Genomic DNA, 72,089 nt, shown 5'->3' on the forward strand with positions numbered 1-72,089 from the left:
TTAATAAAAAAAAGTACAAGCTAATAAGCGCTATATTTCACGAAGGTGGAGAAATGAATCGTGGTCACTACACGTGTATGTTGAGAGCTGACACAAAATCGGAATGGTATTACTCTAATGATATGGAAGTGTTCAAGAAAAAATGGCCCAAAGAAGCACAAGGGGCATACATATTGTTCTTAGAACAGATTAAATAACGGCGCTGTATATAGGCCGTAAACGCTACATTAAAACATCAACTGTTCTAGCGCTGTATAAAAGTTGCCGTAAGCGCCAAAATAAAATATCGGCTGCTCTGGCGTTTTATAAAAGCTGCTGTAAGCGCTGCATTAAAACGAGTGCAATAAGTTTCTAATTTGACCTAGGCTTCATAACATTTCAAAAAGTATCATCAAGAAAAAAATTATCAGACAGAAATATGTATGTCGTGTTAAAATCGGAGAGACGAAGAAAAATATATGGTTGCGTTCTCACGAGAATGGGCGATGGAGGGGCCTATTCTTTATTTTCAATATTCATACAAGAATATAAATTCATTCTGTTGCAATTGAAATAAATGTGCAATGTATCGTTAAAAGTTATTACAATTATACAAACATTTACATATATGATTAAATAAAATATATATGTATACTATAATATAATTATATATTTTATATATGTACATATATACCATATATTTCAATTATTTTGAACTGTATTGCATAAATTGTTACTTATACAAAGTTATGTGATAAGAATCGAAAATACATATATTTGTAATACTTGAATTACTAAAAAGCTGCTCTATATATCTGTACTTTAAAAAATAAGTGATATCCTAAAAAAAATCATAAAAATGAAAAGGTCAGGCCATGTTCAAAAGATGGTACTCAAAAATTTAAACGATCTAATAATAAATTATCACGAAAAGTAACTGATATGTTATTCAAGGTGCCAGTTCAAAGTGAACATACGTAAAGTGTATATTATCTAAATTTAGTAATAATATATTACCATGAAAAGTAACTGTGATATTTTATTCAAGGTGCAAGTTCACATTGAATATACATACATATAAGTAAAACTGATTACAATTTGATTCTAGAAAATAAGTGCGATATGTTATTCTTAGTGCACAAAATATAATAGTCGTTTATAGAGATTTGATTTGAAATTCATACTAGCCCGTACAATGAAAAATAATTGCTCGTAATTCCAGAGTACCAATTTGTTAATGACTCAGAAAAATAACATGGCGGCCTGCTCTCAAAAAACTTTCGATGGATAGAATAAATAATTGAAATAAGAGTTGTGAAAATTGTATAAATTAAAAATCTCCAATCTTTTTTTAGTAAAATTTCCCGTTAATGACCATCATTAACCTAGGCAAGGTGGCATATGTGATTGGGATTTAACATTATCAGTAATTTATTGAATAGACAGAGAAAAGTTTTGTTGTATGCATCGGTTCAGTGTTTGAAATAACCATGTACTATCCATATATTGTAAAGCACAAATTCTTCATTTCTATCATAAATAATATCTATTTATTAAAATTTTAGCAGACGTCTTTTAAATAGAAAATAATGTCTTGCGATCATGAAGAATAAGTTTTGAATAGCAAGATTTCATTTGACTTACAATTTTCTTCAGAAACACAGAAGAAAAAGGTATTTGTATATAGTTTTGTATATTCACTTCGTTGTGTGTAGAGCTTTTAAAAATACGTTGAATCCTTATTCTAATCTAATCTTCTTCTAATGTAATACTTTTCGTATCTCAAATGTTGTAGTAATTATTCTGTAAGAGCTTTGACATTATTTCTAATTGGACATCGAGAAACCTCATAGTTTTTTGAGAGCAGGCCGCCATGTTATTTTTCTGAGTCATTAACAAATGGGTACTCTGGAATTACGAGCAATTATTTTTCATTGTACGGGCTAGTATAAATTTCAAATCAAATCTCTATAAACGACTATTATATTTTGTGCACTAAGAATAACATATCGCACTTATTTTCTAGAATCAAATTGTAATCAGTTTTACTTATATGTATGTATATTTAATGTGAACTTGCACCTTGAATAAAATATCACAGTTACTTTTCATGGTAATATATTATTACTAAATTTAGATAATATACACTTTACGTATGTTCACTTTGAACTGGCACCTTGAATAACATATCAGTTACTTTTCGTGATAATTTATTATTAGATCGTTTAAATTTTTGAGTACCATCTTTTGAACATGGCTTGACCTTTTCATTTTTATGATTTTTTTAGGATAATTATTTGGTGAATAACATTATTGATAATAATAAGAGAAATAATAGAAAATGGTATTGTGATTGTGATTGAAACAAACATTCTTTCTAAACAGAGTTCGATTATAGTATAAGTTTCTTGATTTAAAATGTGCTATATTTAAATCATTTAATTATTTTTTTCGTTCAAGTACATTTAATAGCAAAAACTGCATATACGTAGGTATGTATTGTATTTAACTCTACTGCCATTACTTGAAACAAATACATTATTCGATATTAACAAATTGGAACTCTGGAATTACGAGTAATTATTTTTTATTGTACAGACTAGGTTTAAATTTTTGAGGACCTCCTTTTGAACATGGCTTGACCTTTTCATTTTTATGATTTTTTGGAGATAGGGTGAGAGAGGACGAATGAGGGTAAGAGAAGACGAGATAGCGAAAGAGGGTGAAAAGAGGACGAAAGAGGGTGAAAGAAGACGAATTATTGTAAAGGGTGGTGGATAATTTGTTTGTCTTTTTCCCCCCTTTTTGGGTGGGCCCCGGTTTTCCCTTTTTTTTTAAAAAAATTTTTCCCTTTCCCCCCGGTCGCTCGTGCCCCCGTTTGCCCCCTTGCCGGGTTTGGTTTCTATTCTCTGGGCCTCTTCCCTTTTATCCCTCTGGTGGAAGGTAAAGGGTGAAAAACAAAACCCGTGTGGTTTGTGGTTTCTGGGTTGGTTGTCCCTTTTTCCCTCTTTCCTTCTAAACAGCTGTTTCCCTCCCCGGGGGTGGGCCCCCGCCTGGGTGCCGGGGCCCCCGCGGGTGCGGGGGGCCCGGTGCCCCCCCCGGGGGTGGGGCCTCCTTCCTGGGTCCGCTTGCCGGGGCGGGGGTTTTTCCCCCCCGCCCCTTTTGCCCCGGCGCGGGGTAAAAGGGGTGCCCCGCCCGATTTTCCCTCCTCCGGGTGAAGGGCGGTTTGAAGGGGTTTTGGGTCCTTTGGGAACGAAAAAACTGAAAAAATAGGACGAAAGAGGGTGAGTTAGGGCAAAAGAGGGGTGGAGGTGGGGGCGGGGGGACGGGATGTGGGAGGGAAAGGGGTGGGTGGAAGTTGAGGGAGGTGTGAGTGAAAGGTAAGAAGAGATTTATATATATATTATATATATATATATATATATAATCCTGATGACGTCAGCGGACGCGGACAGAGAAGAAGAAGAAGACGACGTTACTTCATTTTTCATTAAAAACGTCACTTTTTGACCGCTTGTATCTCCAGAACGGCTTGACCGATTTTATTCCTTCCTGGCTCAAATTACTCGTGGCAATGCCGCCTTTCAGGTTATATTACGTGCAATTCAAAATTTTTTATATTTTAGTAGTTCTACACCCCCAAAAAATGGACTTTGATGGTGCAGGATAAGGAGACTTGTAGTGTCTTTTAAGGTCTTTTAGAGTTTGAACATGGCCGGAGACACTACCGCGTCTTCTAATATTATTCAATTTATTATTGACTGACATTAAAATCGGTCTAAATGATCTTGAAAAGTTGGTGTTACCAAAATATTTACCAAAATATACGACTGAAACATCAAGCAATCTCGATTTATTGCGAGATATTGATTTATGTGATTTTCTCTAAACATATGATGATATTTAAATGTTCCTTGCATTTTTAGGAAAAACCACTATGGTTTTTACATTATTCTAGATGTATGAGACCTAAAACAACTCGATTTTTACTTTCCGCTCGAGGTAAAAAAATCGCACTTTTTGGGCATTCTCCTTTATAAAATATGTATAATAATTATTATAATATTTTATAAATAGTTATCATATATTTTATATATGTTTTTGGAGTTTTAGATTCAATAGATTATAAATATTTATTATAAATATAAAAAAATATTTATTATAAATATTATGATAAATATTATAAATTGTAACGGTGCACCTTTCCCGACGCCGTGGATCGGCTCGTCAGTTTCAGGATTCTGGAGAAGGGGGAGACTCAGACTCGCTTGTTCTTTTGCAAAAATGCTTTATTCAATGAAAATAAGAGGTAGATTGTTTACCATGGACGTACAAGTCACCCCGAAGGTGATACGGCTTGAGACTATACAATGCAGTGATAACGTATATATTTTGTCTCGGAGGGGACACACTACTATACTATATAACGGAATCGGATACAATACGACGAAGGCGGATGGCCTATGATGACATACAAAAAGACTTACAATCTACCCGGTATATACAATGTACGGAGGTCGAACTCGATACACGGTGGCGTATAGCCTGGACGGAGAGACTTACAGGTTACTCGATATACGAAGACTGGATATATACAATGTGTAGAAGCGTATAGCCTATAATGATGTCCGGAAGGGACCTACAAGTTACCCGACATGCGCGTTGCAATGGGGACGAGGTATTCTGGAAACCGAAAAGCCCGTCGCCCAGCTCGTATCAGGAAGAAACCGGAAACCGGGAAACCCGGCCTAACAACGAGAAACCCGTTGCTCGATGCAAAAGAAAGGAGCCAGAAACCGAGAAGCCCGCTGCCTGGTATAAAAGTCTGGAACGGGACTGGTGCCGGCTTATATACCCGGTCGACGACCTCCCACCATGCGTCGGGCGCATGGCGGGGATAGCGCCGATAGCGCGATGGTGCAGTAGTGGGGCAGCCCGTATATGGCGTTTAGAGGGCGCCTTAGGCGCCAGAGCTTCATGTGGCGGGCGTATGATCGGCCCGCGAGGCAGTAGTAACGGCGATGCTGTTACAAAATATATTTATTGAATCATTGTGATACAAATTTTTAAAATTTATATTTTCTTTAATAAAAATACTCAGTAAGAAATCACGAGTTAAAAAGATATAATCAACGATTTTTTAATTAAAACGATCGGTTGATATAGTCTAAAATTTGAGATCGATTGATCTAATATAAAATTTGGTCCATTAGATGTTTTTGTGTTTTTCAAACTCTATTATCCAAACAGCACACAATATTTATGATAAAGATTCATAAATATTTATGAATATATTTTTTACAAATATTATATAAATATTTTAAAAATGTTTTATAAAACTTTTATTTAACATATTATTAAAACATACATTAAATATTTTATATAATATTTATGGTATGTAAAGATAAATATTTATAGTAATTATTTTGTAAATATGTTTTAACTAAATTGTTAGTTTTTTTTATTTACTTAAGCAACAGAGTAGTTTAACAAATAATTTACGTTGTTATAGCCCGAAACACTATAATTATAAGTTTAACGGATATAAAATCCGCGTGGAGACCGCTGATACAACAGCGGGCTGGAAACCGCGAAGACGCAAGCTAAGAGTTTTATTTTTTGAACAGCTCTTAGCTCAAAATCTAGCCGCGTATGCAAAAGCTATGCACCAATCGGCTGCCTGTCGCCAGGCACCCCTTCCAAACAAAATAACGAAAAACCGAGTTCACGTAAGAACTCGGGAGTAAACAGAGAGCAAGTTCAATTAGACCAACCTACCGAGACACATCGAGGATAACTCCCGACTCGCAATCAGACGAGTCGTTAACTAGCTAAAGTCAGGATAAATCTAGAGTCGCGTCAAACGAGCGAAAAAGAGAAACGAAGTTACCAGAGGTTTACAAATAATCATACGCCGAGTCTTGTTAAGTTTTGTATACCAATATATATATTGAATAAAGAAAGGAAATTCTACTTTTAATAAGACTAAAATCTACGGAGAAACCCCGACGATTCGGAAGTCCACTTCCTAATCCGGTAACATCTCTTTTGTGTCTCACCCGAGGCACAACATTTTGGTGGCAGCGGTAAGATAGCCGGAGATCGTCGAGGTTCCATCACAAGGCGGAAGACCTGTAAAAACACAAAATTTTATAAATGTGTTAGACGGGCACGTCTGTAACACTGACGGGAACAAACAGAAACCACGATAAGAACGAGAGAAAGAGAGAGCGGACAACATAAGCAGTGCAATGAGTGATAAGCAGCAAAGAATCGGTGTCATGGATGTGTCCGAAGGTGCCATCGACCGCGAGATTGACCGTCTTCACGACATCATAGCTCGCGACAATAATCGACTCGTGGAAGTCGATGTACATACACCACCCCCTAATAGCGATATAAAAACAGATAACCCTCGCGATATTAGGTGATACACAGATAGACGCGTTGAAAAAAACGAGGTGCGCGAAACACCTAATTATAGGGAGGCAGGCATAGAAAACTCTATGCTACACGAAATAATGAGAGGCATGCGAGAGCTACGTAGGGAAATGCTCACAGAAATAAATATATTGCGCGAACAGATTCGTGAATCTAACGCATACGCCGACGAACGGTGTCAGATCCGCCGGGACACACACGCACGTACACTCGAGGGAGAAACGCGATACCCAGAGTACAACAAAAGATATGACTCTATGTACGGACGGACGGAGAATGACGTTAGACACCGACAAGGCCCTCATGAGTATTTAATCTCATTAAAAGAAGCACGACAAATGATCCTGGAATTTAACGGGACGACACAACACAAACTACAAGAATTTTTAAGCGCATGCACTTATGCTATGAAAAATATACACTCTGCTAACGAGAGAGGGTTGGTGGAAGCTATTTTGTGTACAAAATTAAAAGGCAAAGCAATGTTAGATTTCCAAACGCGAGACATACAGACGTATGATAAACTCAAGCGACAATTAGAACTTTCTTATCAAAGCAAGCGGAGCACTACGCATCTGCAGATAAAGTTTAATTCTTTAAAACAAAAGACAATGAAACGCAAGCTTTCGGAACGCGCGTCGATACCTTAGCTATGAATTATACGAATTCATGACGGAGGGAGAAGATCACTCCGCCATCGAAAAGCGGATTATACTAAGTACCATACAAAAACAAGCCTTGCAAAATTTCCAAATAGGACTACGCGACGAGATACAACTGCTTATTCGTTCTCGAAATTACCAAACGCTACCAGAGGCAATAACTGCCGCAACCGCCGAGGAAAAGGTAAAGGGCACAAACACATCGCGATCAAGTAACTATACAAGTCGAAATCGATATGATCAAGCGCCGTCGCGACCATCAAAAAACGCCGTGGCAATGCCATAAATGCGGAAAATCAAGACACTACGAACGAGAATGTCGCAGCAGCAATACTTGCTCCCGAAACCGGAAAGACCCTTTCGTGCGAATAATGTCGAAAAATCTTGCAACTATTGCAAGAAGCGTGGGCATAACCGCGACGAGTGCTGGACTTTAAATGGACGACCAAAAACGACAAGTCACGATAGAAAAAACGGTGATAAACAATCGCGTGTACGTTAACGTACCGAGAGTCGTAAAAAGCCGAAACCGAGAAAAAGTGATACGGATTCCGAGCGAAGCAGCGACGAGGATGAGAGACACGAGGAAAAGAATAAGATGACAACAGCACGCGGGAATATCAGGTGACACACGTGCGCCGAACGCCGAGAGAGAGCGAGTTTAAAATATAATTACTCTGCCCATGCGAGAGGCAAAACACGGAAAAGTAAATATGCTTTACGATTACGGGAGCTACGATTTCATTGATAAAAGTGAAATACTTAAAGGGCGAGACCGAAATTTACAATGATAAAATAACCCTTGTTGGAATAACCCGGGTCACAAGGCAAAGACAATCGGGAAAATGTACGCGACAATTGAGTTAAACGGAAACAAGATAAAACAACGCGATTTACGTCGTGAAAGATGATTTCCCAATGGAATACGACGGGATCATAGGAATCGATTTCCTCCAGAACCAGCAAGTCACGGTGCGATTACAAAAAACGCGAATTACCAAATCGGAAACGCCGTCCTAAAATTGCAACCGTATAACAAAATTACTTTAAAGCCGCGTAGTGAAACAATTATACACGCGATAACAAATCATTATAAGACAGGGATCATTTGAGCCAAAAGAAGCCGCCCCAGGAATCTATATCGGCACGATGTTTGGTAGAACCGAAAGAATTACCAATGTCCCATCAGCGTAATTTAATACAACTGATAAGCCGGTCGAGATCTCACACTTCTCATAACCGTAGAAGACGTTTGCGAAGATAACGCGCACGAGTTATACATGATACATACAGACGAGATTCCGAATCTATTAACGCTGGACGAACGAATCTGACAATTATTATGCACAGAACATTTAAATGAGAAAGAAAAGAGAAAGCGATACAAAAAATATGCGAAGAATATAGCGACGTGTGTTTATTTAAGCGGAGAACCACTGTCATGCACAGCAACACTAAAACACGAGATAAGCACGCGCGCCGATACCTCACCGTCAATATGAGACGTATCGCCTTCCCGAGAAACACCAAATTAGAAGTGAACAAGCAAGTACAGGAAATGCTAAAAAATGGAATTATTAGTACAAGCATTAGCCAGTGGAATGCAACCGTTATTAGTAGTGCCAAAAAGGCTGACGCAACAGGCAACCGCGATTAGGAAAGTAATCATTTCGGAATTTAAAGACTTAACAATGGGCTTTCTTTTCCCCGGCAAAATATTACCGATATTTTGGATCACGGGGAAAAACGCAAGTTTTTTACGACGCCGACCCGCATTTTGATATCACCATACCGATGGCTGACGCGACAAAATAACAGCCTTCTCGACTCCCTACGGACACTACAGTTTAATAAAATGCCGTTTGATTTAAGAACGGGGCCTGGACTTTCCAACGACTCAGGGAACTCGTGCAATCGGATCAGGGCTCCGATTCTCGTTTATCTCAAAGGGACTCGTTTATACGATCCAGTTAAAAGGATCACAACAAAACTCGGGGAAGTATTACAACGCCTACGGGTAAACACATCTCAAACTACAACAGCCTGACAAATGAATTTTTACGAAAAGAGGGTATATACTTGACATATTATTTCCGAAAGGGTTATCTGCCAGATCCGTCGAAATTAGAGGGGGGTTAAAAAATTTTTTCCGAAAAACCGGGGGGGGCGGAAAGTAAAAGACGAAACAACGTTTACCCGACTAGGGGGTTTACCGAAATTTATAAAAATTTTTCGAAAATCGGAAACCGTTAAAATAACGAAAAAACGGAACCTTTTGAATGGAAAATGAACAAAATCGCTTTTTGAAAAATTAAAGGAAAAATTAATGACAGCGCCAGTGCGAAAGTATCCGGACTTCAATGAAAAATTAAAACTTTACTACCGATGCTTCGACTATGCATCGAGCCGACTATCAAAAGGACGGTAGGCAAGATAGCCCAAACCCCGCATACGCCACCGAGTATTTCTCCCGGAAAAAAAATTATAACACTACAAAAGAAATATTGGTTTTTTATGGCGAGAATATATAAGTGCTGACCAAACCGACTGAGGATTACTGGGTGGGGCCATACGCACGTTCACAGTATAATACTACGTTATACGCTCCGGGATACAGCTACCCTCCTTGAAATTAATATACGGACGACAAGTCGAACTTAGCGACAGCACTAAACGAACCGCCCAAACGAGTATAGCTACAATTACTATCCCTGCAGGAACTAAGAGAAAAATAACGTGTCAATCGAACCAACTTGCTAAGAATATTAAAGAGAAAAATAAAATCGACGAAGACTTGGATAAATCCGCGAAAAAATCAAAATTTAAAAAATAGCGACAGGTACTCGTATCCGAATGAAACTCCGACGCGGACGATCAAGAAATTAGACCATTAGGGCAGACCGGACACACTAATAGAGAAAAATTCAAGCGGGATTATACAGTAAAGAAAGGGAAGGAGAGCACTACGCATGCACACAACAGAATTAAAAATGAAAATTATATTGAAAATGAGGACTTACCGAATCCGTTTCTTCGTTTCCTGCGACAAATAACCCGCCCATAGACGAGGCCGCCCCTCTTGCAAAGCTCTCAGGGTTTTGTATATGGGAAGCAGAATCTGCCCTCAGGAGGTACCAAAGCAACTATCGCGCAACAACGCGCACACCAGCCCGCACATTTACCTTACGTGTAAAGAAAATGAAAGAAGCTGAAGCCCGCATATCGTGCGGCAGTCCAAGAGACGCTCAAACCGTTTGGTTCAGACAATTCCGGCTCCACAAACCGCCCCCGACGGCAAGAAACTGACGTGCAAGCAACGAGGAAAAAAAAAAAACACATCGGTTCCCACAGGGCCCGAAATCTATATTGCACCGCGAGCAATCTACCCACAAATCTTCAAACTTTGTTTTACTAGACCCGTACGGCAACTGGATTATCAAAAAAAGGGTCCACAATAAAAAAAACTAAAAGAGTGACTAGCAGAATGTACGTAGAAAAACGGTGGGGGGGTACACTCCACGACGAACGCCCCCCTCTTTCGTTGATAAATAAATTGCAAACTGAAAGTAGTATACTCACGACACCAAAGAATCATTAGTACATGGACTTATATTGATTCATTAAAAGGCACTGTTCTCACTCTTATCCGCCAACGCTGCGTACCTCAAGAAGGAAAGTGAGAAGGTCAATTGTATGACATACAAATCCAACCCAGTTCCCAGGAATATATTTCGAGCAATTGACAATCATAAAACATACAGAAACTAATAGACAACGACGTACAAACAACGAACAAAATTTTTTTTTGCACAGAATCACTTTGTTTCATACCCAATGACATTTGACCGAATAAGCACCGACAGGACCCGCATAGCCTTTAGCATAGATCATAGTAAAAAGAAAAAATAAGACAAAAAGCAGCCAAGAGTAATAGTAAACAATGACTTCAAAATACCGGCGATCATACTAAACGAAAGTCAAAGTCGAGATGTTAAGAACGATTATAAAAAACCTACGATGTGATCGGGGAAACGATAATGTTATATAGAGATAAGATATAAACATAAGCAAATATTGTTAAACCCAGGAGAAACTAAAACTCGTACCTTTTCTCCGTTTTTTTCTTTTTACGGGGGAAGGGATTGTTATAGCCCGACAGGCTATAAATGTATAATTTAACGGATATAAATCCGCTGTGGAACCGCCTGATAACAGCACGGGCCTAAACCGCGAAACGCAAGCTAATAGCTTCATTTTTCGAACAGCTCTTAGCTCCATCTAGCCGCGTCGCAAAAGCTATGCACCATCGGCTGCCTTTCCGCCAGGCCCCCTTCAAAACGAAATAACGAAAACCGAGTTCACGTAGAACTCTGGAGTGAACAGGAGCGGTTCAATTAGACTCAACCTACCGTAACACATCAAGGATTAACTTCCACTCGCAATCAGACATCGGTTAACTTAGCTAAAATCAGGATAATCTAGAGTCCCGTCAAACATCGAAAAGAGAAACGAAGTTACAGGAGGGTTACAAATATCATACGCCGAGTCTTGTTTAATTTTGTATACAATATATATATATATCTATATATATATATTAATAAAGAAAGGGAATTCTACTTTAAACAGACTAAAAATCTACGAAGAACTACGCCGATTCGGAAGTCCACTTCCAATCCGGCAACATCCTGTTTGTGGTCTCACACCCGCGAGGCGCAACAACTTACACATCGGATATTACGTAAATTTATTTGTTTAAAAGACATTCTGTTGCGAATGTCGCTCAAAAGTAGAATAATTTTGACATTTTTAAATTTTATTAATTTTCGTTTTTTGCCAGTCTTGATAATTTTTTCACGACAAAAATCAAATACGAGAAAGATCACGTCCAATAGGCGTAAAACCGAACGGAAAGAAATAACCTTAGTTAAAGATATTTACAAAATAATTACTAAAATTATTTATCGTTTACATACCATAAATATTATAAGAAATATTTAATCTATGTTTAATATATTAAATAAAGATTTTATAAACATTTTAAAAATATTTCTATAGATATTTGAAAACAATATATTCAATAAATATTTAGAATCTTTATCATAAATATTGTTTGCTGCCTGGTGATTATATAAAATTAAGGAGGTAGCAGCAATACATGTATAAAAAATAAAATTTTCACAAGAATTTCTAGGCAAATGACTTATATTTCATAGCGAAAATGAATGATTGTTTTTTTTCAATTGAAAATTACAAACTTACAAAATTACAATTTATTATATATATTAATTGCTAATCGTCATCGCTGAGATACTGTCTAGTAAAAAAAACAATAGGGGATATTGCACCTGTTTCCTTTTTGGTTGAATTGTTTCAGTTTTATCTCAGGATTATCGGCCGTAAACAGTCATACATAACTTTTTGAATTTATAAATGTTTAATTGTATATAATATTAGAATTGTTAATAATTTTAACTATTATTACAGAAAGAAATATATTATATATAAGAATAAATATATAGAAATTTATAATAATAAATACGGAGAGTGTTTTGAAAAAGTTCGTGTAAAAATGAAATTAACTTCATTCATTTTTTTGAGATAAACCTTTTCCTTTTTTAACATGTCCCTATAAGATTATGTCCATGATCCGAAAACTCGGACCGATTCTCGAATTATTTTTTATCACCAATATGTTGTTTTCAGATTACTGCAGAGGGTGTTTACAGTTAGTACATTTGTAAATTTAGCCAAGTACCAACAAAGCATGTAAAATTATATATATTATAAAATATATATATATATAAAATAACCTCAAACAGCATATTTTTAATTTTTTTTTTTTGAAAGGTTATAAAAAATATTAAATTTAAATGTATATAAGTTTAAAAGTTTTATTTTTTAATTTTTTGTTTTTTTTTGTAGAACTAATAATTATTGACGGTATGAATTTTTTTAGCCTTAATGTCTAACCATTTAGTTAAGACATTTTTAAAAAATTTTTAAATTTTTTAATATTAAATGTTTATATTGTTTTTAGTTACCGCCCTCATTAAGTAATTTATTACAAAACTACAATAATTTGACATTGTTGATTTAAAAAATTGCTTTTTAAAGGGGGGGTGCCGAATTTATACTAACATAAACTAGTAATTTTTACAAAAAATAGGAGCAAGACATATTTTTTCTTCGAACTTTCTAAAAAAAGCTCAAGGTCCGTGGATGAACAGGGGAGGAAAAAAAGGGTCCTCGCATAAACCGCCTTTTTTTGGGCACGAAGTTATGTTGTTGTTGTCGGTGATATCGTCCGAAGTGCTGGTAAAAAAACCTTTATTGAACAGCTGTCCGATGAATGGATTGGCGCGCCATTTTGGACCCATATAAATGCGTTTACCTTCCTTCCCCTCCCGTCGTTCATTACGGCCCTTTATTACGCAAAATGCGAAATCGCACGGGCGTTTAAAAGCGCTATTTGAGTGGCACAATTGGGTACACTTTTTGGGGCCCTTTTATAATATAATTAAAATTTTTTTTAAAATTTTATTATTACCCTTTGGGGATTCGGGCAAAATCTGATGGATTCGATCAAAAATTATTTCAAAAGTACCCGATTTGTAAGAGTCGTCATTATTCAATTTTTAAAAATATTGACCTGAATGGATTATCGAAGGTCTGTCATTCGTGAAACTAGTTAAATGAACCACCTTATCGAATTAAAAAAGGGTTTAGATATAGTAATAAATAATTAATAGATATATCAATATGGTTCCCTTATAAATGAAAAATCACTGTAACCCCAATTTATCACTTATTTCGAGTATTTAAATTGTAAATCAATATTTTAATATTCGAAAAAATGATTAATTGGCGTTACAGGAAAAATTTCTACAGGTTTTGAATGAAATTATTTTTTTTAATTTGCAAAAAAAGGAATACAATGCAAATGCAATAATCTTAAATAAAAGATTTTAAATTTTTTCTTTTCTTCATATAGGAAAAAGATCGGCCCTTTAAAAATTTTTTTTTTTTGTAATTTTGAAAAACGGAAAGGGAAATCAACACTTTACCGAAATTTTTGCATTTTTAAAAATACGAAAAATACTACTCAAAAACTGATTTAAACCCTTTTAAAATGGAATAAACCTTTTAACCACAAATTAAATACATATTCTAAGAAAAAAAGCAAGAAAAATTTTTTCCCTACAATCACAATATCTACTTTGGCGAACGATTTGAAGTAGATGAGTCAACATATCTGGGAATCATTTAAAATAAAATCTAATTAGGTAAAATGCTACAAATTGAAAATATGCATATTTGATCGGAAAATGGTATACTTGTGAAGCTTTTTCTCAATTGTTGAAATTTTTCACAATATCAAAATTTTTTGACAATTTATCAAAATATAAAGTAAAATGTATATATAGTCATTTTAAATTAAGTTAAACAAAAATAAATTTAAAAATATTAAACAAATTTTATACATAACCCTCTTAATTTAAAATGAAATTTGACAAAGTAAAGAGACTAACGAAATGGAAAAATTTGTACAAAGTCAATATCTATATCTTGTCAGCTATTTGGTTTTCGAAGAAAAATAAAAATCATCACGGGTAGTAGCGATCCCCGGGGCCCGGGTTAAAAAAAATGGGCCCAACCCGGCTTTTGCCGGGGGGGCCCCGCAAAATTAGGGTGGCCTCAAGTTTGTTGAAATATTTTCCAAAAAAAAAAAAAAAAACCTTTTAAACAGCAATTATAAAAAAAACTTTTTTTTTTTTTGTGAAAATCCGTAGCGCCCCGGGCTTTTGACGCTCAGTGATGCGCCGACGATGCGACACGCGAGCCGTCTAACCGCGAGCGCCGCCATCCCGGCCCGACCGCCGACACGCAGCTACGATTTTCATTTCTTGTATGGCGCCCCCACCACGCGTCCGGCACAGGCACTACAAAAGCGTCCCCAAATCGAATCACTGATACTGATGCGGCGGCAGCGGCGCGCGGGCGCTTCGATTCATTCGACAGTCGTGGGCTGTGCTTTCGTCCCTACTACTTTCTTCGCCGCTAGAGAAATTTACCCCTAGATCAAGCACAGCTTCGTATATTTTTTAAGATAAATTTTGTTTTTTTTAAACGCTCAGGGGGTTATGAACCTTTTTTAAATTTTGTTTAGAATAAATTTTATTTCAAACGCTTGTTTAAAAAGAAATACAAAAAAAGAAGCCAGAAATTTAAATTTTTTGTCTTTTTGTTGCTTTGTTCTTTCTATTTCCTGTCTTTTCTATTTTTTACGGCACATTATAGCAAAATGAAACGAAAATTTTTTAAAGTGGAGCTCAAAAAAAAAAAAAAAATAAAAAAAATATTATTCATTAAAAATAGAAAATATTTAAAATTTGTATTTTCAACAACAATACTAGCACTGAAATAGTCAGATGGTCCTACTCTGTCGGTAATTTTTGATCCCGTGTTTAATTCTTCTTCCATTTTACCTTCGATCAAATATAATACTGAACTTTTCATTCTTATTCTGACAATGACACCCGGGTCTAAAGAATAGAGTACAGATCCACCATTGGAAACAAACGTTTGGAATCGGCCCTCTACACTAATACTCCAACTATATTGAATCAATTTTACTGATGATCGGATAAATTTATTAAAGGACAAAGTCTATTCCTCATTTTCTGATAGTCATAATGACAAGTCCCGATCCAGCTTTATGGGAGCTTCCCCGAGGAAGTCAAAACGTTTTAAAACAGAATACTGATTAAAAATGGATTACAAATGCAAAATTTCCTTTTTTAAACCCGGGAAACCCTTTCCAAAATGGAAAAAGGTTAAACGCGAGTAGGTTTTTAATATTCCCGTCTCAAGGAAAAATTTTTGTTTTCCTTTCCTGTAATTGTTAAATGAGCCGGAAAAACTTCTTTACAACTGGCTTTAATGATTGGAAACATGGATTAAATCCATTCAGATCAGGAAATAGCCCCTGACTAGAAAAATTTATATACTATACCCCCCAGGGGCAAAAAAAGTATCGAAAGAATAGATACTGAACACACTTAAATTTAAACGAAAAGAATTACGGATCGAAGTATTTCGAAAAATATTGTTTTAATAAATTTCCCTAGCATCAAGGGGTTTTGCCTTTTAGGGTAGCAATGAAATTTTGGGTTTTCAACAAAAAGGGAAATTACTAGGAATTAGACATAACGAATTTGATCCATTTTTGCGCGAACATGTAAAAAAGTTTGGAAATAGGGGGACGAGGAAAAACTGTTTCTTTCCTCCCCACCAAAAAAAAATGTGAAGATAATAAAGATTATGGGAAAAAATATTATGGGAATTATAGCCGAGATACGACAGCGAAATATTAATTCTATTTCAATAATTCAACGCCTAGGGTAAGTCTTTTCGATATTCTTTATTCATTACCGATATTGTAAAAAGGGGAAACTCATTTGAACGTTTCCCTTAGGTTTAAAAACCGGGTTTTATGGGCACGACGTAGAGAATCTGTGTAATTGTCAAAATTTCAAAATAAAATATATATCCATTTCATTGCCGAGGCCTCGTATGATATGCCGAAATATGGCTGACGATATAATGGATTGCAGGCCGAATTAATGACATAATTCTTTAGCATTTTTTTATTCCCTGTGTGCACATTCTCTAATTTTTTTGGCTTTTCAGGCGCAGATCCAGAAAATTTTTGTATATATTTTGATTTCGTTCAACCTATATACTTTTTTTTTCTGCTCAAAGCAAACCAATGGGCTGTTTTTTAAAAAGAGCATTAGCTACTTTAGGTCCAAGACAAAAAATAGTTAAAAATTTTTTCTGAAAGCGCTGGTCAGCTCGTGCTGATGCTGTTTCGCATTAAAAAATTGTATAAACCTATCAAAACCGCTTTAAACCCTCATAAAATCTGAAAATTATCCGAAGAAACTAAACCCCAGCACTGGTTGAAGAAAAATATGGAAAGATTCAAATGGTTTTTTTTTTAACTATTTTTTTTTTGGAAAAGATGTATTAATACTTAAAAAACAAATAAAAGTTACAGAAAACAACGTTTTACCTGTCCCGTTGCGGGCAAAATGTGAAAACTTTGCGTTTATAAATTTAAAGAAAAAAACTTCCGTTTTCCGGTTGCGTGTTTTAAAAGGGTTTAAGGATTGTCGTGTGGATTCTATTAAGTAAATTTGGGGGGGGGTGTGAGGGAGAAAGGGGGGGGAGAGAGTGAAAAGAGTGAAGGCTGGAGACAGGGAAAGCAAGGGGAGTGCAAGCAAGTGGGGTGAGAAGGGAACAGAGTCGTGAGAAGGAAAAAAGAAATGAGGCAGGAAGTGATCATTTTAGGAAGATGGTAAGGGTAAAGAAGATGGAAGAAAAAGAAGGGGAGGCAAAGGGGGAAAAGAGTGGGAGAAAGGGACCCAAATTTATGTCCGGAAAAATTACTAGCAAAGGAACGAATCGTTGGTAGGGGGAAATTAAACAGGCATTGAGGGATAGAATATGAAGAGAAAGGAAAGAAAAGAAATGGGGAGATGAAAATAAAGAAGGCGGGGAAAAAGGAGAGAGAGGGGCAAAAGGGACGGCCCGAAGAGTGGGTTTAAAAGAAAGAGAGGAATTAGAGGAAATGGATAAGAAAGGAGAGAAAGAGATAGGGATTTAGATTGGGCGTTTAGGAGAAGCAAAAGGTGATAAGATCGCCAAGGTTTAAAAGGAGAGAGGAGGCAGGATGTATAGTGGAGACGCGTAAAAGAATTGGGAGGATGGAAGGAAGAGATAATACAGGAAATGAGGAGATAAGAAGAGAGATTAGAGAAGAGATCAGGAGGGAATAAGATTACAGAAGACATAAGAGAAGAGGTAAGAGGGTTAAAGAGGAAATGGAGAGAGGGAGAAACGTGTGGGGTAGGTAAAGATATAAGTTTATTTAACGATTAATGATATGGGTTAAAAAATGCAAGACTTATAGATGAAATAAGAAGGTGGATAGGAAAAGACGAGAAGGGAGAGGAGATTAAGGGATGGGAACTCGGATTCTAATATGGCATTGAAATTGTGAAAGACAAGAATGGGTAATAAAAGCTAAGGAATGTTATAATTAACGTTATTTAAAATGGTAAATCTGGTATAAGCCAACTGGCTAACAAGAAGATAAATGGTGGAGGGGGGAGTTTGAAGAGATAAAACTTATATACCGAAGTTTTATACAGGGGAAGAGGGGGAAGAAAGAGAGGAAGAGAAAAAGAGAGGTGGTTTGACTGGGGACTGTAGACAGAGCAAGGGGGAGGTGGCAAGAATGAAAAGGTGGAAAGAGGATAGGGGAAAGTGAGAATACAGAAAAAAAAGAGTACCTAGATTATGTGAAGATAAAGAGGATGATAATTGGATGGACTGAAGAAGCCTGAAGCGAGGACGGATTGGACAGGTATGGAGGTGGTTGGTGGGAAAGGTCGGGAAAGGCAAATGAGAATGTGGAGGGTGATTGAGATAGAAGAGTGGACAGATATTTTAGGAGTTATTAGGGGGGGGGGTGAACTAGAGTAGTAATGAGAGGGGACCTATTATGGATAAAGGGAGGAGAATACCATCTAGAAAAGGGAGAAATTAGGAGGGCGAATAGGCATGTTAAAGGAAGAAAGGCGGTGGGGGTGGCTGGGATACCGGGAGAAGTGGTGTGGAAATATGGAGGGGAGGGAATTGAGAAGTGGGTAGTGAGATATGCAATATGATATGGAAGGGGGAGGGTGGATTGGGGAATAGAGTTAGAGGGGCTGGTAGTTCCAATTTTTAAGAGGGGAGAGGGAAGGAGGTTTTCAAGAGTATATGGGGGGGTAACGTTTCACCGTCATTAATACAAAGTGTAATGCGTCTGTGTTAGCGGAGAGATTGATGGGGGAGGTTGAGGACGAGGTGATGTTACCACCGAATCAAACGGTGTTTCATGAAGGGATGGGAACGTTAGATAATATCTATGTTCTGAATTATTTGCTAAACAGGCAAATAATCAGGAAATGGAAGACCCATAGTGTTATTCTGTGGGACCTGAGACACGTTTTGATTCGGTGGACAGGATGACGTTGATGACATGTTAAGAGTTGATGGGATGAAGGAATAACGGTTATGCTCAGGTGAGGAAGCGTTAGACGAAATCGTATTCAGGGGTAGAATAGGGAAGAAGGTGGGGAGAAGTTTTGGACGGGGAGGTGGGTGAGACAAAGATGCCCCTCTATCCTCTTCTCTTCTCGTGAATATGTTGATGGCGGACATGGAGGAGAAGATGAGAAAAGGGAGATGGGGAGGAGTGAGGCTCGGAGAGGGCAGGTCTACACGTTAGCGTACGCGGACCGACGTGGTATTGATGGCAAGTGAGGGGGTGATGAGGTGCAGATGGAAAGGTTAGGAGATATCGGGGAAAAGGGACTGGAATGGATGAGAGAAGTCGAAGGTGATGATGTTGCTAGGAAAGGTGGAGGGAGGTTAAAAAGGCTAGCTTCTGGTCTGCAAGGTAAAAAATTTAGAGGATGTTAAGGAATATAGTATAATCTTTGGATAAATCTACAAAGGAATGGATGCAGAGGACAGGTACAGGACAGGATAAAGAAGAGGGGCAGTAGCTATGGGACAAGTATGGGGATAGGTAAAAGGAGATTTGGTAGTAATTGGGGGAGGAGATTGCTATTTGATGCATTATGTATGGACGGTTTAGGATATTATGGAATGGAGATATGGGATTGGAAAGAGAAGAGAGGGGAATGGAGAGGTAGTACAAGAAAGGTATTTGAGAGGTATGTTTGGGATTAGATTTGGGGAACCCTTGTTATATGGTAAGAGAGGAGATGCAGAGGGAAAAGATAAGGACAAGGATGGAAGAAGGGGCGTTATGATATGAGAGAGACAGAGGAGGTAAGGAGGTGTCTGGCAAAGTCAGTTTTGGGGAGATCACGAAAGGCAAAAAAAGGAGGGTTTGTCAGATTGGGAAAGGGAAGGAGGATTTCTTTGAGGGTACGGGATGGAAATAAGGGAGAGAAGGAAAGAAGAGAAAAAGGGGAGTTCAGATGGTAAGAATTTAGGACTGGGAAAGAGGAGCCGAGGGAAGAGAGGATAGAAAAAATATAAAAGGTCGGATACAATAGATGGTACACAAACAGGTCAAGGGGAGGGAATACCACCGGGCTATCTAAAGAAAGGTTGGACGGAAGACTGTGAGGAGAATAGCAAGGTATAGATTGGGGAATTGATGAGGGAAATAGATACTAGAAAAAAGAGGAGAGAGGAGTGCAGAATGTGGTGGGAAGAGGGTTGGACACCGTGGGAGCATGTGTGGGAGGATTGCTGGGAATGGGGAATGAAAGAGTTGGCCGGAAATAGTGAAGGATGTGTTAGATAGGAGGGAGAAGGGGAAACTTGGCTAAAAAAAAAATGTTAGAGAAAGCACGAGGGGAGGGGGAAGAGGGAGGATGGAAAGGATGGAAAGAGGAGGTGGGATGAGAAGAGGGTAGCGAGTAGGAGAGAGAGAGGGGAGAGAGTGTGTTGAGGAGAGGAAGGGAGAGAGAGGGAGAGAGAGAGAGAGAGGGGGAGAGAGAGAGAGGAGAGAGAAGAGGGAGAGAGAGAGAGAGAGAGAAGAGAGCGAGCGAGAGAGAGATAGAGGGTGGGGGAGTGAAAGATGAAGGGTAACAGTAACCGGAAGCGGAGGTCCCACTTAAGGTTAGAGTATATAAGATGGGCGAAATAGTATATAGAAAACGGAGAATAATAAGCGACTAGATAACAGGGTCACGGGTGTGTGGTAAGAGTAAAGGTCAGGAAGTATGTAAGGGTGGAAAGGCGAGGAAGCCACGTAGACGGCGAAGCGATCGGCGGTGCGATTTTTTCTTTTTTTTTTTGTTATGACGATAGATATGAATTATAATATGATTGTATAGATTAAGTAATTAGATTTAAGTTATAGGATTAAGGATATCGGTTAAGTGGAATGTAAATGTAGTCTACAAGGTTTGGGACGCGCTCCTTTAAACAAGAAAACAGCGCCTTGTAATCTCTAGTGGAGAAAAACACAACTATCTTATCTATTAACGAAAAAGAAATAAATTGATTGGTACGAAAAAGCGTGCAAATGAGAATTGCCGCCAAATTCTGTTTACAAAGTATTAACAAAGCAATCAAAAAACGTAGTACTCGTTTTGACTTTAGTTCGATATTACAGATACCCAGATATCCAGATGTTGATTCTAGAAGGAAGTGAAAAATGTAAAATTGAAACTTTCTTGCCTGTTTATTGACACAACTTTTAAAATATTTGACTAAAACGCTCTAAAGCGTATGAAAACCATTTTTGAATATTTGGATTTTTGGAAATTTTTACTGATTTAAATGAACAAACGTTGACAAATTTCAGTACACATTTTGCTTCTATTTACATAATCGACGTAAATGAAACAGAATTGGATAACAGAATGTTTTCATTGGAAGACATATTTAAAAATGAATTAAAAATTAATTTCACACTTATTGCAAAAAGAAAATTTTTCTACAGAGACGGAGGAATTTTAAAATGGAACAAAAGATATAGGTCAAGAAAAAATAAAAAGCAGGAGGAATAAATGAGTGATCGGAAAGACTACCGATAGAAAAGTGACATGATCAAGAAGCAGATCTTAATGACGAAAAAATCTGAAATGGCCTCAAGACAAAATTAAATTAAAAAGTTGGTATTACTATTTATATGAAAATCACCCACCTCTTTGAAGCTTTTCCCAAATGTAGAAATACATTGCGCATTCATCTCTGTATGCTGATCATAAATGCTACATGGGAGAGATCAATTTTTCAATTGAATTCATTAAAATGTTTTAAGAATACAATGAAAAGGAAGATTTAACCATTTGAGTATTATTAGCATTGGAACGAGTTTTTTTAAAACATTAAATTTCATGATTTTATTCAAGATTTCTTCGCGAATAAAAAGTTAGAAGAACTTTTGGTACTTAATGTGATGTATTTGAAAATTATATATATATAATATATATATATAGATAATATATATATATAATATACTAATATTAACACTAAGATCTAATTAAGAAAGACAAATAAAAATTTTTTATTGTTCATTAAAGTAAAAAAAAAAAAAACAAAAATCCTCAAAAAATAATAAAAAAAATCATAAAACTCATAAACACTATCAATAAAAAAACATAAAAACTATAAAACACAAAAAAAAACAATAAGAAAAACGTCCATGACGGGTCTCCACCCGACGTGTAATGAGCTGAGGATAAACGAGTTCTGACCAAGAGCAACCCATATTTAATAAAGCTAAATAGCCATATTATTGGACATGTACTAAGGGTCCCTCATTACAACGAGATGGCCGGGGCCCCAAACAATGTTTTAATCCGGCCCTGAGCGTACCCATCAAATACAAATAGGCAAACACATTTTGAGACTTAGCAAAACATTTAAAAAAAAATGAAAACAAGGAGCAGTTCGCACAACGATTCAATGAAATACGGGATTACAAGGGAACCAATCTGCATGGAAATGTTGTTGAGCTCAATCCAATAAGAACCCCAGAAAGTGGAGATTGGTTAATCATCGTCAACCATTTTTGGCATGTAGTCCAGCCTATAGACATAAGTAAATATAGACTGCGCGTTCCCTACTTTCCTTTGTTTCGCCGTCGTGAAACTTTAAGAAAGAGAGAGCCTGCTTTCCTGGTAGCTCCTCCTCTCTGTCTAATGAACGCGTAGTGGGGGAACGAATTCTTCGTGATTCGTAGAATATAAAAGTAGTGGGAATGAAAAGGATGAAGGAGATTCAAGAAACGCTACGAGGTATGCAACGCAAAACATATGTTCTTATGCCCTCACTCTAGCATTGATAGAACAGAGAGGAGGCCTACCAGGAAGCAGGCTCTCCCTTCTAAAATTTTGAACTGTTCAACTTTAAACCAAACGCGCAGTCTATACTTACTATGTCCTATGGTTTAGATGGGATCTTATAAATGATCAATCTTACTTGAAAAAAATGTCATATCTGTAAAGATATTTACATAGTTTGATCCAAACAAAAGCAATGCAATGTTTCATATTTATACTTTTGATTCAAGTAATGAGAATTAAACTTAAATAGCAAGATATAGATTACACGCAAATTCTAAATATCCATTTACATATATTCTGAAGTATGGGAAAAAATGTTATTTTCTTCATTTATCTTCAAGGTCAGATCCTTATAACTATATAAAGGGGATTAAGATTTTATGCAGCAATTAATTCTAAATATAAGAAAGTTTTTATTCTTGCTTATTTTCTTTTCTTCCACATATTTAGTACTAAGCGTTATAATTGATAGTCCAGAAAATTGTGATGATGACCAATGGCAATAGAACAAAAAGAAATAAAGAATAATTATGTTACGTTTTAATGGATATATTTTAGCAGTTATTATCTATTAATATATCGTAATTTATAAATCTTATTTTTTAATTGAGAGTGTTTTAACAGCTCTGTAATTAAATATAAATTTAAAGATATAAGACAGGCAATAGAGCCCAACTCGCGGATGACCGTGCGTTATATCTACGGAAAACTAAATTTTTTCCGTTAGATAAGGTCTGTTGCCTCAAGGCACCATATTTTACTTGGTCAGGCCAAGATTTAAAATATGAATAATTCATATTTGCGATTTAATTTCAATACAGCACCCTGCATCATTTCACCCCCCTACGGAAATAAGTAAATGCCCAGAGAAAAATATAGATCCGAAAGTCGGCTGAATCGGGAATCGACCCGAGACCGTTCTCGCTTGTCGGGCGGGCGACTGCTCTTACCCAACTTGGAGCTATTCAGATCCTTTCGATTCTATCCTTTTTCTCTGCTATATGTAATGTTGATAAACAAAAAAACCCCGCGTTTTTAAGCCAGCGTGGTATAAATTGAGAGTTTTAACAAGGCTCTGTAATATAAATATAATTTAAAGATATAACAGGCAGTAAGAACCAACTCGCGGATGACGTGAGCACATTCTCTAACTAAATACTAAATTTTTCGTTAGGATTAAGTGTCTGGCACAAGCAACAATATTTTACTTGTCACGCCAAGATTTAAAATCTGAATAAAATCTCAATTTGAGATTAATTTCAATAACCCTTGCACCCCCCCCGGGAAGTCCAGCGACTTCGGACTCTATTGTTCTCTGCATTTTACTTATTTCCGTAGGGAGGGTAAAGGGTTATTGAAATTAAATCTCAAATATGAGATTATTTCTATTTTAAATCTTGGCCGTGACCAAGTAAAATATTTGGTGCCTTGTGCACAGATACTTAATCCTAACGAAAAATTTAGTTGCGTTAGGATAAACGCACTGTCATCCGCGAGTTGGCTCTTACTGCCTGTCTTATATCTTAAATTTATAAGTATATTTTTAACATATTTATTTATTTATATTTTAAAAAATTAATACAAAATCACCTAATCTGTAAACACTGTTTAAAGCCGTATATAACAAACACATGAATAACTTATTAACTATTACAGCCGTGTGCCACTCGAGCCAATAAAAAATTATTATAATCTTGGAAAACCTTTAATGAAAAAAAAAAAACCATTACAAACGTTCGACTGTACTCAGTCTTCTTCAGTGCGCCAATAATCAATTATAATAAATAAATAAATAAAATAAAAATTCTAATCAACAGTCGCACATACAATGTCAAAATAGAATTAAATAATTATGTCAAAATTAAAATGCAAATACGCTAACTAAATTTAAATTATTAAAATATTTCAACCCGAACAGTCCTAAGTAGATGCAAAAATCGCATTAAAATAATTTAATCCGGCTAATCAATATATTCTTAAAAATTATTATTGAGAACTCGGAGTGGCACTTAGACATTACTACTCCAAACCAACCGCTCATCGTAGTCCGGGCGAAAGCTATCGTCCGGCAATGATCGTTGTCCTCCACTCCAAGTTTTTTTAAAATATTATAAACTGAATTTAAAAATAGAAATTGAACTTTATGTATTTAAAAAATTAAGATTAACATTAAAATTAATTAGTGGTTGTTACAATTGTCTCCGAATAAATTAAGATGCCATGCCTCTAAATTGTTGTTGAACTTAAGTACAATACTTGACTGATGTCGAGTCAATTTGAAAAAGTGAATAATATAGGTGTCATTCGCAAAACATAAATTTTATAAGTCTAAAAATTTCCTATTTCTTCTATATTCAAAATAAGCGTTTTGAGCAAATTCAGTGGTCTGTATTATTATTTATAACCCATGCTTTGTTCTTTAATGTTTATCATCTTCCGAGATAAGTCCTTTTATAATTAGTTAGATTCCTATCAGTAGTTTGACTTTAGCCCAATCAAAAGTCATGGTTTTTATCTACAATATTTTCCTTAGGACCACAGATGCTGTAGAAGAATCAATTTATGTGATTTATCTGCTCCCTTTAGTCTAGTACGTAATTTTCCTTTGGTTTGCCCAACGTAATGAAGCTTTCACAACAGTCTTTATCCATTTAATTGTTGTAACGAACATATTATTGCTATTATGCCATTTTTGTCCTTTTGACTCCTGATGAATTTTTGTTACGATTATTTAAGACAACGGTACCCTCCTCTAAATCTGATTTTTTAATTGTCTATGCCATTGTTTTCCGAGATGTATTAATAAAGGGAGGACAAAAAATTTGTTATTATTTCCTTTCTATAATTCTTTGTTCTATTGTTGTTAACTGCAATTGTTTACTACTTTATTCGTCTATTTATTTCTTTAAAAATTAAATGAATAAGTAACCGTTTTGTCCAACATGTTTCAATACACAGGCTCTTAGATTTTCTTTTCTTGTGAGATATGGGATGAGATAATACAAGGCTCTACGATCAAATTATAAATCACTCCTATTTTGTGGCACATGGGGTGATTCGAATAAGAAAGATAGTAACGACTGTCTGAACAAAATCTTTTTTTGAAACCAGTCCAAGTGTATGACGTTGAGTTGTATTGAATTGTACTTGACGACAGTAAATAATTTAACCATAGAAATAATTCATTTTTTTTGGGGGAAAAACAATTTTTAAAATGGGTTTATGTGTGTTTAATCAATTCCATCTATTGCTCACATTTTCAATTGGCAAGATCTGCGGAATGTTAGTGAAAAGTGAAACCACGTCCTAACTGATATTAGAATATCTTTCCAGACTGATTTTTTGACACCCGCTGCTTGCTATACGTATTTCAACACTGTTATTACATTGCTTTTAACCGTGGGATACCATTGATTATAAGTTTATGGTAAAAAAAATGTGGCATCGAGTATAGCTGGTATTAATTGATGACATACAATAATTCTAAAGGAGTATTCTCTTGTGTATTTTTGGGAAACCATACTTTTTTTGGGAAGAGGGATTCGCTGAACGTATGAAAAAATCTTCTTTATTTATTGAATGTACCTTTTTTCTTTTTTTTCTGCCATTTTTTAGAGATTTATATTAATAACATCCTCGGAACAATGACAATTAAAAAAATCAGATTTTAGAGTAGGGGTACCCGTTGTCTAATAATCTTAACAAATTCATCATAGTCCATAAGGACAAAAATCGATAATAGGCAATAATTTTCGTCGACAAAATTAATTGTAATACTGTGAAGCTTCATACGTGGGTAAAACTCAGAAAATTACGTACTAACTAAAGGAGTCATATACTAACATGAAATTTTGATTCTTCTAATCATTCTGTGGTCTCAGAACATATTGTAGATAAAAAAACATGCTTTTGATTGGGATCACGTAAATAACTTGATATTGAAATCTAACTATTTTAAAAGAACTATCTCGGAGATGATCCATAAAGGAACAAAAGCATGGGTATAAAATAATAATACAGACCACTGAATTGCTCAACAACGCTTATTTTGACATTCTAGAAGAAATAGAATTTTTAGACTTATTAAATGTTATGTTTTTGCGCGATTGACCACCTATATTTCAACGTTTCAATGACTCGACATCAGTCAAGTATTGTACTAAGTTCAACAACAATTAGAGGCATGGTCACTATTTATTCGGAGACACTTGTAAACAACAATTAATTAATTTTTAATTGTTAATTCTGAATTTTTTTACACATACATAAGTCAATTCTATTTTTCTAATTCAGTGTTTTTATAATATTTAAAAAAAACTTGGATAGATGATGACACGATCATTGCCGGACTGATAGCCTTTCGCCGACTAACGATGAGGCGGTTGGTTGGAGTAATGTCTAAGTGCCACTCCGAGTTCTCATAATAATTTTTAAAATAATATTGATTAGCCGGATAAATTATTTTAATTCATTTTTGCATCTAATTAGGACTGGTCGGGTTGAACGATTTTTTTAATAATTTACATTTATTGTTAGCGTATTTGGCCTTTTAAATTTTTGACATAATTATTTAATTTATTTGGACATTGTAATTGCGACTTTTTATTAAATTTTTATTTATATTTATTTATTTATTATAATGCTTATGCGCACTGAAGAAACTGAGTACAGTCTAAACGTTTTTTAATTGGTTTTTTTTTTTTTTAATTAAATTTTTCCAAGATTTATAATAATTTTTTATTTGCTCGTTACACATGGCCTCGAAATATTAAATTTAAGTTACATTGTGTTTATTTATATTTTTTTTTTAATTTGAAATGCAATTTATTTCATTGGTCTTAATTAATGGTGGTTGATCATTAATCAAAATACAACTTATATGGGATGATATAATCGATAAAAATTAAATGTTTGGGCCCCCTTTTTTTGCACCATCCCGGGAAATTTTGAAAATTTTCTTCCCCCTTGAAGCTCATCCCCACCGGCAAGAAATTCGGGGAGCCAAACCCAGCGCCCGATACGGATACGAAAAACTCGTAAGAAAACCAAAGAGAAGAGGGTTTTTTTTTTTTTAATTGTGTTCCGAGTAATTATTGCTCTTGTTCAGACCTAAGTCTTAGTAGTTTTTTGAATTATAAAATTTTTTTCAAATTGGAAGAAATTTTCTTTATTAGGGGAAATTGAAATAAAGGGCGGTCGTATTGGGTTTGGCATGCCCCTGAGCCCTTTGGCTGAGAATTTTTGTAACGTTTTACTTTATTTCTTTTATTCAGAATATATATACATGTGTTTTAAATTTTAAATTAAAAAAATTTTTTTTCCCTTTTTTTAAAAGGGCCCTTTAAAAAATTATTTTAAAAAATTTAACCAAAAAGAGATACTGCCTGCATTTTTTTTTTGTAAAACTACGGAGTATATTCGGTTATTTGTATTTCTCTCTTTCGCTCTTAACGTTTTTCGCTCTCGCATCCCAAAAATTGTATATAAAGCATTTTTTATATAACGGTTCCCCCGGGGGAGGGTGTCTTTTCTTAAAATTTTTGAAACTTTTTTTCCCCAAAATGCGAGGGGGAAAGACTGTTAAAAAAATTTTTTGGGTTTTTACAAAAACCAGAAAATCGGGAAATTTAAAAAGGGGGAAAGAGAACGCGGGGGAAACTGTCGTTGGGGAAAAAAGCGACCCAAAAAGTCGGTTTTTTTAATACAATCTTTGTCCGCCCCCCCCGCGAATTTTGCCCCTGCTGGTCCAAATTTCAGGGGGTTTGGGAGTTTTTGGGGCTCCCCCCAAAGGGATCACGTTTCCCCCCCAACGAGTGGACGCGCCCCACGTATCGACATTGGTCGCCCAGGCCCCTTGATCGAATGGGGGGGAAAAAATGAAACCCTTTATGGGAAAAAAACGGGGAAAAACTAGAAAAAAATTTTTCCGGGGCTTTTTCGAAAGAAAATTTCGTCTCCCCCCCCAAACTTTTTTCCCAAACGGGAAAAGGGGGGGGAAAAAACCCCCAAAGTTCCCCCCAGGGGCACTCGCGCCGGGCCCCCAAAAAGGTTTTTTTATTTCTTGGGCCCCCAATTTTTCCGGGGTTGGTGGGGGGGAGAAAAGAATATTTTGGGTTTAAATAAAAGGGGATTAAAAGGGGGGGGCCCAAGTAAAAAGGGGTTTTTCCGAGACTTGTCTTGTTTTTGCTCTTCAAAATAAAAAGACGAAGTAGCTAAAAAATTTTACAGATGCAACAAAAGGTCCGTATTCAATCTTTATTGGTTAAAAAGGGGGTTATAAAAAGTTCGACAGCATGTCGTTCACGGTCGTATGCAACGCATGAAGAAAAGGGGGGGAAACCCGGCAGAGAATCGTTTGAAACGCTACGCGATCGATAAGCTTTCAACCCATCCCTTAACTGGGGCCTGCCCCCATCGACTCCATTAATCTCATTATTAATGGCTTCCCCAGTATTCGCTAAGAGCCACTGCACAAATCCTTGAATACAAAGGGAGATTGACAAATTTTTGGGACGCCATGCGACGGATCACTTTTAAACTTTGGAAACGGGAAAAGGGAAAAAAATCCCATGCCAATCAAAGGGGGGGCCCAAAAGAAAGGGACACAGCGCAGAAGACCCGCGACGACAAGGCCCCAAGGCGTGACAAGGCCGACACAGTATGCAATTCCCTGAAAGAAGAAGGGTCATTGGAAGGGCGGACTCCCTTTTCATTAAAAAAGCAAGGAGCGGGGCGGCGGTTTCGACCCCATCCCCGACGGCGATGTCCAAGGAAATCCTCCCCCTCTCAGTCGATGGCAGCGGGGGGGAGCAAAAAAACGATAATTTTTCTATTTAGCGGCTCCTTTAAATTAAAAATTTAAACAAATTTGAATAATCCGTTTGAAATTTGTCCTTATGGACCTGGTACCCCGGGTTACATTTATATCGGTAAAGAATTACAAAAAATTTTTTGAATTCCCGGTAGAATCGTTGGAGAGGGCGGATTTCGGGTTTGTGGACTAAAAGGGGGGGAAATTCGCAAAAACCCTTTTTACAAAAACCCCCTATTAATGTTTAGGAAAAATTAATTCAAAAATTTAGTTTCAGAGTTTTTTCCTGATGGGTGTTTTTGATATTTTTTTACAGGGAGTTAGTCCAGTTTTTTCTGACTTTGGATTTAATTGTCGGCCCGGGGTTTTTTTACAAAAAAATGATCAAACCCGTTGTTTTTTCCCCCTAGTAACGCGTCCCTTCAATTATTTGCAAAATTGCTTTCAGAAATAGTGTGTGTTATACAGTGCAGATTCCGATTCGATTTTAAAAAATTTGGGTTTAAACCGGTTTTCGGCCCGGGGAAAAAAAAACAAAAAAAAAATGACCGTGTTGAATTTTTAAAAGCGGAAGTTAAAGTAGTCGAGGATAATTTTTGCGCCCGCTTTAATTTTAAAAAAGATATTTTTACGCGTACGCGCTAAAAAAAATTCGCGTGGAAAAACACGAACAAATCCGCGAAATAACGGACGTTTTTTGAAGCGCGGGGGAAAATTTTTAAAAAAAATCCCCACTTTGAAATTGGCGAGAATATTCAGTGCGAAAAAAAAGGAACTTTGCACTGTGCGGGGATTTGGGGTCCCTTGAACGTTTTGAGTATTTAAAAAAAAATCCCCCTTTTCCCCCCGCATCGAGGTGTCCAACAGTTAAGCGAAAAAACGGTTTTTACATTTTCTAGCTTGAGAGCCCGGGTTTTCCCCCCAGAAAAAGGGGGAACCGTCGCATAAAAAATTTTTTTCCCCTTTCGTAACCCCCGACGGACAATTCGAATATTAAAAAATCCTTTCGGCTATTCGGAGGCAAAACCCGGCCCAAAAAATTTAGAAAAGAATAGGGGGATTTTGGGGAAAAACCTTTTTTAAGGGGGGGTTTTTAATTTTTTGGGTTTTTATTGATACATACTAAAAAAAGCATTCCCTTTGGTAAATGAAAATTTAGATTATTGAAAAATGTATATTAAAGCTTAAAAAAAATGGTTTTGGGGGTTCAATCTGGCAAAAAGTAATTTTTTTGCGCAAACAAATCGAATATCTGGGGTATATTTTTTTTATATAACAATTACGGAAAATTTTTTTAAATCGTTAACCGAGGGGAGTGGGAAAAAATTTTCCCCGTCCCCAAAAAAATTTTCCATTGCCAGCGTTTTTTTAGGCCTACCTTTTTGCAAATTTATCCACAATTATGCTCACAAAGCGCGACCGTTTCAGACTTGCTGTAAAAAAAGTCGATTTTTTTTGTTCAGATTTGCATTTTTTGGGGGTTCGAAACAGTCAAGAAAGAATTGGGCCCCGTACCCGGTACTTTACTTGTATAATCCCTCCACGCCTACCAAATTTTCATACGGACGCGAGTGTCAAGGCCCCCGATGCATACTTTTGCAAAAACAGGCCCGAGGGGAAAAAGGGGCCCCCATTTTCCCTATTCCCGTCCGAACAAAAAAATGCGGGAATCTCGATATCATAGGTTTTGAACTAGAAATGCTCCGAATTTGTAAGACCGTCGAACGATTTCAACATCTATTTGTATGGGGGTAATTTTCACAGTCATTACGGATTTCAAAGCATGGGATATGTTATTAATAAAGCAATTTTAAAAAAAGAGAAAACGCGCCTGGACTCTCGCTTTACAAAATTACACTTTTTGTGTTGAGCTCGCCTAGGAAAGCGCCCTGTAGATGCGCTTTCACCCCAAATTTTTTATTTAGAATCATTGCCGGGAGAAAAAGGGAATCGAATTTTGTCAACTTCAGGGTCATCGTTTTTAAAAAAAATCGGGGGACCGAACTGGATTTCCAAAAGCCCTGACAAATTTGAATTTAAAAGACGGTTTAGTATATAGAAAGATTAAAATCGTAGTCGTTTCCCCGGGTACCGGAAACAAGTTTAAATAATATCATTCGAATCTACCACGATGATATAAACACATGGCGGGGTAAAAAAAAAATTTTTTTGGGGAATACATGGAGTTTTTTGGGTTTCCCCAAAACTATGCGAAAAAAAATTCGCATATTTTATTTATCGACAATTGTATAACTTTTTTGAGGAAAATTGGGTCAACAAATCGGTTCAAAGGGGGGAAACTAAAATCGAGTTTTTCCCCAAAAAGGGACCCTTAAAGATATTTTATAATATAGATTTTTTTGGGTCCTCCCCCGGGAAACGGGGAAAAAGGGGTTTTTAAATTTGTGTGTGCCTCTTTGGGGCACGTTTACAAATTTTTACAGGGTTTTTTTTTCCACAAAAAACGACGAATACGGGGGAAAAGTTTTCCATTTTAAATATTTGTTCAACTGTTCGGTAAACCCGCGGCGTTTGGTGTCTAAAAATAGAGGGTCTGTTTTTATATGGGCCCCGAATTTGGAAAATTTTTGGAGACGATAAAAGTAAAAACCCAAAAAAGTCGCCGTGACCTCTCCGTGGGCAAAAGGGAGGGTTTCGAATGATTTTAAATCGATATTTAAAAAGTTTTTAAATTAAGGGTAGATCACCCGAGAATTAAAAAAACGTTTAGAATTTATTCAGTACGCGAAAAATAATACATATGTAAGGCGATCAAAAGGTTTCCTTTGAAACTTCTCCTTGGATATACCACGGGGTCATAAGACAAAGACCTTGGAATCCCATCGAATTTTGCTTAAAATTGATCAAAATACGGTCGAACAAAGAGACATAGCTTACATTATCGCGACAGAGGCGAAAAACAAGTTGAGAGAATCAAAAAACGTTTTTGTGATTCTCATGAAAAAAAAACCAAAACCGTATATAGTCCCAAACCCTTGTTTTTATACGAGATTTACAAGCGAAAATTTGGGGTAAATAAAAATTTAAAACCGAATTACAAAGGCCCATAAAAGATCGCCAAGGTACTTAATAAAAACAGAATGTCATGACCGATTTTCCCCGGATTCAATATAACTCAGAAACCGTAAAATTCAAATTTTTTTTGCCCGATAAGTTGAAATCAGGAGTCAAAACATATTACAATAAAAAAAAGTGTAAATAAAGAATTGTTATAATGTAATTTTATATGTCAAGCGTGTATGTGTTCGCGAGGTTTATATAAGTTGTCACTACTGTGATGATTTTGTAGCGCATCCGCGAGACCTCATTATAAATTTATAATTAATTAGGCTAATCTCCTTGTCCATTTATATCGCATTTATTTAGATATTAAAAAAATAAAAAAACTGCGAAATAATGTACTAATATAATATGTTTTTGTATAGGTGATAATATACCCAAATGTTCTGTACAACATTCGGGTCGAATGTCAAATCAGTACGGCCGAACTGTAAGAAAATTAAATATTGGCGCCGTTTTCGCACCATCGAAATTTTCAAAATTTGCTCCTACCTGGAAGCTCATCCTTACCGGCAAGAATTCGGCAGCCGACCGAGCGCCGATACGGATACGAGACACTCGATCAGAGAAAGCCAAAGAGAAAGAGTTCGCGTTTTGATTGTATTCCGAGTAATTATTGCTCTTGTTCAGACCTAGAGTCTTAGTAGTCTTTGAATTATAAATTCTTGTTCAAAATTGGAAGATTCTCGTGATTAGGGTGAAATTGAAATAAGGACGGTCGTACTGTTCGGCATCGCCCGTGAGCTTCGGCTGAGAATTTTTGTAACGTTTCACTTTATTTCTTTTATATTCAGAATATATATCATGTGTTTAATTTGAAATTAAATATTTGTCTCAATTTAATTTATAACTGCTTTAATAAATAATCTTACAATCCTTCGTTTACTGAGGATTATGACAAAAGGAGGCATCAGCAAAAGTAGCATTTTCCTAAGCAGTTTCTGTATTATTTGCGGAAAGCCATTATTAAGTCTCCCGATTTAACGAGATTTTAGAAACCAGAATTATTTATGATAAAACTATCTGTACTCTACCGCTGTAACCCTTTGATAAAAATGTGATAAGGGCATTTGGTGTTATTCTAATAAGGAAATTTTGACAGTAAATCCATTTTTATATCTGAAATACATAAGAATCCTTTGTTCAACGGTAGGAAGAGTATCATTTCAATTCTATATAATTAATGATTGCTCTGCAATTTGGATATTATGAGAGAAAAGCAACTGGTAATGTTGCCTTTATGGCTGTTTTGAAAGCCTAAAATCCAGATTTTAGTTAATGTAGCCAACGTTTGCAGATACTTAAAAAAAAACTCGATAACGGTCGGCGAATGTATGCCAAAAAATGGATTCAAAAATATATTAGAATGAGATATCAAGTTTCATTTTCATAAAAATAATATTAATCTATCTTTATTCCAATTTTTAAAAATAGCGAGGTTGTCCACAATTACCAGGTGTAATAAATTCCAAAGAACGTAAAATATAGCTAAAGATATACCCCGAATTGCTTTAAAACATAAATCATTTTGATGTGAGCAAATCCTGTTGAATCCATTACGTATTGCTAAATCTGAACCAGAGCTGTGCATTGCATTTTTGGTTTTATTTCTTCATTAGGTAGAATTATATCGCACTTTTTCGAACTTTTTTATAGTAATAGTTTGTCTGTGTATATATTTCTGTATCCGTACTATAACAGAATAGTATATTCGGTTTCTTTTTTTGTAAAGATTCTGAAGGATCTGTTGGAATAATCAATTTTTCGAGTATTTGGTTCAATATCTACATTATTTATAGCAAAAGTGTCAAAATTGGTTAATGCTGGATTATTTACTTAATTACTTTTGTTTTTTGCTCGTTCAAATCGTTTCATACAAGCTTCAGATATTCTCTTATCTTTGTCCGAAAAAACAGAAGGTAAAAAAGCTGGATTATTAGGATATTGGACGTCTGTCCATCATAAAATGCATACTACATAATCTTGAATTTTTGGTGTCTATGCTTGCCATCCTTTCTATAAATAGTAAAGAAAAATACTGAACATTGCAGGTCTTTATTAATTAATTTTTATAATCAATTAATTTTTATAATTAAGAAAATAAATATAGATGTTTTTAAAATCGGCCAACAGAGCCAAAGCACAAAAAATTAATTATTCGGAACTGTATCTCTTGGTTTGAGATCACTAAGTTCCATATAATAAATTAATCTCGAAACTTACATATGGAGAAAATAGGCGCGAAAAATTTCGAGATTAATTTATATATGGAACTTAGTGATCTCAAACCAAGAGATACAGTTCCGAATAATAATTTTTTGTGCTTTGGGCTCTGTTGGCCGATTTAAAAACACTATTTATATTCTTATATTGAGAGCCGATAAAAATATTCTTTCTGATTTTATAAGTAAATTAATTTCTATAATTTCTTTATTTAAATTATTATGTAAAATTAAAAAAAAACAATTTAAAGGCTCAGATTAAATTAAATCTAACTAAGAGATAACTCACTGGTCGTTAGAGCCGTGAGCGATGATAGGCGCTTTACATCGAAATCTTATTTTTCGATATAATTTAATAAAGTGTACTTATAGGTATGAAAAATTTGCTTGAAACATTGCCAAAACTAATATTAAAAAATATTGAAATTAGTTCTTATTTTTTAGAAATAGGTAATTTTCTCGCCTATATTTCTCTAGGGAGGTCAGAGGATATTAGCGGAATTATGATTTCTCAAAAAATAGAATTAATTCCAATATTTTAGAAAGTCTTGGCAATGTTCCAAGCAAATTTTTCATATCTATAAGTGTACTTTAAATTATATCGAAAAATTAAGATTTTAATTTAAAATCCCATAACATTGCGCACGGCTTCTCACGGCCAGTTTATCTCTACAATTAGATTTAAAAAAATACTTAATCTAAACGATTGACAGCCCAAATCCATTTAAAATTTTTTTTTTTTTTTTTTCCCCCCACCTTTTTATTTTTTTGGGAAAAAAAACTTAAACCTTTTTTTTTTAAAAAAATTTTTTTTTTTTTAAAAAAAAAAATTTTTTTTTTTGGGGGAAAGGAAAAAAAAAAAAAAGGGGAAAATTTTTTTTGGGGTTTTTTTAAATTTTTTTTTTTTTTTTTTAAAAAAAAAATAGGGGGAAAAAAAAAAAAAAAAATTAATTTTAAAAGGGGCCCCCCCAAAAAAAAAATTTTTTTTTCTTTTTAAAAAAAAAAAAATTTTTTTTAAAAAAGGGGGTTTAAAAAAAAAAATTTTTTTTAATTTTTGGGTTTTTTTTTAAAAAAAAAATTTTTTTTTAAAATTTTTTAAAAAAAAAAAAAAAAAAATTTTTTTTTAAAAAAAAATTTTTAAAAAAATTTTTTTTTAAAAAAAAAAAAAAAAATTTTTCCTTTTAAAAAAAAATTTTTTTTAAAATTTTAAAAAAGGTTAAAAATTTCTTAAAAATTTTTTTAAAAAAAAAAAAAAAATTTTAAATTAAATTTTAAAAAAATTTTAAAAAAAAAAAAATTTTTTTTCCCCCAATTTTTCTTTTTTAAAGGGGGTTTTTTTTTTTTTAAAAAATAAAAAATTAAATTTTTTTTAAAAAAAAAAAAAATTTTTTTTTTTTTTTTCCCAAAAAAAAAAAATTTTTTAAATTTTTTTTTTTAAAAAAGGGGGTTTTTAAAAAATTTTTTTTTGGGTTTAAAAAATTTTTTTTAAAAAGGTTTTAAAAACCCAAAATTTTTTTTTTTTTTTTTTTTTATTTTTTTAAAAAAAAAGATAAAAAAATTTTTTAATTTTTTAATTTTTGGGGCCCCCGGGGAAAAAAAAAAAAAAACTTTGGTTGTTTTTTTTTTTTTGGGGGGCCCCCTTTTGGGGGGTGTTCGTTTGGGGGCCCAAAGGGCCCTTTGGGTAGGGGGGGTTTTTTTAAAAAACCCCCCTTTCGCACTCAGTGCGCACTAAAGGGGGGGAAAAATTTCCCCCCATTTTTCCCCCGGGTTTTTTAAAAAAAAAAAAAAAAAAGGGAAAAATTTTTTTTGGGGCCCCCCCTTTTTTTTTGGGAAATTTTTTTTTTTTTTTTAACGAGAAAAAAAAAAAAAAATTTTTGGGAAAAAAATTTTTAAAAAAAAAAATTTTTTTTTTTTTTAAAAAAAAAAAAAAATTTTTTTTTTAAAAAAAATTTTTTTTTTTTTTTTTTTTTAAAAAAAAAATTTAAAAATTTTTAAAAAAATTTTAAAAAAAAAAATTTTTTTTTTTCCCCAATTTTTTTTTTTTTAAAAAAAAAAAAAAAATTAAAAAAATTTTTATTTTTTTTTTTTTTAAAAGGGAAATTTTAATTTAATTTTTTAAAAAATTTTCCCCCTTTTTTTTCACCTTTTTTTTTAAAAAAAAAAACCCTTTTTTTAAAAATTCCCCCGGGGGCCCCCTTTTTTTAAAAAAAGCAAAGGGTTTTTTTGAAAAAAAAAAAAAAAAATTTTTTGGTTTTTTAAAAACCCCCCCAAAAAAAAAATTTTTTTAAAAAAAAAAATTTGGGAAATTTTTTTTTTTAAAAAAATTGGAAATTAAAATTTTTTTAAATTTTTTTTTTAAAATTTTAAAAATTTTTTAAATTTTTTTAAAATTTTTTTTTTTTTTGTATTTTTCCTTTTTTTAAAAAAAAATTTTTAAAAAAAAATTTTAAAAACCTTTTTAAAAAAAAAATTTTTAAAAGGGAAAAAAATTTTTTTAAAAAAAAAAAAAAATTTTAAAATTTTTAAAATTTTTAAAAAAAAAATTTTTTTAAAAAAATTTTTTTTTTTTTTGGGGGAAAATTTTTTCCCAAAAAAAAAAAAAAAAAATTTTTTTTTAAATTGCCCTTTTTTTTTTTTTTTTCCTTTTTTTCTTTTTTCCCCCTTTAAAATTTTTTTTTTGGGGGGAAAAAAAATTTTTAAAAAAATTTTTTTTTTTGGGGGGGGGGTTTTTTTTAAAAAAAAAACCCAAAAAATTTTTTTTTAATTTTTTTTTTTTAAATTTTTTTTTGGGGTTTTTTTTTTTTAAAAAAAAAAATTTAAAATTTTTAAAAAAAAATTTTGGGGGGGGTTTTTTTGGGGGGGGGGGGGGAAAAAATTTTTTTTAAAAAAAAAAAAATTTTTTTTTAAAATTTGGTTTCTTTTTAAAAAAAAAATTTTTTCCGGGGGAAAATTTTTTTTTTCCCCCAAAGGGTTTTTTTAAAGGGGGGGTTTTTTTTTAAAAAAAATTTTTGGGGTTTAAAAAAATTTTTTTAAAAAACCCCAGGTTGAATACGAGATAGACAGTGCATCTTGTGTCGCATAGCGGCAAATGAAGGAACTATTACAAGATAATAACAGTTCTGTACGGGATGTGAACAATAGTTTTCTTAACAAGTTTTAGATAAAATTTAGACAGATTTCTGTCTTGAAGTGTTGAATAATTTTGTGTAGTTTTTAATAGTGTAGACAATGTTTTTTTTATAAATCGTAGACAAAATCTAGACAGATTCCTGCTAAAAAATGATGAACAATCTGAACCAGTTTTGTACAGAGTGTGGACAATAGTTTTCTGAACAAGTTTTAGATAAAATTTAGACAGATTTCTGCGGAAAAATTATGGATAATCTGAACCACACACACACACACAGTTTTGAACAAAATGTTTTGTACACAGTAATTTTTTGAACAAGTCTTGGACAAAGTTTAGACGAATTTTATCCAGTGTTAGATGAATTTTTTTATAAAATATTTAATTATAGTCAGTCTGTATATACAGAGAGAAATTTTGCTTAGAATTTACTCTAGTAATTATAGAACAATATTGAAAGAATTTTATAAAAACTCTGACTAATATTTAATAAATAAAAATATTAATTTCTACCCCAATAAGATAAATTAAGTTTCATTAATTTTGCTAAAATTTTAATATTTTAAAACATTAAAAAATTATGCTTCCTTAAGTGTTTTAAATAGAATACATATGTATAAAATTGTAAGGCATATTCGAGAAGCCGTTTCTCGATGTTTTCGGCAAGGTCATCACTTTCGACTTATTTTCGCGACCGCGCGTTCCAGATGGACAAATAAGCGTTTTTGTCTGAATTTCGTTCTTCAATAGGTCGATCGCAAGCGAATCACGATAGGGCACGCACGTGTCACGCGTCGATCATATGATCTATCGGCCGTTGTCGTTACAGATGTACGAATTCGGAGCAGTCTGCCCTGACAGCCCGTCTTGAAAGTTTGAAAAGAGATTAGAGTGGCGGGAATCGCGTATAGTTAAGAAGCGAACGCGTTATTAGACAATTGTTTCAGTTCAGTTTGTAAAATAAATCATTTTAAATACATCTCACGAAACCGTTCACTCTCTTTTCACAGAATCCTACTGCAGATTTACGTTCTCGGCGTAAAATAAATATTTCCCTTCTGTGCACCAAAAATAATTTCGAAGGTTCACGCACAACATATAAAATATTTTTGCTTAGAATTTACCCTGAAAATCATGGTAATTGTAGGACAATAGAAAGAATTTTATAAGAATTCTAATATTTAAAAGATAAAATAAGTTTCATTAATTTTGTTAAAATTTCAATAATTTTAAAACATTAAAAAATTATGATTCTTTAAGTGTTTTAAATAGAATACATATTAAATAGAAAATATTTTTGCTTAGAATTTACCTTGAAAATGATGGCAATTGTAGGACAATAAAAAGAATTTTATAAGAACTCTAATTATTAATAAATAAAAATATTAATATCTACCACACTAAGATATAAAATAAGTTTCTTAAAAGAACAAATTTTGGATAAAGTTTAGACGAATTTTATCCAGTGATGATTTGGACCGAATTTGGCCACAATCTAGACACATTGTCTTTCGACAAAATCTAAATGGACAAAATCTAAGCTGCCTATTCAAGAACTGGACGTTTTGTTTTATGTTGGTTCTGGAATATATTTAGACGTCTATATGTCTAAAATATGTCTATTCAATCAAGTATTTGTTCGGAATACATCTATTATAGTATTTGTCAAGTATGTCGAAACCTCGTCTAGTTGGCCCACTAGGGAATCGTGGACGTTTTTCTTGTAGCTCGGTTTCTTGCACTGGTTTTTAAACGGTCCAATAACGATAAATAATATGCATCTATAATAGTTTTCCATATAGTCGATGAAGATTATTCCTTGCGAATCCCAAAAGATAGTCGTCATAATTGTCCCGGTTGAACGAACGTTCTTCGCTTTCTTTGATGCAGACTCCTCGCTGGCAACTCATTGTTTGGATTGTTCTTTGGTCTCAGGCGTGATGTATTCATGTTTCGTTCACCGTGACGAAACGATGCTTAAAGTCCTGTGGATTCCGTTGAAACAGTTACAAACCGTCCTTGCAACATCTCACACGATTTCGTTTTTGATCAACTGTGAGCAATCGCGGCACCTATCTTGCGGATAGCTTTTTCATTCCCAAATGTTGATGCAAAATATTATGTACCCATTTACTCAAGATGCTCACAGCACTAGTAATCTTACGCACCTTCACTCTTCTGTCATCCATCACCATACCATGGATTTTATCAATGATTTTTGGAATAGTGGCCTCAACAGGGCGTCCAGAATGTTCAGCGTCACTTGTGCTCATACGGCCACTCCGAAAATTGTGAAACCACTTATAAACTATTTTAATCAAAGGTGCAGATTCACAATAAATTTATTAAGTTTCTCTTTGGTCTCCTGACGCGATTTGTTTTTTATATATAAAGTAATAATGTTTAATCATCACACAAAATTCTTTTTCGTTCATTTTTTGATAATCACTCGATTTCCTCGATTCAAACAAACGCCAAACACAAAGAAATAGACCGATCTGACTGAAACTTGGTGTTTTTCCAAGAGATGCTACTAACTGAAAATAATTTACGTACGAAGTGCCATCTCTGACTTTGCATAAACTTTTCAAACCATTCTCGTATATACATATAATAAATATATTTACAGAATGCCTCATTTCATTGACGAGATACTACGAGATATTTATTTTAATCGATTATCCCTAAAAATTTTTTTATTTTTTATTGTACAACAAAATGTTTCAAATAAAAGTTGTTTGATTTGAAGAGGAACAACAAATTGCACTACTGACTTTTTTTCTGAAGTGGGGTCTACAATGACAGCAGGAGTACAGAGTACAAGAGTAAGCAGTACGAAATGGGATTCGCTCATTTCGTCAGGAATAACGAAATGAACAAATCCCATTTCGTACTACTTATTGCTTACTCTTGTACTCTGTACTCCTGCTGCCATTGTAGACCCCGCTTAAAAGACCCTAAGGGCTAAGGGCCCGAGCACAGACTTTTGCATAACGCATAATGCATAAGAAACTCGATTGGTTGAATTTCTTATGCATATACGTTATGCACGTTCATGGACTAATCAAATTTTTTATGCGTTATGTAAAAGTCTGTGTTTGAGCCTTAAGTCACTGCGAGCATTAAAAAATCAATAAATAGACAGTTACTATTGTATATCAGGAAATGTTTATAATTAAGAAAATAATTACAAATTAAAATATTTTACCATACTGAAATAGCAATATTCAATTATTGATTAATTCTTTATTCCTATATTATTAGTAAGAAAACATAGAATGAAAACCTTTTATGTGGTAATTTCTATGTTAATATAGTTCAATTGTATCAACAAAATTATTTCAAAGTTATGTCAAACATTGTATATTATATTCCATTAAGTTTGACATTAAGAAATAAAATAAAAGACATTTCTTGTTTCTTAATTGAATATATTAACTACATTTAATTATATATAAATAAAAAATAAAAGATGTAATGTACCTGTTATTGGATGTTGAGCATTAAGACAACTGAGCCATTCTGTCATACTGATTCTTCTATCATTGTTGATGTCACAGTATCTCGGTAATTTTTTGCCGCATCTCCGAAGCTGTCTATTATTTGCTACCATTGTGCGGAAAGTTTTCCATTCTTTTTTTTCTAAAACCTATAACAATTGTAAATTAACTTTTTTAATCTAATTAGCTTTATTTAAATTTAATTATTGTCTTATTAAACATTTATTTGTTTATTTATTTATTTTTTTCTTTTTATATTTTTTTTATATGGGTAATTTAAAGCTATTATATTCACAATTTTTTCTAGAAAATTAAAAAGGTTAAGAAGGTTAAAAAAATATTATAAAGCAAAAATTTTATGCAGTAAATAGAATATTATATACACTAATATAATTTAATGTTTTTTAGAATCTAAATTATAAAATACTTTAAATTAATGTAAAGATTGTATAAATATATGATAAATATTGAAGTTTAAATAAAAAGTGATATTTTATGTAACTATCTGTCTTAATATGTAACTATTAATAAAAAAATGATTGGTTTCTGTTGAGTATTCTCATATACCTTATTTTTATTCTTATCAAGCATCACAAAATGCCATGTAGCTATCCTTTCTTCCTTAGAAGCTTGCCACTTCGTGGTGGTTTCGTCAGAATCAGTGGATGCTGTCATTTGTTCTTGCATAAGATTCATTAGATCCCGAAGGAATAGTTGTTTTTTTAACTCTGGACATCCTATTAAAATAAATTAAGCTAATATATAATAAATACATGTTGATTATAACAAAAATAAATATATATATTTCTTTATTTATGTAATCTGCATTTTAAGCGTGTTTACATTCACAATCTGTTTGTTTAGTTAAATGTGCACATTCAACTTCATCGAACGGAAGAGTTTTTATGCATGATTATTCGTTATATCTTCTAATATTAATTTAATTAAGTGAATAGTATACAAGTTGTGTAAATAAAGTAATGAGACTGTTTTGAGATGAACTTTTATTTATAATTTAACTCTGTCACCTTCAAAATAGTTTTCTTGGAAAGCCACACTGCGTCTGAGACATTGTTTCCAGTCTTTATAGCAGTGCTGGAACTCAGAAACCTGAATGGCCTTCAGCTAGTCGGTTACAGCCGCTTTTACGTTTTCAGTCGTATCAATGTCCTTTGAGATGTCCTTTGAGATGAGTTTTTAATCTTGGGAAGAGAAAGAAGTCACAGGGACTCAGGTTAGGCAAATACAGAAGTTGGGAAACGACAGGGATGTTTTTCCGTGCCAAAAACTCCGTCCACAACGCTTTCGATTACGGAATTTTGAGCACGGAAAAACATCCCTGTCGTTCTCCAGTCCCTGTATTCGCCTGACCTGAGTCCCTGTGACTTCTTTCTCTTCCCGAGATTGAAAACTCATCTCAAAGGACATTCTTTGATACGACTGAAAACGTAAAAGCGGCTGTAACCGACTAGTTGAAGGCCATTCGGGTTTCTGAGTTCCAGTACTGCTACGAGGGTCACTATTTATATTTCGGGAATAGGAACAAAAACAAATAGTTAAAATAAATTAATGAAAGGCTCGTATAATTTAACAAAATTAAACAAATCATATATAGTAGGCCAACTGAACGAGCAAATAAATAAGGTGTAAAAATTTTTATTAATAGTTAAATAATTAAATTAACATTCCGTTACAGAATCGATATAAATTGTAAACGTTTCGACTGCACTACAGTCTTTATCAATACATAAAAGTTAAATATTAAAATACAAAGTTAAATGTTAAAAATACAAAGTTATAATAGTTAAATATTAAAATATAAAATTGAAACGATTCTTCGCTGTTGACCAATAGATATGCAAGGCGATTGGTCTGAGATGCCAAGTTATGCGACATTTGAGCATGCTACGGATATAATACGCGAATTAAATCAATGTCAGAGAAAATTAAAAAATCTTTCAACTTACATTATCGTTTTAACAAGTCCTTTTCCCCGATATTTCAAGTGTGTGTTGCGAAGTCTGAATACCAAATGTCAAAATAGAGAGCGTGATGTATTTATTTATTACCAATGTTTTTTCTAAATTATGATTCAGCAAATTTTTTAAGTATGTCAAAATAACTACTGTCTAACAATTCGGTGTCTGTATTTAAATTAATTCCATTTTTCTGTTCTTTAATGTGGATCATTTCAGATATTAGTCTTTTATGGTAGTTCTTTTCGTGATCCATAATTTTAATATTGTCCCAGTCAAATGTATGTTGTTCGTTTAGAATGTGTTCTGTGACAACCGAATGTCTAGCAGAGTCTAATTTAATATTATTTTTATGCTCTTTAAGTCTCGTTCCTAACTGTCTTTTTGTCTGTCCGACATATGTGGCGTCACAATCGTTGCAATTCAATTTATAAATAACATTAGAATTCGTGGGGCAATTATTTTTGTCCTTTTGAACTTTTATGAAGTCATTCAATTTTTTAATGCAACGATATCCTACCACTACGTCAGGTCTTCTTATTGCTGAAGCAACTTTCTCAGATATTGATTCTATATATGGTATGACAAAATATTTAATGTTAGTATTAGTATTATTGGTATCTGTTATATTGTTATTATTAGGCTTGTTAAATTTCTTAGTTGAGAGATTTTTTAATCTGCGTTTTATTTCTGTGAAAATTAGATCAAGAGGATAACCGTTGGATAGCAAAATGTTAATAGCTTTCTCTATATTTTTTTTTTGTGAAATTGCGGATGTGATAGTAATAAAGCTCTATCTACCAAGTTATAAATTGTTCCTATTTTATGACAAGTCGGATGATTTGAAAAAAATGAAAGTAATCTACCTGAGAATGTCTTTTTGTGATACCAATCTAATCTATCAGGGAAAACAATACAAGATACCGACATAATAGTTTCATTGGACGTTGTTTCATTATTTACTAATGTTTCCGTAGATCTTGCATTAAACGGTATCAATAATAGGTGGCATTTTATAGAGTCACACACAAAGATTCCCAAAAATGAATTCATAGGTATGATAAAATTTATACTAACTTCTACATTTTTCACTTTTAATAACATAACTTACAAACAAATTTATGGGACTCCTATGGGTTCCCCACTTTCTCCGATCATTGCCGATATAGTCATGCAGGACTTGGAAACATTGGTAATTAGTAATTTAAATTGCGAAATGACTTTCTATTTCCGTTATGTAGACGACATTATTTTATGCACTTCCGCTGACAATATTACATATGTTTTGAACGAATTCAACAATTATAACGATAGACTACAATTTACATTGGAAAAAGAGGATAATCGTTGTATAAGCTTTTTAGACATAATGATCAAAGTAATAGATAATAAAATTTATTTAGATTGGTATCACAAAAAGACATTCTCAGGTAGATTACTTTCATTTTTTTCAAATCATCCGACTTGTCATAAAATAGGAACAATTTATAACTTGGTAGATAGAGCTTTATTACTATCACATCCGCAATTTCACAAAAAAAATATAGAGAAAGCTATTAACATTTTGCTATCCAACGGTTATCCTCTTGATCTAATTTTCACAGAAATAAAACGCAGATTAAAAAATCTCTCAACTAAGAAATTTAACAAGCCTAATAATAACAATATAACAGATACCAATAATACTAATACTAACATTAAATATTTTGTCATACCATATATAGAATCAATATCTGAGAAAGTTGCTTCAGCAATAAGAAGACCTGACGTAGTGGTAGGATATCGTTGCATTAAAAAATTGAATGACTTCATAAAAGTTCAAAAGGACAAAAATAATTGCCCCACGAATTCTAATGTTATTTATAAATTGAATTGCAACGATTGTGACGCCACATATGTCGGACAGACAAAAAGACAGTTAGGAACGAGACTTAAAGAACATAAAAATAATATTAAATTAGACTCTGCTAGACATTCGGTTGTCACAGAACACATTCTAAACGAACAACATACATTTGACTGGGACAATATTAAAATTATGGATCACGAAAAGAACTACCATAAAAGATTAATATCTGAAATGATCCACATTAAAGAACAGAAAAATGGAATTAATTTAAATACAGACACCGAATTGTTAGACAGTAGTTATTTTGACATACTTAAAAAATTTGCTGAATCATAATTTAGAAAAAACATTGGTAATAAATAAATACATCACGCTCTCTATTTTGACATTTGGTATTCAGACTTCGCAACACACACTTGAAATATCGGGGAAAAGGACTTGTTAAAACGATAATGTAAGTTGAAAGATTTTTTAATTTTCTCTGACATTGATTTAATTCGCGTATTATATCCGTAGCATGCTCAAATGTCGCATAACTTGGCATCTCAGACCAATCGCCTTGCATATCTATTGGTCAACAGCGAAGAATCGTTTCAATTTTATATTTTAATATTTAACTAACTTTGTATTTTTAACATTTAACTTTGTATTTTAATATTTAACTTTTATGTATTGATAAAGACTGTAGTGCAGTCGAAACGTTTACAATTTATATCGATTCTGTAACGGAATGTTAATTTAATTATTTAACTATTAATAAAAATTTTTACACCTTATTTATTTGCTCGTTCAGTTGGCCTACTATATATGATTTGTTTAATTTTGTTAAATTATACGAGCCTTTCATTAATTAATTTTAATAAACGCTGGCCTTATAATGCGTGGGACTAATTACCCGTTTAAATACCATCGTTTTAATTCTAGTTTTATTTATAACTATTTTGGTCTAGAAACGTTAAAACATTTTAAATCTTGGCTAAATTTTAATTATGCGATAATTAAAGCAATGTCGAAGTTGAAATTTTTAAGGGAATGTAAGAGATATTGTTTGTTTCCCAACCATTTGCGTAATTTCTGTAACAATAAATTTGTTTTCCACCACTATAAATAAAAAAATAGGATGCGTGGTTTGTTGCATAATATCAGAACTGAAATTCTTAACATAGAGATATTTGATTTATATAGAACTTTAAACTCACTTAATAAAAAACGGTCAAGGCAATTCCAAATTCTCCAAAATCTTTTACCATCTTATATCTGGCAGGAGATTTTAAATCACCATTGCAACTCCTTTTCTTTGTTCAACCAAAAATTATATCTCATACACAATAAAAAATTCCTATGGCTACGTAAATCGCATGAAACAGAGTACATTAAAAATATTGATCCTATCGAATTGAAAACAATATCATCGACAAATATTGTTGATAACACTGTTTCTGCCAACAGTTTTCGTTGTGCTACACATAACCCTTTACAACAAACTAACCAGAAATGGTTTATTAATTTAACTGATAAAAAAATTCCCCCCAATGTAACCAATCTATTACAATTGGGAGGTGAATTTAGTCTCCCAGTTAACTTAAATAAAAAAGTAGCTATACACGAATTCATCAAAGATATAGAAAGCAATTCTAATGGGATCAGAAATCTTACTTCGATTCGTAATGCTGCCATTCCACAATTTTCATTATTTTTAAACAATAACGACAAAAAAACGGACATACAAGAAAAATTATTTCACATGCATAAAGACACAATTAAATTCTGCAATCAAAATCCTAATATTTTATTTACTAGAGCAGATAAAGGCAGCATTACAGTCGCACTAGAAAAAGAATTTTATATAAAAAAAGTTGAGAGTCTCCTAGAAGACGATTCTACGTATACCATAGTTAAAAACAATCCATCAACAAAAATAGAAAAAGAACTCAATATTTGTTTAAAAAAATGGTTGAAAAAAGACTTCATCAACAAAAAAGAATATTATTATTTATTTTCAAGCGACTCTCTTCTTCCTAAAGCCTATGGGCTCCCCAAGATCCACAAGGAAAATATTCCTTTTAGATTAATAGTTTCCTCAATAAATACTTCTCTATATAATATTGCTTCTTTCTTTCATAAAATTTTAAAAGATAGCCTTCCTAGAGCGGACAGTTTTGTAAATAACAGTTTTGATATATGCAACATTCTATCAGGGAAAACAATACAAGATACCGACATAATAGTTTCATTGGACGTTGTTTCATTATTTACTAATGTTTCCGTAGATCTTGCATTAAACGGTATCAATAATAGGTGGCATTTTATAGAGTCACACACAAAGATTCCCAAAAATGAATTCATAGGTATGATAAAATTTATACTAACTTCTACATTTTTCACTTTTAATAACATAACTTACAAACAAATTTATGGGACTCCTATGGGTTCCCCACTTTCTCCGATCATTGCCGATATAGTCATGCAGGACTTGGAAACATTGGTAATTAGTAATTTAAATTGCGAAATGACTTTCTATTTCCGTTATGTAGACGACATTATTTTATGCACTTCCGCTGACAATATTACATATGTTTTGAACGAATTCAACAATTATAACGATAGACTACAATTTACATTGGAAAAAGAGGATAATCGTTGTATAAGCTTTTCAGACATAATGATCAAAGTAATAGATAATAAAATTTATTTAGATTGGTATCACAAAAAGACATTCTCAGGTAGATTACTTTCATTTTTTTCAAATCATCCGACTTGTCATAAAATAGGAACAATTTATAACTTGGTAGATAGAGCTTTATTACTATCACATCCGCAATTTCACAAAAAAAATATAGAGAAAGCTATTAACATTTTGCTATCCAACGGTTATCCTCTTGATCTAATTTTCACAGAAATAAAACGCAGATTAAAAAATCTCTCAACTAAGAAATTTAACAAGCCTAATAATAACAATATAACAGATACCAATAATACTAATACTAACATTAAATATTTTGTCATACCATATATAGAATCAATATCTGAGAAAGTTGCTTCAGCAATAAGAAGACCTGACGTAGTGGTAGGATATCGTTGCATTAAAAAATTGAATGACTTCATAAAAGTTCAAAAGGACAAAAATAATTGCCCCACGAATTCTAATGTTATTTATAAATTGAATTGCAACGATTGTGACGCCACATATGTCGGACAGACAAAAAAACAGTTAGGAACGAGACTTAAAGAGCATAAAAATAATATTAAATTAGACTCTGCTAGACATTCGGTTGTCACAGAACACATTCTAAACGAACAACATACATTTGACTGGGACAATATTAAAATTATGGATCACGAAAAGAACTACCATAAAAGACTAATATCTGAAATGATCCACATTAAAGAACAGAAAAATGGAATTAATTTAAATACAGACACCGAATTGTTAGACAGTAGTTATTTTGACATACTTAAAAAATTTGCTGAATCATAATTTAGAAAAAACATTGGTAATAAATAAATACATCACGCTCTCTATTTTGACATTTGGTATTCAGACTTCGCAACACACACTTGAAATATCGGGGAAAAGGACTTGTTAAAACGATAATGTAAGTTGAAAGATTTTTTAATTTTCTCTAACATTGATTTAATTCGCGTATTATATCCGTAGCATGCTCAAATGTCGCATAACTTGGCATCTCAGACCAATCGCCTTGCATATCTATTGGTCAACAGCAAAGAATCGTTTCAATTTTATATTTTAATATTTAACTAACTTTGTATTTTTAACATTTAACTTTGTATTTTAATATTTAACTTTTATGTATTGATAAAGACTGTAGTGCAGTCGAAACGTTTACAATTTATATCGATTCTGTAACGGAATGTTAATTTAATTATTTAACTATTAATAAAAATTTTTACACCTTATTTATTTGCTCGTTCAGTTGGCCTACTATATATGATTTGTTTAACAAATAGTTAAGCTGCAAATATATTTTTATTGTTTTTCAAAGTACTCGCCACGATGATCGATACACTTTTGCATGCGCTTAAACCAATTTTCAAAGCATTTATTCCATTCCGAATGAGGTATCTCCAAAACATGATTTTTGAACGCTTCAATAGCTTCTTCGGGCGATGAAAATCGTTGACCACGCAGTTTATTCTTCACGGATGGGAACAAAAAGAAATCATTGGGTGCCAAATCAGGGCTGTACGGCGGATGACCCATCAATTCGATGTTTTGAGTGCTCAAATAGTCTCTTGTTTGAGCCGATGTGTGAGAGCTCGCATTGTCATGATGAAGAACAATCCGACGTCTCTTGTTTGTTTTCCTTATTTCACCGAAGATTTCTGGCAAACAGATGGTTGTGTACCACTCAGAATTTACTGTTCTACGATCTTCTAGAGGCACTGTTGCAATATGACCAGTTTTTCCGAAGAAACAGGCCACCATTTTCTTTGAAGTGCTTCGTGCGCGAACAACTTTTGTTGGATTTGGTTCATTCTTGGAACACCCATACAGTCGACTGCTGCTTACTTTCGGGCTCATACGAATATATCCATGATTCGTCACCTGTCACGATTTTATAAACGTCTTTTGAAGCACCGCGATTGTATTTCTTAAGCATTTCTTTGCACCAATCGACACGAGCCTTTTTTTGAGCGATTGTCAAATTATGTGGGATCCAACGCGAACATAACTTTCGCACAGCTAAGTGTTCATGTAAAATCGCATATATGCTGGTGGAACTAATGCTTAGGGATGCCTCAATCTCACAATAGGTTACATGACGATCTTGCTTAATCATTTCGTGCACAGCATCGATGTTTTCTGGCACTACAGTCGATTTTGGACGACCTTCACGAAACTCGTCGGACAGCAAACTACGACCACGATTGAATTCACTATACCAGCGATACACAGTGGTTTTTGATGGAGCTTCATCGCCAAAAGTCAAATTAAGTTGATTGACGCACTCTTGTTGTGATAATCCACGTCGAAAGTCGTAAAAAATCATCGCACGAAAATGTTCACGATTCAGTTCCATTTTTTGCCGAGACGAAACTTTCAACTAAATATAAAATAAACAAATAGCGTCCGTATGACAAAATGTTCTGAGTACGTATATCGTCAAAAATGTCAAACTTTACGATGGAACCGTCAGATGGACTCACATGACATCAGTGTTGCCAATTCCCGAAATATAAATAGTGACCCTAGTATAAAGACTGGAAACAATGTGTCAGGCGCAGTGTGACTTCCCAAGAGAACTATTTTAAAGGAGACAGAGTTAAATTGTAGTTAAATTATAAATAAAAGTTTATCTCAAAACAGTCTCATTACTTTATTTAAACACCTTGTATGAATAATATCAAATAAATATATGTATTTATATAATGATTGATGGGCGGGTTTAACATCCTTTGTTTGTTTTCTATTTTATTTATAAAATAATTAAAAATTGTCAAAAATTATCTTTAATTACCTTTTATAGGTCTGCTGGGAGTCGGGACTGGATTGCAATTTGGCGTGCGATTCTGCGAAGATGTTCCTGGTATCGGTTTACCCGTATCTTGAAGTACACACCAGCAATAACCGGAATAGCATTGAACTCGATGATATCTTCCATCAGACGTGCACAATGGTACGTAATATTTTTCTTGCGAATTATGCTTTTGATCTTCTATTGCTGAATTTCTATCTGACATACAGTCATTTGCTGCAAAAAATTAATAAATAATACTTAATAATAAACTGAAATTTATAAATCTAAATTAGAAATACAAATACAAATGTGTCTCTTATAGTGGCCTGCATTTGAACAAGATACATTTCGACATCGTTCATTTGGACATGATCAATTGAATACTATCAATTGGATACCATTCATTTAGACACCATTGATTTAGGCACTGTTTATTTCGAAACAAAAATGTGCGACTTATGCAATTGGACATTTTTATTAAATTATCTAGAATAATTTGTTAGAAATAGTTTTTATATAGTTTATATAGTTTTTATATTACAAGCATTGAAGAACTATATTTGAGATGTGTGCGCCTGCGCGAAGCATATGTGACGATTGCAGAAATAACTGTGATGGTGTTAGTTGTTCTTTTGCTTAGTTCTTTTCCCGTCCGCGTTCGTTTCCGTCTCTCACTTCTGTTTTGTCTGTCGGACCGACAAGTATTACGCACATTATATCACAATAAATCTACGTAATCTTTACCACGGCCTTGTCTTTATTAGCAACCTTTAACATAATTTCATTATATTAAATTATATTAGTGTAGATAAAATTTGGTTTATAGAGTTAGCATATATAGAACTTAAGCAATAAGTGAAAAAAAACTTATAATCAAAAATATTTTTATATCCTGGAAGAAAAATTTGAATATTGGCGCCTTTATATTTCTGGAATTTTGCTCCCACTTAGGGATTCAGCCCCTTCCGAGGGCCGATTTGGCAGCCCGATTACCGTTACGAAGCGGGGCATTTGCTCGGAGAGAGTTTGAGAGGGAGTTTGCGTATTAATTTGTCGAGTGACTAACGCTCTTGTTCAAGTCTAGTGCTTTTGTACCGTAGCTATTATGGTCGAATCAAAAGGTTCTTGTAGCCTTTTTCATAATTTGTAAAATAGCTTGGTTTGTCAAAATAACCATTAGTAATCGGACCAAAAATTGAGAGGCTATAGCGCAGTTTTCATTGACGCCAGAAATTAGCGTCAAACGGAGATCACGTGACTAAATTTGTCGCTTGTCTAATGGAGGGAGAAGTAGTGGCAAAATATGCGCGTCGTGAACCGCCGATAAAATTGCAAATATAATGGCTTAAGCGGGGAGCACACACTCTTGCATAAGCGCATAAGCATATGCAGAAGAAATTCGATTGATTGAATTTCTTATGCATACTCGTACGTTTATAGACCAATCAAGATTCTCATGTTTACGCTTATGCGCCAAAAGTGTGTGCTCACCGCTTTACAGGCAGAAATATTGTGCATGGATGACAGAATGTGCGAGGCAGGTGAATTATATAATGTTCAAAAAGAACAACTCTTTCTTCTTCTCCGTTCATTGTTAATTACAATTATTGTTGAATTCGTGGCACGCTGAAAAAACTGAAACGGTCTGAACTCTGTTCCCCACTATATTTTCTTGACGCCGAATCTAGAGAAAGTCTAATGATTTTAATTTGACGCTGGTTTCTAGCGTCCATGAAATTGCATCCTTATCGCGCTGACTTAGCATCGCTCGCAAGATACGGCTTTAATGTCTGTGTAATAAATATTGTCCCTTTATCTTATAATATTAAATATATAATATATTCCTATTAAACAAATATCGAGCGATCTTATTTTTGTTCCTTACAACAATCAGAAGTAGGATGGTAATCCATTTCCCTCGCAAAGTACACGAAGGTCGCGGGTATTAGTATTTCTCTCTCTCTCTCTCTCTCTCTCTCTCTCTCTCTGTCGTACCCAAGCACGCTCCCGCATACCAGAGCTCCTACACTTGCAGTTTTTCTATATAGATATACACGTGATAATTGGGTGTTCGAATCTTGCCTTTACCGTATGTGTGTTATCCAGGCGTTAACGTGAGTGCAAAATCAGCATCAGGTAAAAAATACCCAATATACACGCTGATTATAAGTTATATGGTCGGGACAAGATCTCAAAAAATTGAAAATTTGAGGGTAGAAAGAAAACGTCTGGGAGCAATGACGCTTGAGGAGCTGTGTCAAGAAGCCGCCCGTCATCAGCTGCAAACCACATTGGAGCCGTCCCGTATGATCGACGCCATCCTGGATCATTTGGATCAGTTGGCCTCGACGCAGGAGTTACCGCTGTCGGGACAGCGTTCGCGCACAGCTGGCGGACGCACGCAAGCGTCAGCCGATTTAATCGAGATGACCGATCCACCGACGGGACAACGTTCGCGCACAATAAGCGGGCGCGCTTAAATGCCAACTGATCAAATCGAGAGGGACGCGCAACCGATCGTCTTAGGTGCCATGGACCGAGTTGTCGAGACACTGCATCTCTTCATGGACCAACAGAGACAACTAATGGAAGAGTTTCGCACGTTTTCTCGAAGAGAAACCTCAATACCCAGCGAACCATCCCGGGAGCGAGAAAGAAAAAAATCGGAGGAACCGTTACGTTCGCCGACGGTCAGCATATTGTCGCCGGCACAAGCGGTGTCGTTGCTGGCACCACAGATCCCGGAATTTGGTGGCACTGACGAGGAGAATATCCAAGTCTGGATGCAGAGCGGACAGAGTAGCTCAAGTACACCGAACACCCTCAGACGTCGTATTATTAGCCGCTTCGAGTAAGCTGACTAAACTAGCTAAGCAGTGGTACAAGATGCAGCAAGGGACCGTACTCAAATTCTGGACTGAACTGAAGAAAGCTTTAATTAAAATATTTGATAAATGCGTGTCGTTTACAGCAGCGATGCAACGCATTGAAACAAGAAGATGAAATTCATCCAAAGAATCTTTTGATCGGTATGTAATTGATAAACTTGCTCTGATCCATCAGCTAAACCTACCTCCAGCTGACTCCATTAATCTAATAATTAACGGCATCTCGCCACATTCGTTACGAGCCATTGCGCTTATCATTAAATACCAAAGAGGTAGACGAATTCTTAGATCAACATCTTTGTTGAATTTATAAAATTGTTAGTTTAGATTTTACACTGGTATCAGAAAACAGAAGCAGTTATAATTTATTCTTTTGTTGTTCATCTAATCTGATAATTTTATAAATTCAACAAAGATGTTAATAGTATAAGCGATAATTGAATAAATAGAGATTTGCGAGTTAATTGTTTTAGTCAACGATACAAAAGAAACATGTTTTAAACAAATTATTGAGACTTAATGTTAAATTTAGTAGTTATTAATCAACATTTTAATGTATTGAAAAAGACTGCCGTGCAGTTGAAACGTATATGTAAAGTATTTTTGATTAAATTTTAAGGTTCAATAAATATTTTAACAATTTAACAATTTAACATCTTAATCATTGTTGCTCGTTTAAGTTGGCTTTTGTTTATTTATTATTCCTTTTATATATTATATTTATACGAGCTTAGTGGTATCAAATTATATATATCTTTATATTTAAAATTTGTTTTTTTATATTATTTTATAATTTATTTCATCTAACTTTCTGCAATTATTGCAAGAAGAAAGAACACTGGAAGGCGGACTGTCTGTCGTTGAAGAGGAAAGAACACGCGACAGCGTCGACTACATCACCAACGGCGACGTCCAAGGCGGCCTCGCCCTCTCAGTCAACAGCGGCAAGCGGTGGCAGAAAACGATAAGTTATATTTTGCGATTATATTTTGCTATTTGCTCGACGTATGCCTCTCGACTGACTTTTCTATGCTCGCGCACACACGCACACACAGCTTTCCTCCACTTCAGCGGATGGCGCGGCAGTGTTGCGCTGTAGAGCTTGTGGCGCGCAATCCAAACTCAGCGGCAAATTTTTCACATTCGGCTGTATGTAGTTAGTCTGGATTTTTTCGATATGGACTTAATCGTCGTCGCGATTTTTTGCAAAAAAAAAAAATGATTTGACGTTGATTTTCCGGCCAACCAATGCGTGCTCCAAATTATTTACACAATTACTCTCGCAAATAAACGTGCGCTATACTAGCTTGGATACCGAGTCAATGTTGGAATTGCGTAACGGATTTCGGTCCCGCGGAAAAAACTAAACTCAAAATTGCCATGTTAGAATCTTTAAAAACCGAAATCAAAGTAATCGAGGATGACTATTGCGTCAGTGTCAATCTTAAAGACGAATCTATTTACTCATACGCGCCGAGAAAATTTGCGTTGAAAAAACGCGAACAAATACGAGAAATAACAGACGATTTAAAAGCTTGCGAATTATTAAAAGAAGTACTATACGTCTACTTACTGCGCGAAAATCGTTCCAGTACGGAAGAAGAATGGCACTTTGCGTCTGTGCGTCGATTTGCATCTATTAAACGCTAGGATGTTGAAACAAAAATACCTCTTTCCCCTCATAAAAAATTATTTAACTAGATTGGGCGAAAAATCTGTCTTCTCGTTATTAGATTTGAGAGTTCGGTTTTCACCAGATAAAGGTGCACCCTGTGACGTGGCCTTTTGTGCCCGCCACAAGGGCGGACGCGTCCGACCGAGAAGAGTCGGAGAGCGCTCCAAAATTTCGTGTATTTTGCAGGCGAGCGGCGAACTCTTCGCCGGCTTGCCTCTACTTACTTGGTAACGAGAGTCGAGGTGGTAAGCCAGGAGAACTAGATTGTTTTAGGGAGAAGAGGACCCCGAAGAATTAAGGAAGGAAGACCATGGTGCGGGAAGAACGGAGGTTGTGCGCCCGGCCTGGTGAATAACCAAAAGAATAAAATTATACACGGTACCGAGTTGCGGGAGAATAGAATACTGCCGAAACGATCTTTACAGCCTCGGGGAGTCAATCACCAGCAGTCCGGATAAGGGAAGGAAAGGCACCTGCATTCCTCCACGAGGATGACTACCCCTGAGGGGCCCGCGGTCGCATTTTGTGAGGACTTGGAGATCGTCCGGGACTGATCATCCCGGGACGATCTCCATGGAAGAGCAAGGCCGTAACGAACATCATCTGGCGGCCGTACGAGAGGCGGACGGAGCCGCCGAGAATAGAGCTGCGACATCGCGACCCCCGAGGGCGAGGATTCAAAAGTGGAGACAGGAAACCCGTGACCAGCCACGGAAAGGGAAATCGATTTGAGGATCGATTACAGGCCTGACGCGGGGCGCAATGCCGCCGCGAAGCGTGGCAATTGGGCCAGGGTGGCGCGCGCTATCTCCCCCTCCCCCCCTTTTTTTTTTTTTTTTTTTGACGCTAGGGAAACCGTCATGGTACCACTCACCTCCGGGTAGAGGTGAGGGTTATGTGGGACTCCTTGTTGGCGTAACCACCGACGTTCCGCCGGCCCGAATCGGAATCACTGTTCGACAAGTCGGTGTCCCGAACGCATCAAGGACTAGCGATCCACATCCTGCGGCGACGTAGAACAATTGTAAGGTCACCTTCTCGATCTCACGGTAAGCGCGGAATCGGCCGGGACCCGTGTATCAACAGAGATTTCTCGTGATACCGAGCGTATAGGCTCGTTGCATTTTATTGTATAAAGTTACCGAAAATTTAGAGTGATACGCACAGGACTCGCGTCGATATCCGCGTAATTAATTAACTGTGTATCTCTTCGCCTTCTTCGCCTCTCCGAGGGGCACCGAAACGAGTCGACAGTCGCTGTAAGATCGTGAATTTGTTGTAATGTTATATCGAGTCTTTTGTCCCCGAACATTAAAAATTATTATCGCTGGATTAGAGTATTGTGTTCACGACCCCGACCTGATAATGAGAGAAGGAGTGTAGCGATATTGATAATTAGAAAAACCAGCGATCTCCTTCGAGCTCGATAGTTATATTGTACAAACACATTGTTTTCTGCGCACCACTGACGTGAAATATACTCTTGTCATTTTATCATATACCTGATGACTGATTACATTGAAATTTCCTCTTCTCTCCGAGACTATGATTCCGATTCTTCTAGCGTAAAGAACCCCGCTCCTCTACCCCATGTCGATACCGAGCTTCCGAAGCTAAGCCGTTGTGCGCGCTAATTACTTATCGTGACATTAATGAGTGATGCGGCCTGACCGTACCTGGCGCCCAATCTTTATTTCGAATAGCGATCGAGAGAACGCGAGAGCGGCACGACGAAGTTACGCATCAGTCTCTCTCTCACTCTCTCTTTCTCTCTCTCTCTCTCTCTCGACGAGAGCAACACCCGACGAGCAATTTGAATATTTGATACTTCCATTCGGCTATTCGGAAGCACCCGGCCGAATTTCAAAAAATAGTACAAATTCTTCAACTCTTTATAAGAAAGGACAAAATTTTAGTCTATATTGACGACATATTAATTGCATCTCACTCTATTAATTGCATTCTTCCTCGGAGAGAATCTGAGAGGAAGTTCGCGTATTAATTTGTTGAGTGACTAAAGTGGGGAGTACACACTTTTGCATAAGCGCATAAGCATATGCATAAGAAATTCGATAGGTTGAATTTCTTATGCATACGTTTATAGACCAATCAAGATTATTATACTTACGCTTGTGCGCCTATGCACAAGTGTCAAGTCCAGTGCTTTTGTACCGTAGCTATTCTGGTCGAATCGAAAGGTTCTTCTAGTAACCCTTTTCATAATTTGTAAAATAGCTCGGTTTGTTAAATTAACCGTCAGTAATCGGGCTAAAAATTGAGAGGCTATCGTGCTGACTTAGCATCGCTCGCAAGATACGGCTATAAATGTCTGTGTAATAAATATTGTCTCTTTATCTTATAATATTAAATATATTCTTATTAAACAAATATTGAGTGATCTTATTTTTGTTCTTTACAATCCCTTTTATAATTTACATTTTTTATAACTGTCTTTATACATATATAAGTAAATTTAAAAATAAAATATTATCAGGAAATTATCTAGATAAGTCGCCATATAATTTTATTTTTTATTTAGATATATTTAAAACGAAATCATCTTTATCTTGTCTAAGATGAATTTGCATATTTTTATTTCATCTTTATCTAGCTAATTTTAAAATCATCTAATAAGCACAACTGTATGTGTCTATATAACTGCACAGATCGTGTATTTTTGTGTTCAACAGTATCAGGAGACGCGGTAGTGTCTCCGGCCATGTTCAAACCCTAAAAGACCTTAAAAGACACTACAAGTCTCCTTATCCTGCACCATCAAAGTCCATTTTTTGGGGGTGTAGAACTACTAAAATATAAAAAATTTTGAATTGCACGTAATATAACCTGAAAGGCGGCATCGCCACGAGTAATTTGAGCCAAGAAAAAATAAAATCGGTCAAGCCGTTCTGGAGATACAAGCGGTCAAAAAGTGACGTTTTTCATGAAAAATGAAGTAACGTCGTCTTCTTCTTCTTCTTCTTCTTCTTCTTCTTCTTCTTCTTCTTCTTCTCTGTCCGCATATAAATCTCTTCTCACCTTTCACTCACACCTCCCTCAACTTCCACCCACCCCTTCCCTCCCACTCCCGCCCCCCCACCCCTACCCCCCCATTCCCCCACCCCCACTCCCCCTCCTCGCCACTCCCACCCTCTTTCGCCTCTTTACCCTCTTTCACCTCTTTCTCTCTCACCCTCTTTCGTCGTCCTCTCTCACCCTCTTTCACCCTCTTCACCTCTTTCGTTCCCTCTCTCCTTTCTCCTCTTCACCCTCTTTCGTCCTCTCTCTTTCACCTCTCTTTCATTCTCTCTCACCCTTTGTCCTTTTCACCTCTTTCATTCCCTCTCACCCCCCCTTTCGTCCTCTTTCACCCCTTTCAATCTTCACCCTCTTTCGTCCTCTCCTCACCCTCTTTCGTCTCTCTCACCTCTTCACCCTCTTTCATTCTTTCACCCTCTTTCATTCCCTCTCACCCTCTTCGTCCTCTTTTCACCCTCTTTCGTCCTCTTTCACTCTCTTTCGTCCTCTCTCACCCTCTTTCATTCTTTCTCACCCTCTTTTACCCTCTTTCGTCCTTTTTCACCTTCTTTCACTCTCTTTCGTCCTCTCTCACCCTCTTTCATTCTTTCTCACCTTCTTTTCGCCCTCTCTCATCTCTTTCGTACCTCTTTCACACTCTTTCGTCCTCTCTCACCCTCTTTCGTCCTCTTTCACCCTCTTTCGTTCTCTCTCACCCTCTTTCGACCTCTTTCGTTTTCTTTCACTCTCTTTCGTCCTCTCTCACCCTCTCTCACCTCTTTCACCCTCGTACGTCCTTTCTCACCCTCTTTCGTTCTCTTTCACCCTCTTTCGCCTATCTCGTCTTCTCTTACCCTCATTCGTCCTCTCTCATCCTATCTCCAAAAAATCATAAAAATGAAAAGGTCAAGCCATGTTCAAAAGAAGGTCCTCAAAAATTTAAACCTAGTCTGTACAATGAAAAATAATTACTCGTAATTCCAGAGTTCCAATTTGTTAATATCGAATAATGTATTTGTTTTAAGTAATGGCAGTAGAGTCAAATACGTACCTACGTATATGCAGTTTTTGCTGTTAATTGTATTTGAACGAAAAAAATAATTAAATAATTTAAATATAGCACATTTTAAATCAAGAAACTTATATAATCGAACTCTGTTTAGGAAAAGGTAGAACATTTCATTTGCCTCTGCCTCTACAAGAAACATTGGATAAGGTATGTCCTCCGGAAGATCCTATAAATTTGAATAACGAGTTGCACATTCTCGTTCGAGGTATACCCAAGAAATCTAAAGTGGTTTGGGAAAATTTGGTAGATATTAATAAAATGTATAAGGCTTTACAATGGTTGAAAGAAAATAATCCTCATTACTCAAAAATTCGTCTTCCAGCGTCATCTGATGATCTATTAAAGGATAAGTTGCAGGAAACAGAATATAGGATTGTCGATGAGGAAAGCGACAATGACGAAATAAATGAGGTGGTTGAGGAATTACCAGCATTGAATTTGTACAATGTACAGCAAAACAAAAATAATAATGATCAAACCGTTTTAAAACGTACGGCTTTTCTCACACAAATCACTGAACATTCGGATATTAACGATCAGTATACAATATACCCAATACACGCGAAAAGAATCGATAACGAATCTGCATTGAAGCTTTATCAAATGGTGAAAATTGAAGATTTTCCAATGGATAATCGTTATAAATATCTGGATGTCATGTGTTTCCCTGATTTATATCCTGATGGTGTCAATGGACAACGAGAAGATAGAAACTTTGCATTGCCGGAATATTTATTTATTAGAACACGATTGATGTCGAAACATAGTGGATTCAGGTTGAATCTGCAGTATCTGTTTTTCCTTCTCAATGATGCTAACTACCGACAGTTGAAAAGTGGTATCTATTATACGATGATGGTTACTAACCCACGAGAGAGATACACTGCTGGTAGATACTTGAACAAATTGAAAGGTTACCAATTAGAATCGAATTTAATGAGTATTTTCGCAAAATTGGGAAATACGGATCAATTTTGGCGACAACCGTCCAATAATGTAAAATGCATGACTTTGCATTACGGTCCAGCGACGTGGTTTTTGACTTTGAGTCCTAGTGAATGGAAATGGTCCGATTTGGGTGAATATTTACTGAGATATGAATCCCGATAAAGAGAAGTTAGGCATCAGCGAACTAATTGCATACGATCCTGTAAGTACTTCTAGATTCATGTGCATAAAATTCAAAGCCATGATTGATTTTATTTGTTCGTCCGATAATCCAATAGGAAAGGTTATTCATTACTTCTGGCGACTGGAATATCAACGTAGAAGTATCCAGCACATGCATTGTATGATTTGGATAAAAGATGCTCCAGTATTAGGAAAATCGCCGGATGAAGAGGTTGCTACGTTTATTCAAAAATACGTAACGTGTGAAATTCCAAATGAAAATGTTTCGCCAACGTTGTACGATACGGTAATAAGTGATCAAAATCATAAACATAACTCGTATTGCATGCGTACGAAAAAAACGGAAACTAATATATACAGAAAGTGTCGGTTCGATTTTTCTCGGCCAGTTACTGAGAATTTCGTTTTAAGAGACGTTATCACTTCGATAGTCGGTAGAAAAAATTTACGCAGTAAGAGCAGATTGTACGATCTTCCTCGCAAGGAGTCGGAAAGGTTTATAAATGATTATAATCCGTCTATCAAATTAGCCTGGGAGGGAAATATGGACATACAATTTATTAGAGAAAAATCAGAGTTTTTAAACTCATATTTAACAAAATACACGACAAAGTCGGAAAAATGCAATACAGACTTTGAAGTGATAGATTCGAATAAGTCCTTGGCATCGAAACTGTGGAATTTTGCAATGCGTTCATTAAATAACAGAGAATGCGGTGCTTTAGAAGCTGCGGATACACTATTAGGGAATCACTTGTACGGTACGGATAATGATACCATGGTCAAATGGATCGATGTTAATGAGGTGAGAAATAGAAAAGTTAAAACATTTAATGAAATGAAAGCTCTCGATGAAAATTCTACTGAATATTTACTGTTCGTCACTCATCGATGATTACTATCCAAATAGACCTCAGGAATTAGAATCATTGAATTTGTACGATTTTGCCAGATTCTGGGAAATTACGAAACAGATGTCAAATAATGACGAAGTCAAGTGTTACAAACTGGCATCGGGTTTATTTCTAAAAAAACGAAAAAAAGGGTTATTTAATTAACCATTATCGATTTAATATAAAAATTGAGCCCGAAAAATACTTTTACTCGCTGCTTCTTCTGTTCAAACCATGGAGAGATTTGAGTGAACTCAAAGGTACATTCGAGACTTACACGGATGCCTTTAAAATTCAGAGTCTGTTTTAACGAAGGCAATGAAATATCACGAAAGGCTCGAAGAAATACAGAAAGCTTTTGAGAACGTTGCTGAATTAATCGAGAAGCGCGAAAATGATCTGAAAACAGCAGACAAAGACAAATCCGATGACGATGAACTGGATTGTAATCCGATAGAAGCTGACGACGCGATGAAAGATCTGGAAGATTTTGGTAAGATTGACGACCCGATTGATTTATCGCAAATGATGTCGCAATTGAACAAAGACCAGAAAAGAGTCTTTGATGGAATATGCCAAGTTTTACAAGATAAGAATCAGATTCTGCGACTGTACGTAAGTGGCGAGGGTGGTACAGGGAAAAGTTTTCTAATTGAAACGATTAAACATTGGATCAGAATAAATTTGGAAAAAACGACTGCCATATCTGCTCCCACGGGTATCGCAGCATTCAATATCGATGGCTTGACAATCCATAGAATGTTTCAACTACCGGTTAGTCATGAATCTACACCAAAATATACGCAATTGTCAGACATGGTCTTGAAAACTTTGAGAGACAAATTAAAGAATGTCGAATTATTTATAATCGAAGGAATTACATGTAACAATGCAATGATGGATTTAGGAACGACTGTATTCAGTGATGGTCAAGCCTATGTAGGTTTGTCACGAGTAAGTAAATTGGAAGGCCTACATTTGATAAATTTCAATCCAGCATCAGTTAAAGCAAACTCGAGAGCCATTGTAGAATATAATTGACTGAGATCTATATTCAAATCTGAACTGCCACAAATCAATCCGTCCGAGAAAAAGGTTGTGAAAATGTACGATCGTCGATGGGATATCCCTAATATCATTGATAATATGCAGAATTATGATTGTGAGGAACCAGAAAGTATAGTTACGTGGAAAATATATGGCCTTTGCAGTAACGATGCTGTTTCGTGTTACGCTAATGTAATATTACAATGTGCGTTTCATTGCGTACGTATTAGGCAACAAATACTGAAAAATAAAGCATCGAATGCATTGATTGATGCTATCTGCGCGTATGGTGAACGTAAATATTGCAACATTCAAGCGGTTAGAAGATCTGTCGGAAAACGCTTCGAAGAACGAACACAACAAGATGTTTCGGAATTTTTTACGGCTCTAATGTCGACGTATTCCGACATCAATGATGTATTAAAACTCGAATTAAAGCACGTAACATGTTGCTCGAATGTCAAATGTAATTACAATGTAACTAAGCTGGAAAGCAGTAGTTTGTTAATATTACCTATACATTCGACATTAAAAAGGAAAAAACGTGTCACTTTACAAAGTTTGATTAATGTAGAATTTTCTAAATGGGAAACGATAAACGGCAATTGTAACGAATGTAAGGGCACCGTGTTGAAAAAGAAAACCGAAATCGAATCAACTTTATCCGTCGTAATAATACAGCTCAATTTATATACTTTTGTAAACGGTGCTTCTAAAAAAATTATCAACAATCGGATTAACGCCGTGCCGACGAGTAATATCACGATTAATAAAAAAAAGTACAAGCTAATAAGCGCTATATTTCACGAAGGTGAAGAAATGAATCGTGGTCACTACACGTGTATGTTGAGAGCTGACACAAAATCGGAATGGTATTACTCTAATGATATGGAAATGTTCAAGAAAAAATGACCCAAAGGAGCACAAGGGACATACATATTGTTCTTAGAACAGATTAAATAATGGCGCTGTATAAAGGCTGCCGTAAACGCTACATTAAAACATCAACTGTTCTAGCGCTGTATAAAAGTTGCCGTAAGCGCCAAAATAAAATATCGACTGCTCTGGCGCTTTATAAAAGCTGCTGTAAGCGCTGCATTAAAACGAGTGCAATAAGTTTCTAATTTGACCTAGGCTTCATGACATTTCAAAAAGTATCATCAAGAAAAAAATTATCAGACAGAAATATGTATGGCGTGTTAAAATCGGAGAAACGAAGAAAAATATATGGTTGCGTTCTCACGAGAATGGGCGATGGAGGGGCCCATTCTTTATTTTCAATATTCATACAAGAATATAAATTCATTCTGTTGCAATTGAAATAAATGTGCAATGTATCGTTAAAAGTTATTACAATTGTACAAACATTTACATATATGATTAAATAAAATATATATGTATACTATAATATAATTATATATTTTATATATGTACATATATACCATATATTTCAATTATTTTGAACTGTATTGCATAAATTGTTACTTATACAAAGTTATGTGATAAGAATCGAAAATACATATATTTGTGATACTTGAATTACTAGAAAGCTGCTCTATATATCTGTACTTTAAAAAGTAAGTGATATCCTAAAAAAATCATAAAAATGAAAAGGTCAGGCCATGTTCAAAAGAAGGTACTCAAAAATTTAAACGATCTAATAATAAATTATCACGAAAAGTAACTGATATGTTATTCAAGGTGCCAGTTCAAAGTGAACATACGTAAAGTGTATATTATCTAAATTTAGTAATAATACAATATATTACCATGAAAAGTAACTGTGATATTTTATTCAAGGTGCAAGTTCACATTGAATATACATACATATAAGTAAAACTGATTACAATTTGATTCTAGAAAATAAGTGCGATATGTTATTCTTAGTGCACAAAATATAATAGTCGTTTATAGAGATTTGATTTGAAATTCATACTAGCCCGTACAATGAAAAATAATTGCTCGTAATGCCAGAGTACCAATTTGTTAATGACTCAGAAAAATAACATGGCGGCCTGCTCTCAAAAAACTTTCGATGGGTAGAATAAATAATTGAAATAAGAGTTGTGAAAATTGTATAAATTAAAAACCTCCAATCTTTCTTTAGTAAAATTTCGAATTTTCGTATCAACTTCCGATTTGTGTTATACCGTATTTTCAGGGAGTAAGTTATTGATCAGAAAACTTTGCCTTGTTGCTCGAAACGGGTGTATATTAAGTAAAATTTATAAATGTACAGTTCTCAGGTCAACTACAATAAAGCTATACGCTTAAAAAGTTTACTGATTATTTGTCGTAATATACAATAAAAAATTACATATTAATTATTCAAGATACAAGTGAGAAATAAATATCATTAAAATATACAAAAAAAATTTATCAATTTGACTCTGAAAAGTAAGTGACATGGTTCTCAAAGTGCAAGGTTTCATTTGACTTACAATTTTCTTCAGAAACACAGAAGAAAAAGGTATTTGTATATAGTTTTGTATATTCACTTCGTTGTGTGTGCAAAGCTTTTAAAAATACGTTGAATCCTTATTCTAATCTAATCTTCTTCTAATGTAATACTTTTCGTATTTCAAATGTTGTAGTAATTATTCTGTAAGAGCTTTGACATTATTTCTAAATGGACATCGAGAAACATCATAGTTTTTTGAGAGCAGGCCGCCATGTTATTTTTCTGAGTCATTAACAAATTGGTACTCTGGAATTACGAGCAATTATTTTTCATTGTACGGGCTAGTATGAATTTCAAATCAAATCTCTATAAACGACTATTATATTTTGTGCACTAAGAATAACATATCGCACTTATTTTCTAGAATCAAATTGTAATCAGTTTTACTTATATGTTTGTATATTCAATGTGAACTTGCACCTTGAATAAAATATCACAGTTACTTTTCATGTTAATATAATTTAGATAATATACACTTTACGTATGTTCACTTTGAACTGGCACCTTGAATAACATATCAGTTACTTTTCGTGATAATTTATTATTAGATCGTTTAAATTTTTGAGTACTTTCTTTTGAACATGGCCTAACCTTTTCATTTATAATTTTTTTAGGATCTTCTTACTCTCAACTTTCTCCCATTTATCTGTCTCCATGGGCTGGTCCACCTTGGTTTGCAAAGCTTGTTCCTTTGGTGGAACCAGTTGCACATTCCCAGTCACCCTAGGTCTCGCGATCTTAGGTTCCCGGGGATGCACATTAGAGCCAGAGGATTGAGCTAATTTAGAGCTCTCTCCTTGCTCTTTCATGGCCTGTCTAACCTCTTTCCTTTTATTAATCAGCTCAGCTATTTGTTCAGATAGTTGGCTGTCCGTATTTTGGAACTCCCTTAACGTACTCCTTTCCACCGCCGGTATAGGGGCAGACACTCCTTTTAGCGGAGGTCTCATTACCACCTCCGCAGCAGTGGAAGGAGCTCTATTTGATTCCCGAGATTTAGATCTACCCGAACAGGTGAACTCAATTGGAGGCGATAACACTGATGACTTGCCAATCATCACTGTCCTTGATTCTTCCTCTATAAAGCTCTTATAATCCCTTCTCTCTATGGCAGTTTTCAGATCCACGACGATACTTTGTAGGCTGTCGACGTCCTTCCGAAGTCTTGCCGTCTCCCTTTTAGCCACTTGTAATTCCGCCGTCAATTTCCGCATTTCTCCTCCTTAGGTAACTTGGATCACCTGTGTCTTCTAATTTATCCAACAATACCCGGATAACCTCTTTTACAGTTAGTACTCGCTTGCGTATATGTCCGCTAAGCCCTCCCTGGTAGCTACTACCAATTCTACATTTATCAATATCATCGAGCCACTCAGTGGCGCTAGCACCCAGTTGTTCCGCCGGAGACAAATGTATTTCATCTATCGATTTAGGTAGTGGCCTCAATTGTGATGATTCAACAGTGGGCTCACCACCAAGTCCTCTCCTTCTCCTTGATTGATTGGAGATATTAGAGCCTCTTGATATGTGGCTCCCCACTTCTGAGCCCGAACACGAATATTGGACTTCAGTCTCTGCAGGCTTATAGACCATGGGAGAGGGAAGTTTCTCTTTAGAAGATTTTCTCCTGCTACTGCTTTTTTTCCGTTTCTCCGTCTGTTGTGTTCCTTCCGAGGTAACACATTCCTTCTTGTTAAGCCTTCTGCTCCTTCTTACGGGTGCATCTTCTCTGTCAGAGTCAGCTTTCCTCTTGCCCAACACAGACGCCGATGTCAATGTAGACACAGTGGACATACTGTCATCCTCACATTCCACTCCACGAGTCGGTTCATATCCTATTCCAGTTATCTCGTCCTTCATGGGGTCCATGGATGCTCTATTGGATAGTTCCGGGATCTCCTGCTTACACCCAGTAAATTCACTGGAAATTCCAGCAAACACAACACCAGTTCCACCGACTGGTTCGTGCTCTGAGTCCCCGAAAACGACTGCTCCATCGATCTCGCCACAATTTCCCTGTCTCCTGCAGCCTGTACGGCTCTCGCAGTCCATGACTCACCATCCTGCACCCAATCCTGGATTGTACGTTCCAGAACCACTATCGGATCTCTCCGATCCCCAACTATCGCATGTGTAGTACTACTTGCGCTAACTTCCTTTTCTTTTTTAGTGTCATTCATTTGAAGTTGAAACCCTCTCCCCGCGGAAGCTCAGCCGGCCGGCGTATCTCCCACCGGCCGGGGGACGACCCGAAACATGACCGGCATCGCCCCCCAGGCCGGTACCCCGGGTACTCCCGGGGAGCCGGCTTATGCCACAGGTCGGGGGGAATACGCGCACCCCGACACTGGGCTCCGAGCCCCTTACTGGGCCCTGGGAGGTTTAACTCCCACAGGGCTTTTCGGGGGTCCCCTGGCTCCGACCCCAACCCCAGGGGCACCTCCGCGGGTGACGCTACTCGGGGGGCCCCACGAACGGTTGGGGTGAGGACGCCGCTCCCCATCCACACCTTGCCCGCCGTGGCGACCAGCACGTCCCCTCACCGGGATGTCCGGTGGAAGGGACTCACCTCTCCCGGTCGGCCGGTTCGGAACTGGAAACGGTCCCGACCGGCCAGGAGTACATACTCTCGCCGTCGGGCCCTGCCTCGGAATAAGTCCGAGCGGCCCCGGCGGCAGGCCCGCGCGGCACCCTCCGGGCGATGCCCCTTGAGTAGTCGCGCGTGGCTCCGCACCCGACCCGAGCTCGGAACATGTCCGAGTGGCCCGGGTGCGGGAACCGTCCAGAGACGCTGGGACGGAGACCCAGGCTACCCAGCCTGGGGACTCCCGACCAGCACTCTGGACCATCCTTGTCTCCGGGCCCCGCCTCGGAATATGTCCGAGCGGCCCCGGAGACCAACCGACACAGCCCCCTCCGGGCAAAGCCCCTTGAGACAACCCTCCGGGCAAAGCCCCTCGGGTGACTGTGTCGGTTCCTCCGCCGGCGTGACCCCCTCCGGGCGATGCCCCTCGGGAAACCCTCCGGGTAAAGCCCCTCGGGTGATCACGCGCGGCTCACACACCTCCCTTCCCGGCGGCCCCCACCGCCAAAAGAACCCACCCCAGACCCCGAGGGAGACTCCCCCAGGAAACCCCAGAAAAAATCCCCCCCGGGACAGAAGGCGAGAACCCCGAGCGGCAGAAGCCGCCTACCCGGTAGGCTTACCGGGCCACAGAGCATGGTGGGAGGGGAAGCGCCGAAACGCCGTGCAATCCCCTCTCCTAACGGTGCCATGCCACCGGGCGTTTGAATTCCGGGTCGCCATCCCTTACCACATACGAGCCGAAGTTCTAACGGGGAAGTGGGCCCCGTCTCTCCGGGGGGTGGGATTCTTCCACCGCCCGAAGAGAGCCCCCATAAGCGGAGGGCGTGCCCCCCAAGCCGGGGGCAGTGTACCTCGTAAGGTACTGGTCGCTGTTAGCACCCCTTGCAAGACTATCCTCTTGCAGAGGGTGAGCCCCTTCGCCACGGCAAGGCCGCGACCCACGAAGGAGACCTGACCAGAGCTGACCTGACCAGAGCTGACCTGACCAGAGCTGACCTGACCAGAGCTGACCTGACCAGAGCTGACCAGAGCTGACCTGACCTGATAGTTGATGGGAAGAAAAAAAAAAAAGAGAGAGAGAAGCGGCAATTCCTTTGAAGCCATCTGTGGCATACAACAAAGACCGCCGCTTCGACGACTACGCAACGACCGACCGACACGTTCAATCCCGTCGATCCTCGAACTGCGCAACGACCGAGCGACGATCAGCATCAAGTCATTGTTAGCTGTACCTTCACACAGTGAACATCGTGCTGGAGACGTTTAGAGAGGTAAGCATTTATACTTACTAGAACTGTTCCCCATTAAGATTTTCCTTCATTTTAATATTTATTATTCTTAAACAGATAAAATTAAGAATGGAGCCCATAAAAATGGATGAGACGGTGTTCCAGGCGCACGAGAGCGGCTATTTTGAGTAAGTATAATTAAAAAAAAAAAAAAAAAAAAAAAATTTGTATTAATTATTTTATTGTTATTTCAGTTTTCAAACAAGATGTTTTGCCATCCCTATTACAATGATATTGCCAGCAGAGCCCGACAGCGACGACACAATATCTGTGGATTCAGAGATGACATTATCTTTCGAGGAGTCCACGTCTGCCTACGACGGGGACGACGACGACGACGACGACGACGACGACGACGACGACGAGAACGATGATGTCCAAGACGAAGACGTCCAGGACAAAGACAACGTCGACGAAAAGCGGGAATCCGCCGATTAGAGAGTCCTACAAAATAAAAAATTATGTATAAAAAAAAAAAAAAAAAAAAAAAAGATTCTCTGAAGACCGTCCCCACCTCCTCGTGGTGAGAGTCGGGCTACGTAGAGAGCCTTTCTAAAGGCATCTCTACGGCTAACGGGGCTCCGGCATTATATGACAAAACGAACGCTAAGATTCCCTTCTTACTCCTTATTAGAAAAAATAAAACCTACATAGACTTTAAAATTTAAAGAATTCATAACTCCTAAACTATTGGTAGCACAGCGCCCCGCAAACGGGGGAGGAAAGATACCGACAGTTCCCTTCGATCCACCGAGTTTCGCTTCTTAATCTCCGAAAGAAAAAATTAAAACCTACAAAGACTGTGAAACTTCAAAAATTCACAACTCCTAGACTATTGGTAGCACAGCGTCCCGCAAACGGAGGTAGAAAGGGGCCGTATGTGTGTGTGTGTGTGTGTGTGTATTAATTTTTTCTCTTTGTTTCAGATAGTTCATCTTTAAGATACGAGCTTTTACCAAGAAGACTTTTTTCTTTTACAGATAAAAAATGGGAATAGCACGAAAACCATTGGACGAGGAGGAGGGAATAGAATCAATCCACTTCCCTCCTCACTTTGATTCGGACGAGGAAGATGAAGATCTAGACCAGCTCAGCGAAGAGCTGCAGCAGGAGGAGGAGCAGGAGCGGCACCGAGAGCAGGACGAGGAAGCGGATACACATGGAGGTAAGTGTTGCACACTTGGTGTGCTTTTTAGTGGATATAATTAATAAATATTTTATAATAAAAAAATGTGTTGTTAGAAACCACGCTACTTCAAAGACAGCGAGACTACTTATATCGCTGGTTACGCGTGAACCGCTTGCCGCCACGTCGTCGTCGGGCGGATACTTCCTCCTCCGACGAGGAGGACAGAGGCTCTCACGGCTCGTGGGAGCCTTACGTATTTGTTCGAGAGAGACGTGAAAGAGAGGAGGAGGAAGGTATTCTTATAATCAACGTCGTACGAGCGTGTAATTATGTTGGATAAATTTCTTATGTATTCCTCTTTCTAACTAATTTCTCGTTTTCTTTTTAGCTATGAAGCATCGAGAAGCCGACTCCGAGGTCGACGAAGAAGAACTGTCTCGGCGTTTCGACGAGAGACAACGTCGTTGGTGGGCCGAGGACTCTCCTTAAAAAAAAATGTTTTAATTTTACCATAAATAATATCTATATATAATATAACCATATAACCTTTGAGTAAAAAAAAAAATTGGTTTCCATTAGTGGGTCGCGGCCTTGCCGTGGCGAAGGGGCTCACCCTTTGCAAGAGGATAGTCTTGCAAGGGGTGCTAACAGCGACCTGTACCTCTCGAGGTACACTGCCCCCGTCTCTGGGGCGTGCCCTCCGTTTATGGGGGCTCTCCTCGGGGTGTGGAAGAATTCCGCATCCCGGGGAGACGGGGCCCACTTCCCCGTTAGAGCTTCGGCTCGTATGTGGTAAGGGATGGCGACCCGGAATTCAAACGCCCGGTGACATGGCACCGTTAGGAGAAGGGACTGCACGGCGCTTCGGCGCTTCCCTTCCCACCATGCTCTGTGGCCCGACACGCCTGTCGGGTAGACGGCTTTTGCCGTCCGGGGTCTTCTCCCCCCTCCGTCCTGGGGGGGGGCTCGTTTCGGGGTTACCTCTGGGGGGTTGGGGGGTGGGCGTCGGCGGCGGGGGCCGCAGTGGAGGGTGCCGCGCGCGACTACCCGAGGGGCTCTGCCCGGAGGGTTTCCCGAGGGGCTTTGCCCGGAGGGGGTCGCGCCGGCGGAGGGGTCAGCATGGTCACCCGAGGGGCTTTGCCCTGAGGGTTGTCCCAAGGGGCTTTGCCCGGAGGGGGCCATGCTGATCGGTCCTCGGGGCCCGTTCGTGGAACGGTTCCCGAGGACAGGGAGGTGCCTCAGGGTGCTGGTTGGGGGTCCCCAGGCTGGGTAGCCTGGGTCCCCGTCCCAGCGTCCCTGGGGTAGGCCGCACCCAGGCCGCTCGGACGTATTCCGAGGCAGGGCTGGGTCGGCGCAGACGGCCACGCGTGGTCACCCGAGGGGCATAGCCCGGAGGGTTTACCCAAGGGGCACTGCCCGGAGGGGACCACGCGGGGGTCGGCCGTCGAGGCCGCTCGGACATATTCCGAGGCGGTGCTCGACGGCGAGAGGGAGGCCGCAGGGTGCTGGTCGGAGAGCTTGCTCTCGTCCCAGCGTCTCTGCGACCTGCCATCCTCGGGCCGCTCAGACGTTTCCGGATCCGGGCCGAGGATGGCGGTGAAGGCGCGCTGCGGTTACCCAAGGGGCATAGCCCGGAGGGGTCACCCAAGGGGCATAGCCCGGAGGGTGCCGCGGCCGCCCTGCCCCAGGGCCGCTCGGACGTTTCCGAGGCGGGGCCTGGGGCGAGAGTGGATATCTCCGGTCGGTCGGGACCGTTTCCTCTTCCGAACCGATCGACCGGAGAGGCGCCTGCCCCTCGTCGAAAGCCTTCGACGAGGGGCGCCCACATAATGCTGGTCGCCACGGCGTGTAGGGCAGAGGCCGGGGAGCGGCGACCCTGTCCAAAGCGTC

At 36.4% G+C, this 72,089-nt stretch overlaps 1 protein-coding gene across 1 annotated transcript; it reads right to left on the bottom strand.

Annotated features, from left to right (window-relative positions):
* Positions 1 to 6,034: 6,034 nt before the first annotated feature.
* LOC114929497 (SPARC-related modular calcium-binding protein 2-like) lies at positions 6,035 to 51,370 on the bottom strand. The gene is made up of 5 exons (XM_085480292.1): positions 51,361 to 51,370; positions 51,016 to 51,249; positions 42,278 to 42,447; positions 41,694 to 41,859; positions 6,035 to 6,111 (listed from the first exon to the last, which is right to left on the bottom strand). Exons 1-5 carry the CDS (start codon positions 51,368 to 51,370, stop codon positions 6,035 to 6,037), a joined length of 657 nt encoding a protein of 218 aa, XP_085336418.1.
* Positions 51,371 to 72,089: the final 20,719 nt, after the last annotated feature.

This window comes from Nylanderia fulva, unplaced genomic scaffold (assembly GCF_048542155.1).
Source record: "Nylanderia fulva isolate GAGA-0341 unplaced genomic scaffold, ASM4854215v1 Scaffold141, whole genome shotgun sequence".
Lineage (NCBI taxonomy): Eukaryota > Metazoa > Arthropoda > Insecta > Hymenoptera > Formicidae > Nylanderia > Nylanderia fulva.

Bases quoted from the DNA above. Each gene is read 5' to 3' on its own strand.
- LOC114929497 (XM_085480292.1), bottom strand. The intron at 42,448-51,015 runs GTAATTAAAGAT...TTATTTTAATAG, and splicing joins TCCCAGCAGACCTATAAAAG to GATGTCCAGAGTTAAAAAAA. The intron at 6,112-41,693 runs GTACATTACATC...GTGTTTTTACAG, and splicing joins TGCTCAACATCCAATAACAG to GTCTTCCGCCTTGTGATGGA.